Source organism: Gossypium hirsutum, chromosome A03 (assembly GCF_007990345.1).
Source record: "Gossypium hirsutum isolate 1008001.06 chromosome A03, Gossypium_hirsutum_v2.1, whole genome shotgun sequence".
NCBI classification, from domain to species: domain Eukaryota; kingdom Viridiplantae; phylum Streptophyta; class Magnoliopsida; order Malvales; family Malvaceae; genus Gossypium; species Gossypium hirsutum.
This window is the reverse complement of record NC_053426.1, coordinates 43,758,024-43,830,112: the sequence shown is the minus strand read 5'-3', so window position 1 is coordinate 43,830,112 and position 72,089 is coordinate 43,758,024. Positions and strand designations below refer to the sequence as shown.

Genomic DNA, 72,089 nt, shown 5'->3' with positions numbered 1-72,089 from the left:
TTTTGGCTATTTTGGGCTTTTAATTCATTTATTTACTAGATTACCTAAATGCCCCTAACTTAAAAATTGTTCATTTCACCTATCTCATGCCCATTTTTATCCAACAAATGTCCAATGGTCCAATTACTATATAAAGACCTCTTATCTAAAGCCCATAACAATTTGACACATTTAACATCTAGAACTCACATTTGAACATTTTATGATTTAGTCATTTTGAACAAATTAAGTGTCCAAACATCAAAATTTTTAGACGAAAATTTCACGAATTCATTCCGTGAAATCGAAGACCATAAAAATAAAAAAAAATTATTATGTTGAATTTGTGGTCTCAAAACCACAATTTCGACTAGGCCCAAAAATCAGGATATTACAACTCTCCCCCCTTTAGGGATTTTCGTCCTCGAAAATCTTACCAGAAAATGTTGCTTTCACTCTTATGAAGCACTTTCACCAATTCCTCAAAATCACAAGTCGATTGAAAGCTTGAATATCCCTTCCAAGTCACATTTAAAATTTAGCACACTGTGTTAAAACATATCATTACGATCTCAATTTCTTTCACAGTAGTACATACACTAAATTTGTTTGTTAATCAATCTTTGTACACACGGAAATGTTTATGCAGATCTTCCTTTGTCAATTGTTCAATCACCATCCAGTTATCATCTTCCTTTTTCTGAACAAGATAATCTTGACAAGGAATCTATAATGATTCTATCTCATAGCACATTAGTATCATCACTGACTGTATCAGTCCTAAATACCCTTGATTCTCGGCTTTCATCTGCTTGCCAATCAATATTTGAATGTGAATTCAAAAATATCATGTAACCAACACTTCTACGAGATCATTTACTTAATATAACTTCACAACTCATTACTCTAGGATGGACAAACGAGCTACCACTAAGTCTCGTACCACAAGATTTTCTACATAAGCTCTGGATTAATTTGTACGTAAATTCTCTCACAAAATAACAGTAACAACAACAATAACAGAAGTCAAATATGACTTGCATTTTCAACATTAGAGGTAATCTCATTCTGAACTCATTTAAATTTCCACTCACTGACACATTTTAGAACTTTTCAACTTTGCTATCATGCACAGATCATTCAAAATTTCACGTGTGTGATAATCTTATTAACCAGAAAAACTTTGCCTCATAGTAATTTCATTCGAGCAAATCAATCCGATAGGTACATCTTCGTATCATACTTTCTAGAATAAAATTTCTTCCTTTAGACTATCCATCTATATATATTCTCATGAATGCTCAGAATTTATTCCCTTAACTGAAAACATATTTATACACACATAATTCAAATAACATTTCAACAAATCACCTCACTCTGATAGAAACAACCAAGTTGATCTCAATTATTGAATAATAACATATCAAAATACCCTTTTCTACATACTGAGAAAAATAGGTTAAATACACAATCTTCTTAAAATTCTCTTATCTTGCTAATCGAAGGTCTTGCAACATATTAATTCAGGGAACCCAAGATATTCTGATTAGCTTACTGAAATTAGTCATACTCACCGGAAAAAAAAGAAAGAAAACCACTATACAATTCAAGCTTGAACTTCTTTCATACATACCTTCATCAATAATATTTCTTGACACAATAATTAGAGAAATCCATGTACTGGAATTCCAACATTCTTGTCATTGAATCCAAAAATACTATCATAGTAAACATAGTCATAACAAACCAAGAAACATACTTTAGAAATGAGTCATGTCAGATAATTCGTACAATAAGAACGAAGAAACCCCAAGTACAATATCTCATAAAAAATACGATAACATAACTCATAAGAAAATAATAATGAAGATCTGGATAATCTCAGAGAGAAAGTCAGAAGAAGACAATACTCAACAATTTCCAGAATCCCATCATAACGAAAATAATACACTTTCCAAATATTTTACATAAGACAGAACAACATTCGATCGAAACAGAAGAATAGTTTTATATAAACTTTTTCCATCAACTTCATTCCGAACATACTAGAATAGAATCCTGAAGAGAGAGATAAAATAATACTGATGATGACCTAATCAGACTAACAGTACTTTCATTTAATATCAGAGTCAGCCAGCATGTCCATACAATAAAAGTTTCTTTAGAAAGAGAAGGATCACACACCTATCTTTGAGAATGAGGAATGCATAGAATATCCCGAGGAGGTCATCAAAATCCATTTAACCATAACTTTCACACACAGACATCTTATCAACTCAATTTTTTTTACTAGTTTCATTATCGTGAACTCCGTATCGTAATACTTACTAAAAAAAACCAATTCGGAATATATTTTTAGTAAACACATATTTAAACTTCATACTCACTTGAGTCAACTAACCGAGACTAAATTTTCTTATTTAACCATGTCATTACGAAATTTGGATAATCTTTAACACCTTTTAGTATCTCATCCAAAATAGTTCTCACTTCCCAAACTATTCTCATTTCTGAATGCATTACTACTTATCACTTCACTACCGAACTCTTTAGTTTCCCATTGATGATCTTAGTAACCATAATTCTTGTAAAATTTTATCACAGAAGCAACACTGGTAAGGGGGTGAGGTCGTAATGCCTTTAACTTGACTCTCACAAACACATACATAGGACTCAACATTTATGGTGCACTCCAAGCAAGTTAACATGATCGTTTATTCTAAAAATGCTTTGTCATCCACAATTTTCATACAACGAATTCATTTACTCGAACTACAATTTAACGTTTAATTAAGTTCCAACACTTGGCTTTAATTTTACTTACCAACATTTGTCAAATTAGAGAACGTCTTACGGGTTTGAGTACATCGTTCACTTGATGCCATAGTCCGACTATGGTCTTACACAAAATCTTATGTACATAATAAGATGCCAATGCCATGTCCCAGACATGGTCTTACACGGGTTCTCATCTATCGATGCCATAGCCCAGCTATAGTCTTACACGTACTCACAAGTAGTGCCTGTCCAACCATAGTCTTATCGTCAATTCGTCATCAAACGATTGTACTCATTTCCTACGTCCTACTCAATTTGATCTTCCAATTCAATTTATATAGCATATATCGAGCTCGCATACCATACGTTTCAAATAAGTACCTGTATCACTTACAACATGGTCATAACTTTTCTCATTTTGATATAAATCATAAATCTTTTGTTGAACCATTTGGAATACTATCGGATACTCAATAGCCCCGAACATGGGATAAGATGCCGACGCCATGTCCTAGACATGGTCTTACACTGGCTAGCACATTAAAGCCGATGCTATGTCCTAGACAGGTCTTACACTGACTTTCATATATCGAGGTTGATGCCATGTCCCAGACAAGTCTTACACTGGCTCTCATCTATCAGTGTCGATGCCATGTCTCAGACAGGTCTTACACTAACACACAACAAGCTGACACCATGTCCCAGACAGGTCTTACACTAGCTTGTATATCTCGAGGCTGATGCATATCCCAGACATGTCTTCCACTAGCCCTCGTCTCAATGCCGATGCATGTCCCAGAATGTCCTACACTAGCGCACGTATCACTCAATGTCATGGTGTGAGTATCCAAGTCTATTCAAAATGTTCAAATCAAAAGTCTTTACTACATTAATTTCTCGACATGCATTTTCATAATCACAATCAAACAATTTATACAATATCAATTCATTAATACATCATAGCAATGTAGTTGCATTATTAATATACAACTTACTCATCACTATCCAAAACAATTCATATCTATATATTATGAATTTCTATTTGTACCTTTCCCACTTTTGACACATCATAAGCATGTTTCAATCATCTCAATATCCTTTTCAAGCATTATCAAATATTTGCTCGGTTGGAAGTCATTCTTGTTTTAACAAAACAATTTTGTAATAGCCAGGAGATATCATGCTGTCACAAGTAGTACTATGGCATGTATAGCTAAACTCACGTATGCTAGGTTAGTCCAAAATCGACTAAACCATAGCTCTGATACCACTAAATGTAACACCCCTTATCCGTGTCTGAGGCTGGGACAGGATATGAGGCATTACCAGACTTAAACATACATAATCACATAAAATCAATAATAAAATTTTGTCCAAATAAAAAAAATTCATAAATATGTATAACGTCCCTTAAAGGGGCTTATGAGGCCCTATACACGCATCAAAGATAACTTCTGGGAAAACTTAGAAAATTTCATCATGAAACAGGGTCACATGCCCGTGCGGGTAGGCCATGTGTCACATGCGCTCGTGTGGCTTGGGACACACCCATGTCCTCAGCCTGTGTAACTCTCTGTTTATGACATCATCACCAAATTAGGGGCACACGGACAAAGCACACGCCTATGTCCCAAAGCCATGTCCCTCACATGGTCGAGACACATGATCGTGTCTCAGCCCGTGTAACCAATTCAAATTTAAAGTACAAGATACAGGGGACACACGGTCAGACTACACACCCGTGGGGGCAGGCCATGTGTCACACACGGCTTAGACACATGCCCGTGTGTCTACCCGTGTGGACAAATACAAGGCTATTTTCCAAGCCATTTTCAACCCATAGTTATACACATACACTTATACATCTCTATAGCAATTAACATACTTAATTGAGCAATTATGCATCCACAATCATGGCTCAAGCATGGCATGCTTATAACAACACATGCATGCAAATAACATTTCTCTTATTCGAGTCCAAACTTGCCAAAACACATATAATATATATAATTGGTTTAAATCTAAATTATCCATTTATATCATGATTATCAACATGCCAACTAATCTAACTTAAATCTTACAGCATTCATTCCTTATAACAAAACCCACGTCTTTGAAGCATTGGCACATACATGTATACAAAATTTGATTTACAACAATTTAAGCCATATAAGAAAATTTGCATGGCTACCCACAATATTAATCTATTAACTATTACAAGCTAATACATTTGGGTAACTTATAAAGACATATTCACAAAGTGGCTTAGTACCTATACATGCCATAAACTGAAGAGGGTTGCATCCGTTTTTAACCAACGTGATAACTTGATAGTGTGATGAGATCTCCAGCTATCTCTAACCCGAGCTAGCAAAAATTAACCTATAAGAAATGGGAAAGGGAGGGGAGTAAACTATAAAGCTTAGTAAGTTCATTTGAAAATAATAAGAAATTTTATTAATATGCTTTTACCAAATTCTTACAACATGCTTTCAAGGTATCACTGTTATAATTGGATATTATTCCACTCTTTGATCAAATTCCAATCAAGCTATCTACTCGAGTCATAGACACTAAATTATTTATATCTAGAGCTATGGAGCTCTAATTTAAGATAAGTTAATTTTCACTAAAACCAGACTCACATATCTTCCTACCATAAAATTTTCAAAATTTTTGGTTTAGCCAATTAGTATAGTTTATTCTTCAAATTTACCCCTTTTTCACTATTTAACAGTTCAGACCCCTCTTCATTAAAAATTAATTATCTTCTCATACAGGATTTGAATAATGTTTTGTTTTTTATTTTGAAAATAGACTCATTAAACAATCTAACCATATAAGTTATAACCCATAATTATATTTGTACAATTTGTGGTGATTTTCCCAAATCAGAACAAGGGATGCCAAAAAAATTCTGACTCTGTCTCATGAAAATTCAAATATCTCATAATCTGATATTCTTTTTCTTGTATCATTTCTTATATGTGAAACTAGGCTCAATAAAATTTAATTCCATATTTTATTCAACCTCTAACTCACTTTCTATTATTTTTGGTGAATTTTCAAAGTCGGACAGCTACTGTTGTACAAAATTGTTTTAGTATAAAATAATGGTAACTAAGGCAATAACATTTTTACCAATTATTCCAACCATCATGGTATAAATACATATCTTACTCATTCGTACCCTTACCAATAATGCATCATAAACTGAATTCACTTCAAATGATTTATCTGTGTAACATCCCGAAATAGGGCCTAGTCAGAATAGTAGTTTTGGGACCACAAATCCGGCATCAAAATATTTATTTTTATGATTATTATGAGGCCTAGAATATGTGTTAAAGTTTCATAAAGAAATTCTTCGAGTAACGTGTTCAATTGGAAATTAGGGACTAAATTGAATAAATTGCAAAACTTGATTTCTAGAAGCAATTTGTATGAAATTGCTTTGGGTTATGAATTAAACGGCCTTGGAGAGCAATTTTCCCAAATTCTAAGTTTTTGGACAAAAATGGGCTTGCATGGTTGAAATTTTAAAAAAATGGGCATGAGGGCATTTTGGTTATTTGGCATTTTAATGAAATAAAATGGGAAAAGAAAGGCAAAAATCAGCCATTTTCTTCTCCATGGTTGCCGAAAATTGAAGGGACACCATAGCTAGGGTTTTCAAGCTTTCCAAGCTCAATAGTTAGTGCTCCTAAGCCCCGTTTTTCATGCTCTTTATATTTTTGAAATCCCGGTAGCTTGTTCTCTCCATTTCTACCCATATTTCATGCTAGGTTTCATGTTTAAAAATTTACCCATGCATGAGTTATTTCTATTTTGATGGATTATGGAGGAATATGAAAGATGAATATGTGTTAAACATCTTTTCGTAGTTGATTTTCATGAAAAACCCTTATAGGGACCATTTTGCAAATGTTGTAAAATGTGTGGTAGAAATGAGAAAACAATGGGAAATTTGGGCTCCCATAATAAGGAAAAGTGTTCGGCTAGGCTTGGGTAAGATAAAAAGTGCATGTGTTTCATTATACGAGCATAGGGACTAAATTGTAAAAATGTGAAAGGTTATGGGCAAAATGGCCATTTGGACCGGGGGTAGATATTAAACTTGAAATACATAATGACATAATTTTGTTGTTATAGACCCCGAGGAACAAATTTCGGAGGTCGATCGAGGTAAACGCAAGGTTACGGAATAATTGAAACACAACTCCGAAAAGAAACCAAGTTCGGATAACTTAAAGTAAACCCCTAATATGCATAATTGTATGTTTTATGAATGCATGATGATTTCATTTATTATTGGCATGAAATATCATAGAGATACACATTTGATGATAACATGTGAAAAATGTCTCGGTTGAGGTTGAAAAAGGGAATTCGATAGACAAACCCTCATTGACATGTGAACTGAGATCTTGCATGTGTTGCAGTAAGGATTTAGCCAGGCGGGTGTTCCTTGAATGATCAAGCCTCCCAAAGAATATATGTGCATTATGGATTTAGCCCGGACGGGTAATTCAATTAGGGTCTGAATTTAGCCTGGACTGGTAATTCAGATCCGAGCTCATTAAGGGTGTTTGTCACTATAAGAGATTTAGCCTGGACTGGTAATCTTGACATCACCTTATGAGTTCATGATATGGGGGATTTAGCCTGGACTGGTAATCCCGCCTTGAGATGTGAGGTTCGTATGAGTGCATATATGTGAAATGATCATTTGTAAGAATTGACAGATAATGGGTATTCCATCGAGATTTCCTAGAAACTCAATGGGATTAATATGATGTATGTCAATAAGATAATGAATGATGAGCTCATCTACATAAATTACATGATGCTTTGTTATGTGACTAACTCATTGATTGAGTGTATGTGATAGGGAATCATTTCATAATTGATGATTTCATGATTTAAATATGGATGTATGCTAATTGCTCGGTAAGTTTACTTTCTGGTTATTCAAGCTTACTAAGCATGAAAATGCTTACGCCTCTCTATTTCCCTGTCTCTCAGAGCTTGAGGACTCGAAAGGATTGGAAGACGATTGAAGAGTCAACACACTATCAACTAGACAAGCTTTGGTATAAAGACTTTGTTTGTTTTGTCCAATGGCATATATAGTATTTTTGAGTATTTTGTTATATGTGTCATTTGATTTGCCAAATGAAGGCATGTAAAAATATGTTTATCTCTTTGTATATGGCCACGAAATTGGCTTAATTGAAGTAGGCTATGACCTACGAATTTACGCATGGTTTTATTTACAAGTGATGGGTCGTTACCAATTGGCAATGAGTCACTTGAATGAGCCAATTTCGGACAAATTAAACTGACATGGAAACCCATAATCACTAAATGGGAAAAAACCTATCATGTATGAAACCAATGATATGAGGTTTCCATACATCTAATTTAATCAAGATTATTTACAAATGTATAATTGTGTTTTACTTTGAATTTGGTAACACTAAGTACAAGTAGTAGAAAGGGGTGACTAATGGCTTGGAAAATAGCCTATTAAAGTCCACATGGTTAGACACACAGGCGTGTGTATAGGCCGTGTGTGACACACGGTTCCCTCCCATGGGCGTGTGCTATGGCCGTGTGTCCCCCGCACTTAAAATTTTTGCTCAAAGTTGTACACGAGTATGCCACACGGGCGTGCGCCACGGCCGTGTTAAAAAGACAGTGTCGTCCACTGGCAGGCAGCATGGGTGTGTGCAATGGCCTTGTTGATAAGTCAATGTCGCCTACGGCTGAAGGGCATGGGCGTGCCCCAAGTCACACGAGCGTGTGAGTCCATACACCCATCTATATGGGTGTGTGACACTTTAAGATAAGGGAAATTTTTTGAAGAGTTCAAGGTTTATCGAATGTACCCGAATTTGTCCCGCATTGCCTCTAGGTATGTTATATGTCTCGAAGGCCTATATAAGGGATGAGATATTCAAGGTTGAAAGGTTTTAAATTTGAACGAAAATTTGCAACCCAAATAGTATGTTTCAAGTGTAAAGCCTTGGTAATACCTCAAACCTTATCCCGGCGTTGGATAAAAGTGAGGGGTGTTACATTTATTGGTATCAGAGCTACGGTTTAGTCGATTCTAGGACTACCGTAGAGGATGTTAAAGTTCGCTATACATGCCATTATTTGAATGTTGATAGTGGGACGTCTCCTAATTGTTTAAATTGTTTTGAATATAGTAAATGTCTTCCAATCAAGCACGAGATGAGTCTGAGGGAGCCGAGAGCCATGCTCCAGCTTCCGTACAACGAGTTGTATCTAGTAATAGTAGAAGGATGATGTCTGAGGGCCAATAAGAGACCCAAGCTACCTTCTTTGATATGATGGATGAATAGTTTGGGGATTATTTGAGAAATCGCACCAATATACCCAGACCTCCCCCGCCCCCTAACCAAACTGATGAGGATGTGCCACGAGGTATGGCACCGGTGAGAATCGATAAAGCCCTGGTAGATAAGCTTAGAAAGTATGGGGCAGAGGAGTTAAGAGCAAACATTGATGATGACGCTGAAAGAACCGAGTTCTGGCTCGAGAATACTACAGATGATCTGTCATGTACACCTGAGGAATGTCTGATGTGTGCGGTGTCCCTTTTGAAGGACACTGCATACCATTGGTGGAAGACCGTATCCTTGGTAGTGCCAAAGGAAAATATTACTTGGGATTTCTTCCAACCAGAGTTTAGGAAGAAATACATTAGCCAACGGTTTTTGGACTCGAAGCGAAAGGAGTTCCTAGAATTCAAACAAGGGAACAAGACTGTAGTGGAATACGAGAGAGAGCTCGTACGACTAAGTCAGTACACAACTGAATGGGTCCAAACTGAATCTCAAATGTGTAAACGCTTCGAGGAAGGTCTAAATGAGGACATCAAGTTGTTGATTGGGATCTTGAAAATACGGGAGTTTGCTGCATTGGCTGATCAAGCCAAGAAAGCTGAGGAACTTAATAATGAAAGAAAACAAGCTAAAAGAGAGGCTCGAGTTGCGAGTAAGAGGTCTAGTGGTGAAACACTCTTGTTCTCCACGAAGAAAGCCAAGAGCCTACATGAACACTCCACTTCGTCAGTGGGATATTCGGGTAGATTGAGAAGCTCTAAACGATGAGGTCAAAAATCTTCCTCCCCGATGGTGACTAGTGTGAAGAGTGTAGATGATCAAAAACTGAAGTGTAAGAGATGCAACAAATTTCATTTCGAAGAGTGCCGAATGAAGAGCGGCGCGTGTTTCAGATGTGTTCTCTTGATCACTTTCTTAGAGACTGCCCAGAACGAGCTGAAAAAGAACTGGAAATAGCCCCAAAGTTGAGTGCTCCCATTCCACGAGGTAGACTTCTGAGATACCCTAGGAGTGCTAATGGCAGTCGGGCCGTGACTAAAGATGCTGTAAAATCAGAGGTTCGAGCCCCGGCAAGAACGTATGTGATACGTGCTCGAGAGGAAGCCACTGCTCCTGATGTTATTACGGGTACTTTCTCTCTTTTTAATACAAGTGTTGTTGCTTTAATTGACCCGGGGTCGACGCATTCATATATCTGTATGAGATTGGCGTCTAGTATGAACATACCTGTTGAACATACGAAAGATATTATTAGAGTGTCGAACCCACTAGGCAGATCCGTCCTAATTGATAAAGTCTGTAAGAATTGTCTTTTGACGATTCAAGGTCATTGTTTTCTGGCTAACCTTATGTTGTTACCATTTGATGAATTTGATGTAATACTTGGTATGGATTGGTTAGCCCTTCATGATGTAACAATGAATTGTGGTAGTAAGTATATTAAGTTAAAATGCCCGGATGGTAAGATTCTACGGGTCGAATCAAGAGAATTAGGTTTGTCGCCGATTGTAATCACAGCAATGGTTGCCCAAAGATATATGAGGAAAGGATATGAAGCCTACCTTGCATTTGTACTAAACATTAAGGAAACAGAGCTGAAGGTCGAGTCCGTGCCGATAGTATGTGAGTACCAAGATGTGTTTCCAGAGGAATTATAAGGATTACCTCCTAAAAGAGAGATAGAGTTTGGTATTGAATTGGTGCCAGGGACGACTCCCATTTCTATACCCTGTACAGAATGGCACCTACTGAGCTGAAGGAGTTAAAAGCACAGTTGCAAGAGCTGACAGATAAAGGATTCGCTAGGCCAAGTTTTTCACTTGGGGTGCTCCTGTGTTTTTCGTAAAGAAGAAATACGGTTCGATGAGATAATGTATCGATTATCGGCAATTGAACAAGGTGACTATCAAGAATAAGTATCCTTTGCCAAGGATTGATGATTTGTTTGACCAGTTGAGAGGAGCCACCGTAATCTCCAAGATAGACTTGCGGTCTGGCTATTATCAGCTACGAGTTAAAGACTCAGATGTACCCAAGATAGCTTTTAGAACGAGGTATGGCCATTATGAATTTCTTGTCATGCCGTTTGGGCTGACGAATGCACCGACTGTATTTATGGATCTAATGAATAGAATCTTTCGGCCATATTTGGATAAGTTTGTCATTATGTTTATTGACGACATTTTGATCTACTCTAAAGATGAGACAGAGCATGCGAAGCACCTAAAAATTGTGTTGCAGACCTTGCAGGAAAGGAAACTGTATGCTAAGTTTAGCAAGAGTGAGTTTTGGCTCCAGGAAGTTGGATTTTTGGGTCATATAGTTTCAGGTGAAGGCATCCAAGTTGATCCAAGTAAGATTTCTGCAATTGTCGAATGGAAATCGCCTAAGAATGTAACCAAGGTTTGAAGTTTTATAGGCTTAGCCGGTTACTATCGAAGGTTTGTAAAAGGATTTTCCATGATAGCGACTCCAATGACAAAGCTACTACAGAAAGAAGTTAGGTTTGAATGGATGGAGAAGTGTCAGCAAAGTTTTGAAAAGTTAAAGACATTGGTGACTGAAGCTCCTGTTTTAGTGCTACCAGAACCGAGAAAAGAATTTGTGGTCTACAGTGATACATCTTTAAACGGATTGTGTTGTGTGCTTATGCAAGATGGCAAGGTGATAGCCTATGCTTCACGGCAATTGAAGGCTCACGAGAAGAATTATCCAACCTACAACCTAGAGCTTGCCGCTGTTGTTTTTGCCTTGAAAATTTGGAGGCATTATTTGTATGGTGAGACTTGCCGTATATTCACGGACCACAAGAGTTTGAAATATTTGATGACTCAAAAAGAATTAAATTTGAGACAGCGGAGATGGTTAGAATTAATTAAGGATTATGATCTGATTATCGACTATCACTTGGGAAAGGCAAATGTGGTCACTGATGCATTGAGTAGAAAATCCCTGTATGCTTTGAGAGCCATGGATACTTGTTTGACATTGCTTGATGATGGTTAAGTTCTAGCCGAGCTAGAGGCTAGGCCAACATTTCTGCAGGAAATTCATGATGCTCAGCTTAATGATGATGACTTGCAAGCAAAAAGGGCTCAATGTGAGTCTGGTGTTGAGTCAGATTTCTGAGTTAGTCTTGACGGATGTTTAATGTTCAGACATAAGGTTTGTGTACCCAAAGACAATAAACTTATTCAGAAGATTTTACAAGAAGCACATAATAGTCGTTTGTCTGTTCACCCGAAAAGTACCAAGATGTACAACGATTTAAAGAAGATGTACTGGTGGAACGACATGAAAAGAGATGTTTCTAAATTTGTATTGAAATGCCTAGTATGTCAGCAAGTTAAACCTGAACATCAAGTGCCTTCAGGTTTGTTATAGCTTGTAATGGTTCCCGAATGGAAGTGGGACAAAGTTACCATGGACTTTGTGACAGGATTATCTTTAGCTCCGAAAAAGAAAGATACCATATGGGTTATAGTGGACAAATTGACAAAGTCGGCTCATTTCATCCGGATAAGGACGGATTATTCCCTTGATAGATTGGCCGATTTGTACATTTCTGAGATAGTAAGATTACACGGAGTACCACTGTCGATTATTTCAGACAGAGACCCGAGGTTCACTTCGAGATTCTGGAATAAGTTACAAGAAGCCTTGGGTGCAAATTTGAGCTTTAGCACAGCTTTTCACCCTCAGACCGATGACCAGTCTGAGCAGATGATTCAAATTCTCGAAGACATGTTGAGTTGTTGCATCCTCGAATTTCAGGGTAGTTGGGAAAAATACCTATCATTGGTAGAATTTGCCTACAACAATAGTTTCCAAACAAGTTTGAAGATGGCGCCTTATGAGGCCTTGTATGGTAGGAAGTGCCGAACTCCATTGTACTGGATAGAACTCAAGGAAAGTCGGATTCGTGGAGTCGATTTGATTAAAGAAACTGAAGAAAAAGATAAAGTGATATGGGATTGTTTAAAAGCGGCATCAGATAGGCAAAAGTCTTATGCTAATCTGAAAAGAAAGGAAATTGAGTTTCAAGTTGGAGATAAAGTATTCTTGAAAGTATCTCCATGGAAAAATGTATTGAGATTTGGTCGGAAAGGTAAACTGAGTCCACGATTTATCGGATCATATGAGATCACCGAAAGAGTTGGACCGTTAGCCTATCGTTTGGCGTTGCCACCCGAACTGGAAAAGATTCATGACGTTTTCCATGTATCCATGTTAAGGAGATACCGATCAGACCCCTCTCATATGATTTCACTGACTGAGATTGAAATTCGACCAGACATGACCTATGTAGAGGAACCGGTTAAGATATTGGCTCGGGAAGTTAAATAGTTGAGAAATAAAGATGTGGCTCTTTTAAAAGTTTTATGGCATCGACATGGTGTAGAAGAGGCTACATGGGAGCCGAAAGAAACCATGAGAAGTCAATATCCGAATCTATTTTCTGGTAAGACTTTCGAGGACGAAAGTCCCTAAAGGGGGAGAAATTTAACATCACGAAATAGGGCCTAGTCAGAATAGTGGTTTTGGGACCACAAATCTGACATCAAAATATTTATTTTATGATTATTATGAAGCCTAGAATATGAGTATATGCATGTATTAAAGTTTCATGAAGAAATTCTTTGAGTAAGGTGTTCAATTGGAAATTAGGGACTAAATTGAATAAATTGCAAAACTTGATTTCTAGAAGCAATTTGTATGAAATTGCTTTGGGTTATGAATTAGAAGCCTTGGAGAGAAATTTTCCAAAATTCTAAGTTTTTGGACAAAAATAGGCTTGCGTGGTTGAAATTTTAAAGAAAGGGGCATGAGGGCATTTTGGTCATTTGGTATTTTAATGAAATAAAATGGGAAAAGAAAGGCAAAAATCAGCCATTTTCTTCTCCATGGTTGCCGAAAATTGAAGGGACACTATAGCTAGGGTTTTCAAGCTTTCCAAACTCAATAGTAAGTGCTCCCAAGTCCCGATTTTCATGCTCTTTATATTTTTGAAATCCCGGTAGCTTGTTCTCTCCATTTCTACCCATATTTCATGCTAGGGTTCATGTTTAAAAATTTACCCATGCATGATTTATTTCTATTTTAATGGATTATGGAGGAATATGAAAGATGAATATGTGTTAAACATCTTTTCCTAGTTGATTTTCATGAAAAACCCTTATAGGGACCATTTTGCAAATGTTGTAAAATGTGTGGTAGAAATGAGAAAATAATGGGAAATTTGGGCTACCATAAGAACGAAAAGTGTTCGGCTAGGCTTGGGTAAGATAAAAAGTGCATGTGTTTCATTATACGAGCCTAAGGACTAAATCGTAAAAATGTGAAAGGTTAGGGGCAAAACGATTATTTGGACCGGGGGTAGATATTAAACTTGAAATGCATAATGTAGTGAATTAATGACATAATTTTGTTGTTATAAACCCCGAGGAATAAATTTCGGAGGTCGATCGAGGTAAACGCAAGGTTCCAGAATAACCGAAACATAACTCCGAAAAGAATACCAGGTAAGTTCGGATAACTTAAAGTAAACCCATAATATGCATAATTGTATGATTTATGAATTCATGATGATTTCATTTATTATTGGCATGAAATATCATAGAGATACACATTTGATGATAACATGTGAAAAATGTCTCGGTTGAGGTTGAAAAAGGGAATTCGATGGACAAACCCTCAGTGACATGTGAACTGAGATCCTGCATGTGTTACAGTAAGGATTTAGCCCGGACGGGTAATCCGTGATCTCAAGTATGAAAAGGATCTAGCCCGGACGGGTGTTCCTTGAATGATCAAGCCTCTCGAAGATTATGTGTGCATTATGGATTTAGCCCGTACGGGTAATCCGATTAGGGTCTGAATTTAGCCTAGACCGGTAATTCAGATCCGAGCTCATTAAGGGTATTTGTCGCTATAAGGGATTTAGCCTAGACTGATAATCTCAACATCACCTTATGAGTTCATGATATGAGGAATTTAGCCTGGACTGGTAATCCCGCCTTGAGATGTGAGGTTCGCGTGAGTGTATATATATGAAATGATCATTTGTAAGAATTGACGGATAATGGGTATTCCATCGAGATTTCCTAGAAACTCAACGGGATTAATATGATGTATGTCAATAAGATGATGAATGATGAGCTCATCTACATAAATTACATGATGCTTTGTTATGTGACTAACTCATTGATTGAGTGTATGTGATAGGGAATCATTTCGTAATTGATGATTTCATGATTTAAATATGGATGTATGCTAATTGCTTAGTAAGTTTACTTTCTGGTTATTCGAGCTTACTAAGCATGAAAATGCTTACCCCTCTCTTTTTCCCTGTCTCTTAGAGCTTGAGGACTAGAAAGAATTGGAAGACGATTGAAGAATCAACACACTATCAACTAGACAAGCTTTGGTATAAAGACTTTGTTTGTTTTGTCCAATGGCATGTATAGTATTTTTGAGTATTTTGTTATATGTGTCATTTGATTTGCCAAATGAAGGCATGTAAAAATATATTTATCTCTTTGTATATGGCCAAGAAAAATGACTTAATTGAAGTAGGCTATGACCTATGAATTTATGCATGGTTTTATTTACAAGTGATGGGTCGTTACCAATTGGCAATGAGTCACATGAACGAGCCAATTTCGGATGAATTAAATTGACATGGAAACCCATAATCACTAAATGGGAAATAACCTATCATGTATGAAACCAATGATATGAGGTTTCCATACATATAGTTTAATCAAGATTATTTACAAATGTATAATTGTGTTTTACTTTGAATTTGGTAACCACTAAGTGCAAGTAGTAGAAAGGGGTGACTAAAGGCTTGGAAAATAGCCTATTAAAGTCCACGTGGTTAGATACAAAGGCGTGTGTATAGGCCGTGTGTGACTCATGGTTCCCTCCCATGGGCGTGTGCTATGGCCGTGTGTCCCCTGCACTTAAAATTTTAGCTCAAAGTTGTACACAGGTATGCCACACAGGTGTGCGCCATGGTCGTGTTAAAAAGACAGTGTCCTCCACGAGCAGGCAGCACGGGTGTGTGCCATGGCCGTGTTGATAAGTCAGTGTCGCCTACGGCGGAAGGGCATGGGCGTGTCCCAAGTCACACGGGCGTGTGAGTCCACACGGCCCATCTACACGGGCGTGTGACACTTTAAGATAAGGGAAATTTTCTGAAGAGCTCAAGTTTTATCGAATGTACCCGAATTTGTCTCGCATTGCCTCTAGGTATGTTATATGTCTCGAAGGCCTATATAAGGGACGAGATATTCAAGGTTGAAAGGTTTTAAATTTGAACGAAAATTTGCAACCCAAACAAAATGTTTCAAGTGTAAAGCCCCGATAATGCCTCGAACCCTATCCTGGCGTTGGGTACGGGTGTGGGGTGTTACAATATGCACATACCTGTACCACTCGTAATACAGTCATATACCTTCTCGTTTTGCACGTACCCATTGGATCATTTAGAATATCAAGGGTTACTGGGAAATCTCATACATATAGTATTGTTTCAACGCCATATCCCCGATATGGTCTTACATGAAATATCATATCGACGCCATGTCCCCGACATGGTCTTATACGCAATCACATACCGAGGCCATATGTCAGATATAGTCTTATACAGAATCTTAATAACCTTATTGTTTTGACATTTGTACCCTATTCATCTCTAAGATTCATTCGGGATTTCTCATTCATCGGAACTTCGTCATAATCATCATTCATAAATTTCATGGAAACAAATGTACAATTCATGCAATATCGAAATATAAAATACATAACATAAGGTAGTATTATTTACACATGAAGTTACCTCGACACCAAGGTTATAAAAAAGGGAACTAACCATCGATTCCTCATTTTTTCCCCCATTCTAGGTTCGAACCTCAATTTCCTTGATCTATAATGTCACATTTAGTCTAATTATTAGTCACATTATTCAATGTGGTCCAAATATCATATTTTGGTAAAATTACGTTTTTGCCCCTAAACTTTATCATAGTTACACTTTTTCCCTAGGCTCGTAGAATAAAATGCACTCAATTTCTTTGTTACCCAACCTAGCCAAACCATTTTCATAACTATAGCATCTCAAATTTTTTATTAAAACACACTCTTACTACACATTTTATAACTTTCTCAAAAACGGTCCTTATGGACGTTTTTATCGAAAATTACTTAACAAAAGATGTTTATCTAACACCCAACAATAATTTTCTACCATTAGGCATCAAAGCACATGCATGTCATTCATGGGTAAATTTTTAGACATGAGCCCTAGCTTAAAATAATGGTAGAAATAGGTAAATCGAGTTATGGGAACTTCAAAAATGTAAAGAACTTTGAAAACGGGGCTAGGGATCACTTACTATTGAGCTTGGAAGTTTGAACAAAACCCTAGCCATGGCTTCCATGGGGGTTTTGGCTGGAGCAAGAAGATGGAGGCCAATTTTTACTATTTTGGGCTTTTAATTCATTTATTTACTAGATTACCTAAATGCCCCTAACATAAAAATTGTTCATTTCACCTATCTTATGCCCATTTTTGTCCAACAAATGTCCAATGGTCCAATTACTATATAAAGACCTCTAATCTAAAGTCTATAGCAATATGACGCCTTTAACATCTAGAACTCACATTTTGAACTTTTTACGATTTAGTCCTTTTGACCAAATTAAGTGCCCAAACGTCAAAATTTTCAAACGAAAATTTCACGAATTCATTTCGTGAAATCGTGGACCACAAAAATACAATAAAAATAAATTTTCTTATATCGAATTTATGGTCTCAAAACTGCTGTTCTAACTAGGCCCAAAAATATGGATGTTACAACTCTCCCCCTTTAGGGATTTTTGTCCTCGAAAATCTTACCAGAAAATGTTGCTTTCACTCTTATGAAGCACTTTCACCAATTCCTCAAAATCACAAGTCGATTGAAAGCTTGAATATCCCTTCCAAGTCACCTTTAAACTTTAGCACACTGTGTCAAAATGTATCATTACGATCTCAATTTCTTTCACAGTAGTACAAACACTCAATTTGTTTGTCAATCAAATATGCAGATCTTCCTTTGTCAATTGTTCAATCACCACCCAGTTATCATCTTGCTTTTTCTGAATAAGATAATCTTGATAAGGAATCGATAATGATTCTATCTCATAGCACATTAGTATCATCACTGACTGTATCAGTCCTAAATACCCTTGATTCTCGGCTTTCATCTGTTGACCAATCAATATCTGAATGCGAACTCAAAAATATCATGTAACCAACACTTCTACGAGATCATTTACTTAATATAACTTCACAACTCATTACTCTAGGATGGACAAACGAGCTACCATTGAGTCTCGTACCACAAGATTTCCTACATAGGCTCTGGATTCATTTGTATGTAAATTCTCTCACGAAATAACAGTAACAAAAACAATAATAGAAGTCAAATATGACTTGCAATTTCAACATCAGAGGTAATCTCATTCTGAACTCATTTAAATTTCCACTCACTGAAACATTTCAGAACTTTTCAACTTTGCTATCATGCACAGATCATTCAAACTTTCACGTGTACAATAACCTTATTAACCAGAACAACTTTGACTCATAGTAATTTCATTCGAGCAAATCAATCCGATAGGTATATCTCCGTATCATACTTTCTAGAATAAAATTTCTTCCTTTAGACTATCCGTCTATATATATTCTCATGAATGCATAAAATTTATTCCCTTAACTGAAAACATATTTATACATACATAATTCAAATCACATTTCAACAAATCACCTTACTCCGATAGAAACAACCAAGTTGATCTCAATTATTGAATAATAACATATCAAAATACCATTTTCTACATACTGAGAAAAATAGTTAAATACACAATCTTTTTAAAATTCTCTTCTCTTGCTAATCAAAGGTCTTGCAGCATATTAATTCAGGGAAACCAAGATATACCGATTAGCTTACTGACCTTAGTCATACGCACCGAGAAAAAAAAAGAAAGAAAACCACTGTACAATTCAAGCTTGAACTTCTTTCATACATACCTTCATCAATAATATTTCTTGACACAAAAATTAGAGAAATCCATATACTGGAATTCCCACATTCTTGTCATCAAATCCACAAATACTATCATAGTAAACATAGTCATAACAAACCAAGAAACATACTTTAGAAATGAGTCATGTCAGATAATTCACACAATAAGAACGAAAAAACCTCAAGTACAATATCTCATCAAAAATATGAGAAAATAACTCATAAGAAAATAATAATAAAGATCTGGATAATCTCAGAAAGAAAGTCAGAAGAAGACAATACTTAACAATTTCCAAAATCCCATCATAACGGAAATAATACACTTTCCAAATATTTTACATAAGACAGAATAACATTCGATAGAAATAGAAGAATAGTTTCATATAAACTTTTACCATCAACTTCATTCCGAACATACTAGAATAGAGTCCCGAAGAGAGAGATAAAATAATACTGATGATGACCTAATTAGACTAACAGTACTTTCATTTAATATCAAAGTCAGCCAACATTTTCATACAATAAAAGTTTCTTCAGAAAGAGAACGATCCCACACCTATCTTTGAGAACGAGGAATGCATAGAATATCCCGAGGAGGTCATCAAAATCCAATTAACCATAAATATCACACACAGACATCTTATCAACTCAAATTTTTTTGACTAGTTTCATTATTGTGAACTCCGTATCGCAATACTTACTAACAAAAACCAATTCAGAATATATTTTTAGTAAACACATCTTTAAACTTCATACTCACTTGAGTTAAATAACCGAGACCAAATTTTCTTATTTAACCATGTCATTACGAAATCTGGATAATCTTTAACACCTTCTAGTATCTCACCCAAAATAGTTCTCACTTCCTAAACTATTCTCATTTCTGAATGCATTACTACTTATCACTTCACTACCGAACTCTTTAGTTTCCCACTTATGATCTTAGTAACCATAATTCTTGTAAAAATTTCATCACAGAAGCAACACTAGTAAGGGGGTGAGGTCTTAATGCCTCTAACTTGACTCTCACAAACACATACATAGGACTCAACATTTATCATCAATAATATTGTTACAATCACATGTTTCACTCCAAGCAAGTTAACATGCTCATTTATTCTACAAATGCTTTGTCATCCACAATTTTCATACAACGAATTCATTTACTTGAACTACAATTTAACGTTTAATTAAGTTCCAACACTTGGCTTTAATTTTACTTACCAACATTTGTCAAATTAGAGAACGTCTTACGGGTTTGAGTACATCGTTCACTTGATGCCATAGTCCGACTATGGTCTTACATAAAATCTCATGTACATAATAAGATGCCAATGCCATGTCCCAGACATGGTCTTACACGGGTTCTCATCTATCAATGCGATTGCCCAGCTATAGTCTTACACGTACTTACAAGTAGTGCCATGCTCCAACCATGGTCTTATCTGTTAATTCGTCATCGAACGATTGTACTCATTTCCTGCGTCCTACTCAATTTGATCTTCCAATTCAATTTATATAGCATATATCGAGCTCGCATACCATACGTTTCAAATAGGTACCTGTATCACTTACAACATGGTCATAACTTTTCTCATTTCAATATAAATCATAAATCTTTCGTTGAACCAATTGGAATACTACCGGATACTCAATAGCCCCAAACATGGGATAAGATGTTGACGCCATGTCCTAGACATGGTCTTACACTGGCTAGCACATTAAAGTCGATGCCATGTCCTAGACAGGTTTTACACTAACTTTCATATATCGAGACTGATGCCATGTCCCAAACAAGTCTTACACTGGCTCTCATCTATCAATGTCGATGCCATGTCCCAGACAGGTCTTACACTGACACACAACAAACTGACACCATGTCCTAGACAAGTCTTACACTAGCTTGTATATCCTGAGGCTGATGCATGTCCCATACATGTCTTACATTAGCTCTCGTCTCAATGTCGATGCATGTCTCATAATGTCTTACACTAGCGCACATATCACCCAATGTCATGGTGTGAGTATCCAAGTCTATTCAAAATGTTCAAATCGGAAGTCTTTACTACATTAATTTCTCGACATGCATTCTCATAATCACAATCAAACAATTTATGCAATATCAATTCATTCATACATCATAGCAATGTAGTTGCATTATTAACATACAACTTACTCATCACTATCCAAAACAATTCATATCTATATATTATGAATTTCTATTCGTACCTTTCCTACTTTTGACACATCATAAGTATGTTTCAATCATCTCAATACCCTTTTCAAGCATTATCAAATATTTGCTCGGTTGGAAGTCATTCTTGTCTTAAAAAAATAATTTCGTTATAGCCGAGAGATATCACGCTATCATAAGTAGTAATATGGCATGTATAGCTAGACTCACGTATGCTAGTTTAGTCCGAGAACCGACTAAATCATAGCTTTGATACCACTAAATGTAACACCCCTTACCCGTGTCCGAGGCCGGGACAGGATATGAGGCATTACCAGACTTAAACATACATAATCACATAAAATTAACCATAAAATTTTGTCCAAATCAAAAACATTCATACATATGTATAACGTCTCTTAAAGGGGCTTATGGGGCCCTATACACGCATCAAAGATGATTCTGTACTAAATCAAAAACTTTAAAAACTTCTGGGAAAACTTAGAAAATTTCATCATGAAACAGGGTCACACGCCCGTGCGGGTAGGCCATGTGGTCACACACGCTAGTGTGGCTTGGGACATACCCGTGTCCTCAACCTGTGTAACTCTCTGTTTATGACATCATCACCAAATTAGGGGCACACGAACAAAGCACATGCCCATGTCCCAAGGCCATGTCCCTTACACGACCGAGACACACGACCGTGTCTCAGCCCGTGTGACCAATTCGAAGTTAAAGTACAAGATACAGGGGACACACGGTCGGACTACATGCCCATGGGGGCAGGCCGTGTGTCACACACGGCTTAGAGACACGCCCGTGTGTCTACCCGTATGGACAAATACAAGGCTATTTTCCAAGCCATTTGCCACCCATAGTTGTACACATACACTTATACATCTCTATAGCAATTAACATACTTGATTGAGGAATTATACATCCACAATCATGGCTCAAGCATGGCATGCTTACAACAACACATGCATGCACATGACATTTCTCTTATTCGAGTCCAAACTTACTAAAACACATATAATATATATAATTGGTTTACCTCAAATTTATCCATTTATATCATGGTTATCAACATGCCAACAAATCTAATTTAAATCTTCAAGCATTCATGCCTTATAACAAAACCCACGTCTTCAAAGCATTGGCACATGCATGTATACAAAATTTGATTTACGACCATTTAAGCCATATAAGCAAATTTGCATGGCTACCCACAACATCAATCTATTAACTATTACAAGCCAATACATTTGGCTAACTTATAAACACATATTCACAAAGTGACTTAGTACCTATATATGCCATAAACTGAAGACGGTTGCATCCGTTTTTACCCAACGTGATAACTTGATAGTGTGATGACATCTCCGGAGATCCGAGCTAGCAAAAATTAACCTATAAGAGATGGGAAAGGGAGGGGAGTAAGATATAAAGCTTAGTAAGTTCATGTGAAAATAATAATAAATTTTATTAATATGCTTTTACCAAATTCTTACAACATGCTTTCAATGCATCACTGTTATAATTGGATATTATTCCATTATTTGATCAAATTCCAATCAAGTTGTCTACTCGAGTCATAGACACTAAATTATTTATATCTAAAGCTGTGGAGCTCCAATTTAAGATCCGTTAATTTTCCCTAAAACCAGACTCACATATCTTCCTACCATAAAATTTTCAGAATTTTTGGTTTAGCCAATTATACAATTTATTCTTCAAATTTACCCCTTTTTCACTGTTTGACAGTTCTGACCCCTCTTTGCTAAAACTTAATTATCTTCTCATACGGGATTTGAATAATGTTTCCATTTGTTTCTTTTTAAAATAGGCTCATTAAATAATCTAATAATATAAATTATAACCCATAATTATATTTGTACAATTTTTTATGATTTTTCCAAATCAGAATAGGGGATGCCAAAAAATTCTGACTCAGTCTCAATAAAATTCAAATATCTCATAATCTGATATTCTTTTTCTTATACCATTTCTTATATGTGAAACTAGGTTCAATAAGATTTAATTCTATATTTTATTCAACCTCTAACTCATTTCCTATTATTTTTGGTGCATTTTCAAAGTCGGACTGCTGCTGCTGTCCAAAATTGTTTTAGTATAAAATAATGATAACCAAGTCAATAACACTTTTACCAATTATTCCAACCATCGTGGTATAAATAAATACATATCTTACTCATTCATACTGTTACCAATAATGCATCATAAACCGAATTCACTTCACATGAGTTATATGCACATACCTGTACCACTAGTAATACGGTCACATACCTTCTTGTTTTGAACGTACCCGTTGGATCATTCAGAATACCAAAGGTTACTTGGAAATCTCATACATATAGTATCGTTTCAATGTCATATCGCCGATATGGTCTTACATGAAATATCATATCAGCGTCTTGTCCCCGACATGGTCTTATACGAAATCACATACCGAGGCATATCCCGAATATGGTCTTATATGGAATCTTAATAACCTTATTGTTTTGACATTTGTACCCTATTCATCTCTAAGATTCATTCGGGATTCTCATTCATGGGAACTTCGTCATAATCATCATTGATAAATTTCATGGAAACAAATGTACAATTCATGAAATATCGAAATATAAAATACATAACATAAGGTAGTATTATTTACACATAAACTTATCTCGACACCAAGGTTATCAAATAGGGACCTAACCATCGATTCCTCATTTTTCCCCCGTTCTAGGTCTGAACCTCAATTTCCTTGATCTATAATGTCACATTTAGTTTAATTATTAGTCACATTATTCAATGTGGTCAAAATATCATATTTTGGTAAAATTACGTTTTTGCCCCTAAACTTTATCATAATTACACTTTTGCCCCTAGGCTCGTAGAATAAAATGCACTCAATTTCTTTGTTACCCAAGCCTAGCCAAACCATTTTCATAACTATAGCATCTCCAAATTTTCATTAAAACACAATCTTACTACACATTTTATAACTTTCTCAAAACGGTCCTTGTGGACGTTTTCATCGAAAATTACTTAACAAAAGATGTTTATCTAACACCCAACATTCATTTTCTACCATTAGACATTAAAACACATGCATGTCATTCGTAGGTAAATTTTTAGTCATGAGCCCTAGCTTTAAATAATGGTAGAAATAGGTAAATCGAGTTACGGGGACTTCAAAAATGTAAAGAACTTTGAAAACGGGCCTAGGGATCACTTATTATTGAGCTTGGAAGTTTGAAACCCTAGCCATGGCTTCCATGGGGGTTTCGGCTGGAGTAAGAAGATGGAGGCCAATTTTGGCTATTTTGGGCTTTTAATTCATTTATTTACTAGATTACCTAAATGCTCCTAACTTAAAAATTGTTCATTTCACCTATCTCATGCCCATTTTTGTCCAACAAATGTCCAATGGTCCAATTACTATATAAAGACCTCTAATCTAAAGTCCGTAGCAATTTCAAACCTTTAACATCTAGAACTCACATTTTGAACTTTTTACGATTTAGTCATTTTGACCAAATTAAGTGCCCAAACGTCAAAATTTTTAAACGAAAATTTCACAAATTCATTCCGTGAAATCGTGGACCACAAAAATACAGTAAAAATAAATTTTGCTATGTCGGATTTGTGGTCCTGAAACCACTGTTTTGACTAGTAACACCCCAAACCCGGCCCAGACATTATGGCCGAATCTAACGTGCCACATTGGAGTTGAAAACCCACGTTCCGTTTTAGTGTTTTAACACCATATATTTTGTTGAGTTAACAAAGTGTATAGAAGCTGGGCACCAGGTAGGTATCCGAGACAGAGGAGGTGAGCCATGAAGGCTGCTTAAGTACCAAGCTCTTTGATTGGATCCAATCCTAGACATGCCCACAACCATAGCCACACTTTGTTATATCGAGTTTAAATTTGTTTAAGTGAACGACTCTGATAAATCGATTAATCGTGGTGTTGAACTCTTTTGAAAACAAGTATCGTTTTGAAAACACGTCCTAAGTCTAGCCCATTTGAATAATTATCAACCAGGTTTGAAGTTATTAAAATTAAAATAATCCCGAAAAGAAATAAAAGGAAAGTTAAAATGGCCTCATTACAACCTAAAAATAAATAATAATTAATGGGAATCTAATGAAAACCAACGCTTATTTAAAAGTCCAAAGACAATCACCGTGGCTACTCTGAATCCCCTCCGGGCCAAGTCCCCACATCAAGGCTCACCTACAAGGTTAAGGAAAGGGGGTGAGTTTGGAAACTCAGTGTGCAACAAGCCCCTTTCAGAGCCCAAAACAATAACAGCCTGTTGGGTCTAAGCCCAAAACCAATCTCAAACATGTACTGGGCCATAGCCCTTTTCATATTTCATAATTCATAACACTGGGCCGAAGCCTTTTCATATTTCATATTACTGGGTCGAAGCCTTTACTGTAATCGGTGTAGCCCATAGGCCCATTTCAATATCACATATAATGTCAATGAAAGAATGCAAACCCATTTGGGGAGGCTACTCAACCCACCATCCGCTACTCTCCACCCGTACCAACCAGCACACCATGTGGGGATTAACTCGACCCACCCCGCCATAACTCTCCCCTGGCAGCATAGCTGGTTTATCATATATCTGGAGGCCTAGCCTCTTTTAATAACTGGGGCAAAAGCCCTTTTAATAACTGGGGCATAAGCCCTTTAATAACTGGGGCATAAGCCCTTTTGATAACTGGGGCATAAGCCCTTCCGCACTTCCTCCATCCATATAAAAACCCAACCCAATGCATCTATGAACATCTCGTGTGCATATCATACATATCATGTGCATATCATACATGTCATGTGCATATCATACATTTCATGTCTATCAAAATCCCATGCATTAAGTTCATATATAAACCCTAGGGGTATAATGGTCATTTTTACCTAGGGGCAAAACGGTTATTTTCATGTTATAAGGGTAATCTTGTAATTTTACCGAAAATTAGGGTTTCCATGTTCATCAACGGTTACTAACAATTCATGGGTGCAAACAGTGATTCTGGCCCATTTTTAGCGAAATCGAGTTATTGGGCCAAAAACCCCCAATGGGCCCTACTTAGCCGATTCTGTCATCTAGGCCCATTTAGCCTATATCCATAATAGTATTAACAGTTTTAACATGCAATTTAACAGATTTCCATTTCCTACCAAATTTACCCAAATGGGCCCGAAAGCCTATTGGGCCCTAATTCAGCCCCTCGAGGCCCAACTTACCGTGAACGCCAAAAACACGTCCTTACCGTTTCCATTATTCCCGATCATCATCTCATCGATTCTAACTAACTAGCGAACATTCGCTTGCTCATAAGTCCTCGAAATGCCAGAATTTCGGCATTTCGGCTTTTCGGCATTTATCGCTTTAAGCTATGAAAAGGGTTCGTTACAAACCTGTTTGGCGATATTCCTTGACGAGATCTCCTACACGATTTCTCCTATAATCCATCGTTAATAATCAGCTTCCCATAATTGAACCAAACCTCAAATCATCTAATACTAATACTTACACATTCGGCCACCATCCATGATGGCCTTAGGAATCTTACCTTTGTCGCGATTGATGACTAGGTCTAGCCACTCCGGTGATCCAAGCTACTCCAAGTCGACACTACACCTTGCTGCTCCTTCAATAAATAAACCAAAAATATTAAAAGAAGACCCCATAAGGCCTACTCCCACATTCGGCCACCTCCCTAAACTAGAGGGGTTTCGGCTTTTGGCCATAGTTACACTAGGAATTGTTTAGAGTTTGAACACTTACCACAGTCTTCCTCCTCTTGAATCCGGATGCCTAAAAGGTACAGGAATTGAACGCCAACTATTGAAAAGGAAAGAAAAGGTTGCTGGTCACGAAGAATCGGCACCCACCTATCTTCACTGATTTCGGCTTTTTGCGGTATTTCGGCAGAAGTAGAGATTAAAGAAAGAAATAATAAATGAGTAGAGGAAAGTAATAGGCTGGATTTTGAAAAAGAAAAGGGAGAAAAGATGAGAGGAAGGATGGTAGATTCGGCTAGGGAAGAAAAAGAAGAGAAAAACTAAAACAAAGGAGAAAACGGCACAGCTAAGACCCTAATGCCGAAATTACTAACCTAATACCCTTCTGCCGAATTCCCCTCTCTAACCCCTTCCAAACGGCTAAGCTCTATCCTTCTCTCAGATCCCTAAAATCTCTCCCCTTATCCCTCCTTAATCCATGCGTTTGACTTGATCCAACTCTCCTCTTACAGAATCCACTTAGGTTACAACACTTACCCTTCCTGCACATAAAAATAAATACTCTTATTTGCCAACACAGGGAATCGATCCCAGGTCTTCCCTTATGCTCCACACGCCACCTTTTTAGGAGCTTAGTGGCGTCACCCTTGCCACTCTACCAAAGCTCTTTTTGTGATACACTTTACCCACAACATAATATAAGGGCACCTAGCCAGAACCCCTAACTCCTAAGTCCAAAATTTAAAAATTTAACCGGGTTTTGGTTAACTCATAAGCCTTCCATAAACCCATTTACACACCCAAATTATGAATTCCATAATCACATACCAAATTTTAGAAAATTACTTAAAATATCAGGAATCGCGAAAAACCCGAAAATCAGGATGTTACAACTCGACCCTCCTTAAAGAAATTTCGGCCTCGAAATTTGCCTAATCCAAACAGTTGAGGGTACTGCTGACGCATTGCCTCTTCAGTCTCCTAAGTAGCTTCTTCCTTGCCATGGTTCCTCCAAAGTACCTTCACCAACGGGACTGACCTCCTTCTCAACACCTTGACATCACGATCAAGTATTTGCACAGGTTCCTCTTCAAAGGTCAAATCCGACCGTACCTCAACTTCTGCAACTGGCACGATATGAGTTGGGTCAGAACGATATCGCCTTAGTATGGACACATGGAAGACATCGTGAATGCGATCCAGTTCTGGAGGTAACTCCAGCTGATAAGCCACTGGCCCTATCCGCTTAGTGATTCGGTAAGGCCCAATAAACCGTGGGCTCAACTTACCCTTCTTACCAAATCTCAAAATCTTCTTCCAAGGCGAAACTTTCAAAAAGACCATGTCCCCTACCGCATATTCAATATCCTTACGCTTCAGATCGGCATAAGACTTTTGTCGATCCGCCGCCTCTTTTAACCTCTTCCTGATCACCCTAATCTTGTCTTCAGTATCAGCTACCAACTCTGGTCCAAGTATTCTCTTTTCCCCCAATTCTGCCCAACAAGTAGGCGAACGACACCTTCGCCCATATAGTGCCTCATATGGAGCCATCTGAATACTTGCTTGGTAACTGTTGTTATACGCGAACTCCGCCAATGGCAAATGGTCCTCCCAGCTGCCTCTAAACTCAATAGCACAACCCCTCAACATATCCTCTAAAATATGAATAACCCTCTCCGACTGCCCATCCGACTGAGGGTGAAAAGCGTACTGAAATCCAATCGCGTTCCCAATGCCTCATGCAACTTCTGCCAAAACCGAGATGTAAACCTTGGGTCTCGGTCTGAAATTATCGATACTGGCACACCATGCAACCGTACTATTTCCGCCACATACAATCTGGCCAACTTCTAAAGTGAGTAATCGGTTCGGACAGGTATGAAATGAGCAGATTTCGTGAGTCTATCCACAATCACCCAAACCGAATCCTTCTTAGTAGGTGTCAACGGCAACCCACTCACAAAGTCCATAGTTACCCTTTCCCACTTCCAAAGTGGTATCTTTACCGGTTGTAACAATCCCGAAGGTAGTTGATGCTCGGCCTTCACTTATTGACATGTCAAACATCTCCCTACAAATTCGGTCACTTCTCGCTTAAGCCCAGACCACCAATATTGCTCTCGTAAGTCTCGATACAACTTACTCCCTCCTGGATGCATAGCACAAGGTCCATTATATGCCTCTTTCAAAATCATCAATCTCAAGTCGGAGTCTTTCGGCATACAAATTCTTCCTCGAAAACAAAGAACTCCCTCACTATTTAACCCAAAGTCAGGATTCTCCCCCTTCTCAACTTGCTCAAACCGAGAAACCAATGACTCGTCCTCCAACTGTTGCTTCTTAATCTGTTCTACCCAAGTCGGTCTTACTTGCAACTCCGCCAATAAACTTCCGTCATCATACAAACTTAGACGAGCAAACATCGCCTTTAATTCCGCCACAGCCCTTCGACTTAGCGCATCAGCCACGACATTCGCCTTACCTGGATGATACTCGATCGAACAGTCATAGTCCTTTAACAACTCTATCCACCTTCGCTGCCTAAGATTCAGCTCCTTTTGAGTCAGCAAGTACTTAAGACTCTTGTGATCCGTATAGATGATACATTTCTCTCCATACAGGTAATGCCTCCATATCTTAAGTGCAAAGATTACTGCTTCCAACTCCAAGTCATGCGTAGGGTAGTTCATCTCGTACGGCTTAAGCTGTCGTGAAGCATAAGCGACCACTTTACCCTCTTGCATCAACACGCAGCCCAAACCTACATGTGACGCATCGCTGTACACAGTGAAATCCTTACCAGACTCTGGCTGAATCAAAACTGGCGCTTCCGTCAAAACCTTCTTCAACTTCTCAAAAGCCTCTTGCTGCTTATTTGTCCAAACAAAAGGTGCTCCCTTTCTTATAAGTTTCGTTAACGGTGCTACCAACACAGAAAATCCTTCCACGAATCTCCGATAATAACCTGCCAACCCTAGAAAACTTCGAATCTCTGTTACCGACTTCGGTGGCTTCCATTCCAAAATTGCTTCAATCTTTCGAGGGTCCACCTTGATCCCCTCGGCAGACACAACATGCCCCAAGAAGGTAACTTCCTTCAGCTAAAACTCGCACTTACTAAACTTTGCATAAAGTTGCTTCTCCCTTAACACTTGCAGCACTACACGAAGATACTCATCATGCTTTTCTTCCGTTTCCGAATACACCAAGATATCGTCAATAAAAATGACTACGAACCGGTCCAAGTATGGCTGGAATACCCGATTCATCAAATCCATGAATGCTGCCGGTGCATTAGTCAACCCAAAAGGCATTACCAGAAACTCATAATGACCATATTGAGTCCTGAACGCCGTCTTATAAATATCCCCCTCTTTAACTCTTAATTGATGATATCCCGACCGAAGGTCAATCTTAGAAAACACCGAGGCTCCTTTTAATTGATCGAACAGATCATCGATTCTTGGTAACGGATACTTGTTCTTGATAGTCAGTTTATTCAACTACCGATAGTCAATACACATTCGCATAGTCTCATCTTTCTTGTTTACGAACAGTACCGGTGCTCCCCACAGGGAAACACTTGGTCTTATAAACCCTCTATCCAACAGCTCTTGAATCTGAGCTTTTAATTCTACCAACTCCTTTGGTGCCATCCTATAAGGTGCAATGGACACAGGAGCTGTTCCAGGTAGTAAGTCGATTCCAAACTCGACTTCTCTGCTCGGGGGTAATCCAGGAAGTTCATCTGGGAATACATCCTGAAATTCCTTAATAGTCCTAACCGACTCTACCGTTATCTCCTCAAGTCCCGTTTGACTTATAAGGGCCAAGTACGCCTCACAACCTTTCCGAATCAACTTCTCGGCTCTTAAAGCCGAAACAACATTGGATAAATAATCCCTTCGTTCCCCTATGACCATTATCTCCTCATCTTCGGCAGTTCTTAGTACCATCCTTTTTGCAGCACAATCCAACGTCACCTTGTGCTTAGTTAACCAGTCCATTCCCAAGATAAGATCAAAATCCCAAAATGGCAGCTCCATCAAATCTCCTTAAAAGATTTTATCTTGTGTCACTAACGGTATTGCCCTAAAAATTTTATCTACCTTAACTGAATGTCCCAATGGGCTTATCACTGATACCCCACTTACAGTCTTCTCAGGAAGCACATCCAAAGCCCCAGATACATCACAAGCAACATACGAGTGGGTGGAACCCACATCAATCAAAGCAGTGTAAGGCATGCTATGGATGAAGAACGTACCTGTTATAACATCAGAAGCGTCACCCTCCTCACGACGTCGTGCAGCATAAACCAACGCCGGTTGTCGAGCTTCAGCGTGTCCAGCACCTCTGCCAGGTGCCTCACGTCCTCATCCATTACCATTGCCACCTCTACCTTGCCCACGACCCCTCTGTGGTGGTGGTCCTCCTCGCCGTGGTTGGACATCCCTTTGCTCTGCCGCTAGCTCCTGAGCTGTCCTCCGAGGACACTCTCTGAACTTATGCTCCTTAGACCCACATCGAAAACATGCTCCAGTTCGTTTCCAGCACTCCCCCACATGCACCTTACCACAGTCCCTACAAGCCTGCGGTCTATAAGTATTTACTGGAACTGCTCGAACTGGTTCCTCCATCCTTGCTCTTTTAACATTTCGATTCGCGGCACTTGAGGGTCTAAAATCCCTCTTGAATCTGGGTCGATCCTTCTCACAATTCTGTCGCTCAGTCAGCTTCACCTCCTCTGCTATTTTTTCCTTTTCTACCAATACAACAAAACCACGCTCCCTCTGTGGAGCTATTAATATCCTAAGTTCGTCGCGGAGACCATCCTCAAATCGGACACTACGCTCATATTCAGTTGCCACTATGCCACTAGCATATCGACTCAGCCTAAAAAATTCTGCCTCATACTCTGCTACAGTCTTATCACCTTGAGTCAGATTCAAGAATTCCTTCCGACGAGCATCCACATAGCTTGCTCCAACATACCTCCCTTTAAAAGCCGTATTGAACAATTCCCAGGTTACTTGCTCAATTGGGGTACTCTCCCTTACGGTGATCCACCAACGGTATGCCTCGTCCCGTAGCAGCGACACAGCTCCTTTCAGCTTTTGCTCCACTGAGCAGTCTAGATCGTCCATGATCCGTTCTGTTGCCTCTAGCCAATATTCTGCCACATTTGGGGCTACTCCAGATACACCCCTAAATACTTCTGCTCCGTTGGCCCGGAGTCGCTCCGATATAGACCCCCTATTCACCGTCACAGTACTAGCTCCAGCCACTCTTTCTAAAACCCTTAACATGGCTTGGGATAAAGCGTCATCCCCCGCAGCCCGATCATAAGACCCAGTCTCCGTTGCTTGTGGCACAGATGGCTCCTCAGCTGGCCTATGCCCTGAGGATGAAGATTCAGCTTGCACCCTTCCGTGACCACGTCCGCGGCCTCGTCCACGAGCTCCTCTTGTACTCATATCGAATTTTCTACTTACGAGTTTTATGAAATTAGTATAACGTTCCACTGTTTATTAAGAAAATGTCTTATGGAGATATAGCAGTTCAAGGATTGTTTTCGTATCATCGTAGCCTAGCTACAGTCTCATTCCTACCGTTTACAGCTCTACCCTAGCTAAAGTATCATAGTAGGGTCTCAATACTATTCATAATATCATATCATATATCATAAAGAAAATATACTTACAGACTTGGTGCCGGGGATTCAGTGCGCCACTTCTTTCTTCAATCCAGAACTTGAAAAACCATGTTTTTAATCACCAAAAATAGAAATTTAAAAACTTTGATTTGAAAACTCCCTTTATTTTGAACTCTTGGTTTAAAACGGAAAAACTTGTACCTTTTTAACATATATTCCCCGCAAAACATCTAAAAAACCATTTTCCAAAAATACCCTTTTTAGGCCTAAGTCTCCGAAAACATTTTTTGGACCCGATCCACAGCCGAGTTGTTGCAACTTGGCTCTGATACCACTGAATGTAACACCCCAAACCCGGCCCAGATGTTATGGCCGAATCTGACGTGCCACATTGGAGTTGAAAACCCACGTTCCGTTTTAGTGTTTTAACACCATATATTTTGTTGAGTTAACAAAGTGTATAGAAGCTGGGCACCAGGTAGGTATCCGAGACAGAGGAGGTGAGCCATGAAGGCTGCTTAAGTACCAAGCTCTTTGATTGGATCCAATCCTAGACATGCCCATAACCATAGCCACACTTTGTTATATCGAGTTTAAATTTGTTTAAGTGAACGACTCTGATAAATCGATTAATCGTGGTGTTGAACTCTTTTGAAAACAAGTATCGTTTTGAAAACACGTCCTAAGTCTAGCCCATTTGAATAATTATCAACCAGGTTTGAAGTTATTAAAATTAAAATAATCCCGAAAAGAAATAAAAGGAAAGTTAAAATGGCCTTATTACAACCCAAAAATAAATAATAATTAAAGGGAATCTAATGAAAACCAACGCTTATTTAAAAGTCCAAAGACAATCACCGTGGCTACTCTGAATCCCCTCCGGGCCAAGTCCCCACATCAAGGCTCACCTGCAAGGTTAACGAAAGGGGGTGAGTTTCAGTGTGCAACAAGCCCCTTTCAGAGCCCAAAACAATAACAGCCTGTTGGGTCTAATCCCAAAACCAATCTCAAACATGTACTGGGCCATAGCCCTTTTCATATTTCATAATTCATAACACTGGGCCGAAGCCTTTTCATATTTCATATTACTGGGCCGAAGCCTTTACTGTAATCGGTATGGCCCATAGGCCCATTTCAATATCACATATAATGTCAATGAAAGAATGCAAACCCATTTGGGGAGGCTACTCAACCCACCATCCGCTACTCTCTACCCGTACCAACCAGCACACCATGTGGGGATTAACTCGACCCACCCCGCCATAACTCTCCACTGGCAGCATAGCTGGTTTATCATTTATCTGGAGGCCTAGCCTCTTTTAATAACTGGGCAAAAGCCCTTTTAATAACTGGGGCATAAGCCCTTTAATAACTGGGGCATAAGCCCTTTTGATAACTGGGGCATAAGCCCTTTTGCACTTCCTCCATCCATATAAAAACCCAACCCAATGCATTTATGAACATCTCGTGTGCATATCATACATATCATGTGCATATCATACATGTCATGTGCATATCATACATATCATGTCTATCAAAATCCCATGCATTAAGTTCATATATAAACCCTAGGGGTATAATGGTCATTTTTACCTAGGGGCAAAACGGTCATTTTCATGTTATAAGGGTAATCTTGTAATTTTACTGAAAATTAGGGTTTCCATGTTCATCAACGGTTACTAACAATTCATGGGTGCAAACAGTGATTCTGGCCCATTTTTAGTGAAATCGAGTTATTGGGCTAAAAACCCCCAATGGGCCCTACTTAGCCGATTCTGTCATCTAGGCCCATTTAGCCTATATCCATAACAGTATTAACAGTTTTAACATGCAATTTAACAGATTTCCATTTCCTACCAAATTTACCCAAATGGGCCCGAAAGCCTATTGGGCCCTAATTCAGCCCCTCGAGGCCCAACTTACCGTGAACGCTAAAAACACGTCCTTACCGTTTCCATTATTCCCGATCATCATCTCATCGATTCTAACTAACTAGTGAGCGTTCGCTTGCTCATAAGTCCTCGAAATGCCAGAATTTCGGCATTTCGGCTTTTCGGCATTTATCGCTTTAAGCTATGAAAAGGGTTCGTTACACACCTGTTTGGCGATATTCCTCGACGAGATCTCCTACACGATTTCTCCTATAATCCATCATTAATAATCAGCTTCCCATAATTGAACCAAACCTCAAATCATCTAATACTAATACTTACACATTCGGCCACCATCCATGATGGCCTTAGGAATCTTACCTTTGTCGCGATTGATGACTAGGTCTAGCCACTCCGGTGATCCAAGCTACTCCAAGTCGACACTACACCTTGCTGCTCCTTCAATAAATAAACCAAAAATATTAAAAGAAGACCCCATAAGGCCTACTCCCACATTCGGCCACCTCCCTAAACTAGAGGGGTTTCGGCTTTTGGCCATAGTTACACTAGGAATTGTTTAGAGTTTGAACACTTACCATAGTCTTCCTCCTCTTGAATCCGGATGCCTAAAATGTACAGGAATTGAACGCCAACTATTGAAAAGGAAAGAAAAGGTTGCTGGTCATGAAGAATCGGCACCCACCTATCTTCACTGATTTCGGCTTTTTGCGGTATTTCGGCAGAAGTAGAGATTAAAGAAAGAAATAATAAATGAGTAGAGGAAAGTAATAGGCTGGATTTTGAAAAAGAAAAGGGAGAAAAGATGAGAGGAAGGATGGTAGATTCGGCTAGGGAAGAAAAAGAAGAGAAAAACTAAAACAAAGGAGAAAACGGCACAGCTAAGACCCTAATGCCGAAATTACTAACCTAATACCCTTCTGCCGAATTCCCCTCTCTAACCCCTTCCAAACGGCTAAGCTCTATCCTTCTCTCAAATCCCTAAAATCTCTCCCCTTATCCCTCCTTAATCCATGCGTTTGACTTGATCCAACTCTCCTCTTACAGAATCCACTTAGGTTCCAACACTTACCCTTCCTGCACATAAAAATAAATACTCTTATTTGCCAACACAGGGAATCGATCCCAGGTCTTCCCTTATGCTCCACACGCCACCTTTTTAGGAGCTTAGTGGCGTCACCCTTGCCACTCTACCAAAGCTCTTTTTGTGATACACTTTACCCACAACTTAATATAAGGGCACCTAGCCAGAACCCCTAACTCCTAAGTCCAAAATTTAAAATTTTAACCGGGTTTTGGGTAACTCATAAGCCTTCCATAAACCCATTTACACACCCAAATTATGAATTCCATAATCACATACCAAATTTTAGAAAATTACTTAAAATATCAGGAATCGCGAAAAACCCGAAAATCAGGATGTTACACGACTAGGCCCAAAAATCAGGATGTTACACCCATAGGGCAAGTCATGTGTCACACACGGCCTAGACACACGCCCGTGTGTCCACTTGTGTGGATAAAAATGAGGCTATTTACCAAGCCATTTTGCCACCTTTACTTGCACCAACCTACACAACAACAACCAACGCTAATTTAAGCATATATATACAACCAATTCAGCCACAACCAAGTCATTCACATATCGTTACATGCTATGTTCGATCACATACAACATCTCATACTTATCATCTCAAACCACACAAAATCCATATCCATGAAAACATCATCATATGCATATATATTTAACCAATATTAGCCAATTTCAATGGCCATTTACAAAATGAATTATCAATCATTATAAGCCAATACATTTGGCCAAATCAAATATGACACATAACAAAATGTCCAAGTCCCTATACATGTCATACTCAAAATAATGAAATCATAAGTGCCCAAAATGATAATTTGATGTGAATGGATCTCTGACCGTCTTCGATCCCTGAGCTGGCTTGGTGACACTATAAGATAAGAGAAAAAGAAGGGGTTAAGTTTTAAAACTTAGTAAGTTCCTATGCAAATAATAAGCATCATAAACACATTTTAACATGAAGTAAATTAACATAGGTATCAATGTAAATCTCATAATCAAACTTGGCATAGGTGATATTAAAACCTTAACATCGTAACTTACTCAATCAAACCTTACGTGGGTTCATCAAGTATCGAGCTCATTAAGCATGAGTTTTGTGTACATACTTGTACCAACTTGCAACATACCATTGTCTTCCACAACATACCATAATCTTTCATAACTTTAACACGACCGTTAACTTACCCATTGAACCACTTGGAATACTAAAGGATACTCAGGAAATCTCACACACATAGTACCATACCAATGCCATATCCCAGATATAGTCTTACATGGATCTTAAATCAATTCCAATAGCCCAGCTATGGTCTTACACGAAATCTCATATCGATGTCATATCCCAGATATGGTCTTACACGTAAACTCAAATAACCATAATGTCATGACATTCGTATCCTATCTATTCCTAAGGTTCAATCGGGATATTTCTCATTTTTCGAAACTTTTTTGAATTTATTCAAAGCGCAATTCAAAATTCGTACAATAGAAACACAATTAAAGAATAAATAATAATGCATTATTTACATACGAACTTACCTCAGTACAGAAATATGAGAAATGGATTTAATCGTCAAACACCTTATTATCAAAGTCTGAACTTCGTTTTTCTTAGTCTATAATAACAAATTTAGCTTACTTATTATTCACATTACTCAATTCAGTCTAAAAATCATACTATGGCAAAATTATATTTTTCCCTTAAACTTTAACATATTTATAAATTCGTCCCTAGGCTCGTAAAATGAAATGTATTCAATTTCTTGGTAACCTAAGCTTAGTCGAACCATAAACATGCTCATATCAGCCCAAATTATTCATCAAATCAGATTTTTACTACCCATTTTACAACTTTTTACAAATAGGTCCTTTTAGGTATTTTCATGAAAAAATCACTTAGTAAAAGTTGTTTATCACACCTTAAACATTCAATATCTTCCATCAAACATCAAAATACATGCATGTCACACATGGGTAAATTTTTAAATATGAACCCTACTTCAAAATAATGATAGAAATAGGTAAATCGGGTTACGAGGACTTCAAAAATGTAAAGAATATTAAAAATGGGCTAGGATGCACTTACTATCAAGCTTGAAAGTTGAAGAAACCCTAGCTATAGAGTCCTTATGAAATTCAGCCAAGGTTGAAGAAAGATGGACACAATTTTGGCTTTATTTTCCCTTTTTATTCATTTATTTACTAAATGACCAAAATGCCATTAATTCCTTTCTTTCAAAATTCACCTATCCATACCCATTTTTGTCCACAGAAATATAAAATGGTCTAATTATCATATAAGGACCTCTAATTTAAAATCTCATAGCAATTGGACACCTCTAGCATGTAGAACTCAACTTTTGCACTTTTTATAATTTAATCCTTTTTACTAAATTGAGTGCCCAAACGTTAAAATTTTTGAATGAAATTTTTACGAAATCATTCTGTGAAGTTGTAGACCATAAAAATATAATAAAAATAACTTTTTCTATGTCAGATTTGTGGTCCCGAAATCATTGTTCTGACTAGCCCCAAAATTAGGCTGTTACATAGGGTTTGTTATGTAGGGTGTTTTAATTTTGTTATTATTTTATTTGACTTTGGGCTGAAGCCATTGTTCTTTTTGGGTTTCCAGTTGGAGTCTTTTGGTTTGTTTATTTAATTGAAATCCAATCCAAATTTTATTCAAAAAAAGAAAGAAAAAGAAATTAAGGGTAATGTTAAAAGGTTATATATTAGAGTTATGGTCTCAACTTACTAATATATAAGCTTTCTTTACATCAAATATTAAGAAAAAAGGAAAAGTTCACCTTTTCTAAAACACTTGTGTGTTAATTTAGATGATCAAAAACCACAAAATTTAAAGATTTTAATATGTTAATGGATTCAGGTACATTTTATTTGACCATAAGGAGATTTTTTTTTATGTTATCTTGAATTACGTTTTTATTATAATTAAACTATAATATGGATCTAACTTCATTTTATATAGTTGTGATATATATATTAGATTTAGGCACACTCACTGTATGATTGAATTTATATAATAAATAAGCATATTAAAAATTTGAAAGGAATTGAACAAAAAATATTTTAAAAAAATTAATTTGAGAAAAAAAAATATTCATTTAAAAAATAGGTCAAATTTTAACTTAAAGATTCAAAGTTGAATCTCAATTGTTTATTTTAATTTATAATATTTTATATTAAATTATTTTTATAAGTTCAATTTATAAAACAAAAAAATTAATATAATTATTAACCCCGGCTGGAATCCGGCCCAAGCGGGGATAACACCTCTGCTGAATACTGATAATTACGATAATAATCAGATGAATCTGTTAGTTGTCTTCGCTGACCTCTGGATCTGTGAATCCATATCCTTATACAGACAACTACTATAAGAAATGGAGTAATGGATCGGGTTCTTTCGAAACTCAGTTTATAATTAAGGTACGTGTATATGCTTTTTTAGATTTTATTTTCCTTATATATGTATTCTCTCAATCTGTACTTTGATTCTTTAGATAAGATCCTATAGCTCTAATAATCTTCAAATTCGTTGTCTGACAGACAATTTATAATGAAACAAACAAGCATAGAAGTTGTGGTTGGTCTTTTTCAAATGAAGGGAAATCATGTAAAATCGAGGGATTTGATAGTGAACATTGATTATGAACTAGGTAAGCAAGCGGTGGCCGTGTATTTCCAGTTATTTTGCAAATTTTGGAAGCTTATTTGCGTTAATATTATGATCAGTGAGTTGAAATGGTTGTTAGAATAGAATCTAGAATCTGGAAATTGTTGATGGTGATAGTTCAGGATGGAACCCAAATCAACTTCCAAAGTTAAGTTGTCTGCTAAGGAATTCAATCCATGGAAACGAGTCTTCAATGTTTTCTCTTTTGGATTTCTCATTCTGTTATCGTCTATTGGTGTTTATTTAGCATTTAATTTTGTCAAGGCCCGAAATATATTAGAGAGTTCATATTATACTGTTGTAGTGGACTGTGGAAGCACTGGAACACGAGTGAACATTTTCGAGTGGGAAAAAGGGGATTTAATCAGTGACAGTCTGCCGTCTTTGTTGCATTCTTATCCAGATGATTTGACCAAGGGTCCACTTGCGAAACAATCTTGCCACTATCATTGCATGCAGACCGAGCCTGGTTTACACAAATTTGTCGGTAATGCTTCAGGAGTGAGGGCATCTTTAGAACCGTTGATTGCATGGGCAGAACAAAGGGTACCTCATGAAAGACATGGACATACTCCCATTATTATTTAAGCTACTGCTGGATTGAGAAGATTGGTAGCCAGGGATGCTAAGCAGGTTCTGGATGATATAGAGATTGTTGTAAGGGAACATTCTTTTGTGTATACTAAGAACTCAATAAGGGTTCTGACAGGGAAAGAAGAGGCCTACTATGGTTGGGTTGCTCTGAACTATAAAATGGGTAGCCTTGGAAATTCCTCCAAAGCATCTACCTTTGGACTTCTCGATCTAGGAGGTTCATCGTTGCAGGTTGTGGTTGAAGTATCTGACAAGAATGACAATGGAAATGTGATGACATCAAATATTGGTTCAAATCATAAGATTTTAGCATTCTCATTACCAGCATTTGGTTTGAATGAGGCATTTGATCGGACAGTCGTCATGCTCAGTCAAAATCAAACATATGGGCGAAATGCCTCTAACAGATTTGAACTCAGGCACCCTTGCCTCAGTTCTAATTTTGTGCAAAATTACACTTGCCCTGGTTGTGCTATGCTGAACATAAGTGTTGGTATGGAAAATTCTGAAACTCAAATGCATAAAACTCGGTTTTCTTCAACATATTTGATTGGAGACCTAAATTGGGAGCAATGCAAGGAGCTTGTGAGGGCAGCAGCAATGAACTATAGTGGTTCAGATTGGTCAGAACAATTTGTTGATAGAAACTGTGAAGCAAATTCATCTCCTAATGGTGGTAAGTTAGAAACATGCTCTCCTGCTTTTTCTAAACCAAAATGCACATTTGATATCTTTATGCCTTTATCATCACTGATCTTTTGATTCCACCATATTCATATAAAAAACAGCTTTTAATTTAGTGATATCTGGTAACTTAGTTGAAAATCAGGCCAAATTGTCAAAGTGGCCCAAGTTGTAAAGTTTTATTTTTATTTTTATTTATTTATTTATTTATTTACTTAGTTTAAATTTTTATGTCAATATTCAGTCCAAGAGTCACAGATAAAATGACCTTTGACCGAATTTCCATATTAAAATAATTAGGAGTTTTTTTTATTTTATTTTAGTTTTCTAATTAGATTAGGACTAGTTATAAGGCCTATTTAAAGGCATGGCTGTCCACCTTGTTAAACACTTATCATTATTATTAAAATTTCAGATTTGTTGAGAGCAGAATTTTCTTTGAGTTTTTTTCAAGATTTCTCTCTTAAGTTTTCTTTAGAAGTTGTTTTAACAATTTTGTGATTGTGGGAGCCATCTTCAACCTTCTTCTTGCCATTGATATTCTTTGGAGGGGAGATTAGAGCTGTTTGAAGGGAGTTGTGAGATCTTTCGAGATTTCAAGGCTTCTTAGGACTTATCTTTTAATTTCTTACTGTCAATTCTTTCTTTATTTCTACTTGTGCTGAATCATTATCTAATCTATTTTCTGTTCTTATTGTGTTTTCAGCATTTTTCTATCTTAAGGAATCAGCCCAAAAATCCCTAATTTTTAGGGTTTTTCCATACTCTTTTTGGGTGAAATTAGATTGTTGAAATTTGGGGAAACTATCTTGGTGTTCAATTGGGCAGAATCACAATCTCCTTGAGGGTTTCAAGAACCCTAACACTTATTTCCATTCTCAATTTGATTCTTTGCTGATTTGGGGATTTTATTTCAGATCTGAAAATTTAAAAATCTAATCTTTTAATTTTCTGTTTCGTTTCAGATCTAATTGTTTAGGGTTTTCGTAGGAGTTTCTCTTGACTTGGCAACTCGATCTTGGTCCGCGCGGAACCCCGTATCATTTGATATCAGATTTTGGGCGTTTTGGGTGTTCTTGGTTGATTTCTAAACTGATCTCTATTTTTTAAAGCATAAACAGCAGTTTTACCCAGAAAAATTGTTCAAAAAAATTCATTTGAGTGGGTAAACGTTGTCCGATTGATCTGAAATTTTACATACATGTTTTTGGCACTGTGATTGAATATAAAAAAATTATTCCCGCAAAAAAATCAGTCAAAAAGTCAAAAAAATCAAAAAAGACGAAATTCAATAAAAATTTAAAAAAAAGATTCAGCGGGTTGAATTTGGTGCCCAAAATTTCCAGATCAAAAATTCAATATATAAGGACACTCCAGATTTAATTTCGTGATTTTTGGAGATCGGGAACACCTCGAACGAAGTTGTCAAGTTACTCCGCAGTTTTTCGGGTTTTTTGTTTTCAGCAATTTTTATTGATTCTTAGCTGTAGGTTTTCATTTGTTTACCTTTATTCTTCCTTTACGTTATCTAACACCTTCTTGGTTCTTGTGTTAGTAGGATTTAAACGTGTGCACAACTTCTTCCTCGGTGCAACACGAATCAATTGGTGTCTCGTCAGTTTTTGGCATCCTAGTGCAAATTAAGATTCTTTGGTAGTTTGGTTCACACTCTCTAATTGGTTGATATAAACTCTGATAAAGAACTCACAAGATTGAATTCGACCTCATTGAGAGTTTGATTTTTCTTTTTGAGTGATTAACGGTGAGGTTTGATAACTTTTATTTTTGAGTGTTGAGTGTTTTGCAGGTTTTAAAAAAATGTCTACAGGTGATAATAATAGTGACATATTTAAAAAATTCCAACAACAGTTGGATGAACAGGCTGCTGCTCTTCGAGCCTTGACTGCTACCATCAATGAGGTACGATTGAATCAAGAACCTCAATATCGATATCCAATCAAGGAAGATCGGGATAACCAGCCCCATAGGCGCGACCCTCGACGTGTCCCTAGAATGGATGATGATTTTCATGATCGTGAGCAACCTTCTTTGGCAAAACCAAAGAGTGAGCAGCAACGAGAACATTTCTTTCATACTCGCTGCCATGTACAAGGGAAGCTTTGTAGAGTTATTATTGATGGTGAAAGTTGCACGAACGTAGCCAGCACGACGATGGTGGAAAAGCTTTGCTTAACCACTACCAAGCATCCACAACCTTATCAACTACAAGAGCTTAGCAACGAAGGCCGATTTAAGGTCACTCAACAAGTGCGCATCGCCTTTTCTATCGGTAAGTATCAAGACGAAGTTGTGTGCGACGTAATGCCTATTCAAGCCTGCCATTTGTTGCTAGGAGAACCATGGCAACTGGATCGAAAAGTCACTCACGATGGTCGTACCAATAGGTATTCTTTCAAGCATCAAGGAAAGAAACTCACCTTAGTGCCGCTCACTCCGGAACAAGTCCATGAGGACCAAATCAAACTGAAAAATTCTGTTAAAACAAGTGAGGAAAAAGAAAAAGAGAATGAAAAAGAGCAAAAAGAGATTGAGAGTGAAAAAGAAATTGAAGAAAGAAGAGAAAATGAATTAGAAAAAGAAACAAAAGAAAAAGACGTGGAAAGGGTAGTGAGGAATGTTTCCACTAACCAAGATATGAATTTTTCTTGTGTTGCTACTTTTCAGGTTCCCGAAAGATCGAAAGATAACTTTCAACTTCAATACCTCTCAAATGAAAGACGCTTTCATACGATCAACTTAGGCAAAGATGAAATCACACTACATGATCCCGAAGGTAAGCGAGGTAAGGAAATTTTAGAAACCGAGTCCAGTGCAGATTTGAAAATTATTGATAAATCTTTTGGTGACTTAGTTCTTAAAAGATCCCCTCATTTTGATCCGATTAATTGTTACTCTTCGATTGTGGTTGATAAAGTCATTACGAAAAGAAGCGTGATTTGTTATTCTCTTGATTTACCTTGTGTAAAATCCTCGAATTTGTCCAAATCTGTTTTGGAGAATAAGGTAACGAAATTTTCCAAATTTGTTTTCAATTTATATTCGTGCCTTAAACAGTTTATGTGGTTGTACATGAAGTTTGAGTTCCATTTGACAAATGTTAACTCAACAACGGAAATTCGACTACACTATGCCCCCGATGAGCGAAGGTTTGTTTTAAATGAAAAAGGTAAAATCGACCCTTATTCTTCTGCTTATCGAGGTAAGATGCTTGAAACCTTTGAAACACTTTTGTACTCCTCGGATAGTGATAAAGATCGTGTTGATGAACACTTAGATCGAAACGTGCTTGACTGTCCTATTTGATTTATTGATGATCTATCTGTTTTGATGGTTGATAAAAAGATTCTTGTTTTTGATAATGCATGTGTGAGTGAATCTATAGACCGTCGATTAATGCATGGTATGATTATGCAACTCTGTGAACCATGTGAATCTTTTCAAATACCTACTTGTGACGATTATGTTTACCATTTGATTTATTACTCGCAATTTATTCATGGTTTGTGGGAACAATGTGAGACGACTGAATGCCTTAAAACATGTCCATCTTTGTTTCAAATATTTGACGAGGCAGTGGTGAGTAAATTAGATTGTTTGCATGGTAATCTGAATCTGTCCATTCACATGCGTTATACCTGTTCTATTATGCTTATGATTGGACTACAAGCTTATTTCCGTTGCTATTTACTATCTCATGGCTATTCTTCTCAGTGGACTCAATTGCCATTAGTCCCGTTCGATAGAGGAAAGTCGAGTTCATTTGATTTTTCAGATTCGAGGACGAATCTTTTTGAGGAAGGGGGAATGATACGAGTCACAAAAGCCCAAATTCTTGAAGGCGAGGCCCAATAAGCAAATTCCCAGCCCAATCAAGAAATCCATCCATACTTAGTTGAAAATCAGGCCAAATTGTCAAAGTGGCCCAAGTTGTAAAGTTTTATTTTTATTTTTATTTATTTATTTATTTATTTACTTAGTTTAAATTTTTATGTCAATATTCAGTCCAAGAGTCCCAGATAAAATGACCTTTGACCGAATTTCCATATTAAAATAATTAGGAGTTTTTTTTATTTTATTTTAGTTTTCTAATTAGATTAGGACTAGTTATAAGGCCTATTTAAAGGCATGGCTGTCCACCTTGTTAAACACTTATCATTATTATTAAAATTTCAGATTTGTTGAGAGCAGAATTTTCTTTGAGTTTTCTCCAAGATTTCTCTCTTGAGTTTTCTTTAGAAGTTGTTTTAACAATCTTGTGATTGTGGGAGCCATCTTCAACCTTCTTCTTGCCATTGATATTCTTTGGACGGGAGATTAGAGCCGTTTGAAGGGAGTTGTGAGATCTTTCGAGATTTCAAGGCTTCTTAGGACTTATCTTTTAATTTCTTACTGTCAATTCTTTCTTTATTTCTACTTGTGCTGAATCATTATCTAATCTATTTTCTGTTCTTATTGTGTTTTCAGCATTTTTCTATCTTAAGGAATCAGCCCAAAAATCCCCAATTTTTAGGGTTTTTCCATACTCTTTTTGGGTGAAATTAGATTGTCGAAATTTGGGGAAAACTATCTTGGTGTTCAATTGGGCAGAATCACAATCTCCTTGAGGGTTTCAAGAACCCTAACACTTATTTCTATTCTCAATTTGATTCTTTGCTGATTTGGGGATTTTATTTCAGATCTGAAAATTCAAAAATCTAATCTTTTAATTTTCTGTTTCGTTTCAGATCTAATTGTTTAGGGTTTTCGTAGGAGTTTCTCGTGACTTGGCAACTCGATCTTGGTCCGCGCGCAACCCCGTATCACCAAGGGCCAGTGTGACAGAGATTTGGAAGAAGGGTGAGCAGTTATGTTCATCATCATTGACCTAGTGGAACAGTGATTTCCAAAGACAAAAGTATGCTGGATATTATTGTTTTTGGGTGTCTTATGTGGCATCAGTTATTGAAGATGCTCTATGCCTTGGCAATGCAGAGATTGCATTTGGCCCAGGCGACCTTTCATGGACATTAGGTGCTGCACTAGTCTATCAGCTAGATACTAGGGAAGCTTCTCCAAGCATTTCAACTATAAGAAACTTAAAGATGTCATCTACAGTTTTTCTTTTAGTTCTGCTACTCTCCCTCTTCCTTGTTGTGCATTGCAGCCAAATAAAGCTTCCCATGCTGGGCAGGAAGGTTTCCAATGTCGGGGTACCTTTGCCATCTTATTATCTTCATGCAAAACGGTGATCACATTGATACTGAACACAGCAATTGAGTAATTGGTATAGTTAGCCTGATCGTACAGGCAAAACTCTTTTATTCATTCATTTGTTAGGTAGGAAGATTCATTGGAAAAAAAAAACGCTGTATAAGTTGGAAAAGAATCTGACATTTTGTTTACATAGGTTTGGATTCTATAAATGCTTATATTGTTTAAAATTACATTAAGATATCTCAAGTTTTAGCATATATAATTACATAAGCTAGAATACACATGATTAAGATTAAAGATGTAGTTCCAGTATGACACACGCACAAGAAGACAAAGGCAAGCGATGTTTCAAAAGGATGCTTTTCCAGCAAAACGAGAGGCATCAACATCCACCCAGACTTCATTGGTGCGGCCAAAAAATCTGAAGGGAGGATCATACTGAGCAATAGAGTAAGTGTAGTGAGTAGCAGATGTAGCGTTAGCCCATGGAGACAAACTCAGACTAGTAGCCAGCTTCGCAGCCTCTTTGACCACAATATCATCCGTAGCAAATCCTGAGAACTTTCTCACAGCAACATGGTGAGAATCCCATGCGTAAGGTTTCAGGTTTAGCTCCGGAAGTGGGGTTGGTGGACTGTCCTGGAACTTGGCAGGCAAGTAAAATCGGACAACATAGGCTGATGAGTGAAGTGGCCCAGCTCCCGGGACTAGGCTCGTCACCACCGGCGATGTCATGGCTACCCGAGAATAATTCATATTCGCACCTTGTATAAACTGGAATAATCTGTCTCACCCACAAATTTATTTTAAAAGATAATCCTGAATTAATTGGCAAAGAATCAAGATCAATAATAAATTTGTTAAATTTAGAGGGGGTACCTGTGAAACCCAAATAAGGTGGCTTTTTGGAAGGAAAGGTCGTTAACGGTTGCAGACATCCACGTGGCGTCCCGGTAGTGTCTGATTTCGAAATCGGATTCGGCGTGTACCACCTCGTACTGTGGCGATTCAGTTGCCCCGCAGAGCACCGCCAAACATAGCAAGTTTATCACCGTTATCTTCAACCTTGGAGCTTTCGCCATTTTCTTCTTCAATATTTAGGTTTTCGGTGTTTGCTTAAGGAAGACGTTCTGTATTTAAAGAAATGAGAGTGTGCCGTGGATTAACCGATCTGTCCCTTATTGGTCAGTTGACTTCTTTACGAACACTATGTGGGTTAACTAACTATTCTCCCACGTCTAATATTATTTTAGTATAATTCTCATTTTTATTTGAATTTAAATTCTTTTTATTAATTTAATTTAATAATAAAAATTCTATGAACTTTTCCGTTTTAAACTTAAATTAACCCAAACCCAAAACAATTCAAATTAAAAAGATACGAGAAGTTAGTGTTTTGATTGAAGAATGATTATTGAATCAAGATTACAAATGTGGAAGGAGGTCATCATTTTATCTCCCCCACTATTCAATGGTAAACACCACTTCTATCCGAACATTAGAACGAAGCTTTTTGTTAATCATTTGACCATGGTATTTGTAGAATTATTGTAAGTGATCTTTTTGAAGAATCTTAAGAATAAGAAAAATAGGATGAAAATGATAAGGTTAAAACTTGATCAAAGGTTAAGATTACACACACTCTCCATTCAAGAGGTTTTTAAGAGAGTTTCTTCATGTAAAAGTGCAAGGACATGTAGAATAGATAGGAGAAACTTTTTAAAAAACTCTTGAAAAGAGAGAGTGTAATCTTAGCCTTTAGTCAAGTCTTAACTTTATATAAAAATCTAATCGCTATAAAATTTTAATTAGTAAATTACTTGGGGACTTAAATTGGAATTAGCCAAAGTTTCAAAACAACAATTATACCATTTTAAATCATATGTTAGGGGACAACATGATTAATTATTCATTAACTTAGATTAATTAAGATTTATTTGGTTAAAACATGATTAATTAAACTAAATGATAATTTAATCCTAGTATATAAGTTAATTTTTGGTGGAAAAAAAGAGAATATCATCTCCTCCAACCAATTTTAGGCAAGAAAGAAAACACTTGATGTCGTAGCTAGGGTTTCAAGCTTTTCTTTTTCTTTTTTACTTTAATTCAAGTAAGTCCCTAGCCATTTTTCTTTGATTTCTATGGAAATCGAATCATGAGAGCTTGATCTAGCTAACTCATTTACTAATTTGTGAAAATGTTAAAATTTTAGAAAGTTTTCGGTTGAGAATTGAATGGTTTTGGTTTTAAATTGTTATAAATTAAGCTTAGTATATGAAAAAGACTAAATTGTAAAACTTAATTGTTAGTTTCGTACATTATGGACCAAATTGAATAAAATGGAAAACTGTCATGAAGTATAGGTAGGAATACGAAATAGAGGGTCCCTAATTAGTTTTGGTGAAATCAAATTTTAATTAGAAGTTCTAAATTGAAAGTTATGATAGTCCTAGTTTTAGGGACTAAATTGAATAAGTTGAAAATTTTGTGTAAATTGGTATTTGACTTTGATTTGGTTGGAAATGGTTGTATGATATGTTTTATGGTTATTCGTAGCTAACCACAACACCAAACAACCGAAAGGGAAAGGGAAAGGAAAAGCGAAAATCATCGACGAGTAACGTGCGAAACCTCGGTTTGTACTTTTATGATTTAGGATAGAAATGTTTGATTTTATATGCATGTTTATTGATTGTTTGACCCTTGAGGTGAGTCTATTATGATAATATAAAATGTTTTGATTGAATTTGATATGGAACATTGAAGTAGAGGACTAAAATGAATAAAATGGGAAATGATATGAAATACTTAAATTATGATATGTGATATGAAAATTATATTGCAATATATCTTATAATATGAAATATGTGTGTTTGATGATGAAATGGAGTTGTGATTGTGAATTTGAGCAAGAAACAATGGTTTTACTAAATTGAAAAATAATTGTTATGCGATAGAACAATATACATGTGTACGAAATGCACATGTGATCAAATATAATGTATGAATATGCGAGTGAGATGATTACAACTATGGAAATGTTATATATATAATTGATACCATGTGATCTTAGTAAAATTTTATGATACCCAAAAGATGATATAGCAATACCTCGGGCAATGTTGAGCCTTGGGGTCTTCTTGGAAAGGTGGATATCGTAATATCCAAAGAGGATATCGTGATACAACTGAAATGTGTCTCCAATCTTCCATATTGTTGGAGGTACCTTGATTCCAAGGTGTGGATATCGCGACACCCTTGGATTTGGTGTCGTTTTACTCGTTTTCAACATCCAACACGTCCCTACACCACTCAATCACACGTTAGGCCTCTTAGTGACTCTATTGGTCAAATTGAGTCACAAAATAGGCAAAAATTCACTTATTAACTAAAAATCTAAAAAAAACGAAAAAACTATACAAAAGACGCTATTTTACTAAAGAATAAGCTTCTTCGGAAAAGCCTAATTTGTCCCATCAATTTGTGATAGATCAACTCTACCACACTTAACTCTTTGCTTGTCCTCTTGTCCTCAAGCAAACACACCAAACACGCAAAAAAAAAAGATGACCCTTGGACTAAATTAGACAATTAAGTTACATAGCAGTAAAACATCAAACTAGTACAAGAATTACCTCACATGCAACTAAAGAATGATAACTAGCTAACTTTTTTATTCCTAATGCAAACATAATTAGTTCACGAAGTTGAAATGTTAATAGATGTAGAGGCAACGTAAATGAACATATGTATAGGTGTTGTCTATCAAAATAAATCATACGGATCACTCATAGATATTTAAAAAGAATTAGTCATGTTCGTTCAAAAAAATGCAAGCTATTTATAAATTATTGTGTTGGTGACTTATTTGAGTCCCAAAGATCTTCTAGGCTTGCAGCGTTTTGAGACTTAGGACAGTCTAGATTCAAACAACATATACTCAAAATAAGTTCAAGCACTAGAAACAGTTAAGCACACGACATTGTTCCCTACTCATCCCTAATTTATTTACAAGCTCACTTTCTTATTTCTTCTTCTCTCACATACCTTATTTCTTCAAAATGATAGAAGGTATAACGCGAGATTAGTACCTGCAAAATCTATAATTGTAAATCAAAAGATTTTTATTTTTGAGCTTAATTTGATTCAAATATATTCTTATTTATTTTCATTTTTTCGTTCACTTTATTTTAAACGTATTAATTCCTGTAATCCCTTCATTTTCTGTTTTTTTCACACACAAAGCCACCATAATGTTTCTACTATCCCTTAATGTCTATGGATCGACATCCCTTATGTAGTGTAATTAATGAACGAGACAAAGAAGGATTGAGTACTATACTCATATTGGCTTGAGGCTTTGATATTAAGGCTTACCAGAAAAGGATACTTGAGGCTCAAAGATATAGGAACCAGGGGTATATAGCAATAGGTAAGCTTTTCGGCTTTAGGCTATATCAAACAATGCCTAAGATCTTTCCTGAATTAATCATCTAACAACAAATTTTTTAAGCATACATCTACTTAAACGAACAATTAGGAATTCAAATTATTTATCTACAATGATCCATATACTTTATTCATCATGTGGTACATTTTATACATTTTCATTTTGGTTATTGCCTCTCGTCTATTATACACATTAACTAATTGAACTAATTAATCTACAATTAAGAATAAGAAATTATCTAGAATCATTCAAAGTCTACAAGTTTGGCAATTCTATTTACTTATTAGATATATACAACTAATAACTTATTGCCTAATTATAGTCCAATCATCATGCAATTACACAAAAGAAAAACAAAAATGAAAAAAAATTTTGGGATTTTTGAAAAATTTAAAACAAAACAGAAAATATTTTATGAATTTTTTTTGAAAAAGGAAAAAAAGTTAAAATAAACACACAAACATACATAAAAACAAGAAAAATAAAACACATAATATTATGTGCACCCCCCCACACTTAGACTACACATTGTCCCCAATGTGTCCTAAGTAAAAGATAGGAGGTTACTGGACTTTCCTAAAATGGCGTACCAGACTAGCTCGGGGTCCACCTCCTTGTTGAAGCTCGAAATGTTGAGTAGTCTTTTAGGGTAACTTGCTAGACATAAGAAGAAAAAACAAAGAAAAACAAAAACAACCAACACAGTACACAAAATAAAAATAATAAGAAAAAAATCCAAAAGTGTTTAATAGTTTACATGTTGCATTAAAAATTTGAAAGAAAGTGCAAACACATGTAACTAAGCATTGGACGTGTTGTCCTCCAAATTAGTTTCATCAATTCTTGGTATATTTATTCCTTTGGGAGTGGTTTTCTTGGTGCGCAATTGACGGATGAGCGTGTTCTGCTCTCCGAGGTCAACATCCTATGTAGGTGTGAATACATTTTCCATAACCTTCGCATGTGATGTCCCCTCGTCACCCTTTGATGGCTCGTCATCTGCTGCCTCACCTTTGTCATTCTTTTTCACATTGGCTTCTCCTCTCCGTCATTCTCGCCCTCAGACGAGTCACTTGACCGGGCAGGACATTTTATAGCCTCTGATCCTTGACTAACCATAAATGTGTTCACGAATAGCTTCATTGCCTCATGCATTCAAGTATTGTATCATACGTCATGGCCTAACTGACATTGCCACTGTGTAGGTTCACCTTCAATCTTTTTCTTGTTTCTCAGCTTTTTCGCTGCTCGAGGTATATTTATTTTTTTCATTACTTTGTTGATTCTGCTCTTGAATTTGCTTCCTATGAAGCTCTTAGAATTGGTGAAGCAAGGAATCATTGATGATGCTGTAAGTGGGATGATAAATCTGCTCGGTGGATGTGGTGTCTACACCAGCCCTGCGATACAGGTTAGTGATCAAGTGCGGGAAATAGATACGCACCTTACCACTCATAATGCATTGCTTCATCTGTTGATTGATCCATGTACCTACACAAATTCTTTTGCACTACAAGATAGAATATAATACGGCTGATCTAAAAACATTAACGTTATTAGTATCCAATGCAGGGTACAAACGAGTACATATAAATTGCATCCAAATTTTTGTAATAAGGAACATGATTGTTTGCTTAAAAGAGAGAGGTTATCCCAATGAAGCTTCTCACTTCCATTCGTATTTACCTTCCATAAGGTAGTTTAAAATGGCATCTGTGTCGACGTTAGTAAAGTGGTTTAAATCAAGGGACAACATATCGTCCTCCTCGTAACACGAGAGGCCATAATATTCGCAAATGGTAGCGGGGAAAATGTCTCTGTTGGCATGCCTGACGTACACCCGATCACATTTAGAAAATTTTAAATTGGAGTAAAACTCAAATACTATGGGTACATTGACATGTTGCTTAGGAAACAAGCAAAAATCGTCCCACTGGTGAAAGCAGACTTCATCCTAATTTTATCATTAAAAGAGGAGGTCGGGTCAAAACAACATTCAGGGATGAACATCCGTCCCTAGGTAGTTTGATAGAAATCCATGGCCTCTTTTTGGGCAAATTTAATGCCATCAAATTCGAACAATGGAACTGAGGCAATTTGGGATCAAGACTATTTTCGTTGTCTCGGGGGAAAATTTATAATTTTCTTGATTTTAAACAAACAAAAACCAACTAACCAACTAGCCACAAGCAATCAATCAATGAATTAAAAACTAAAATTTAAAATGACAAAAATAATAAGAATAATTATTAGAAAATAAAGGAAAGGAAAACTTAGACCGCTTTGATTGTCGTAGCCGAGTGGATTGATTTGAGAAGTTTTAATAGAGGTCTTTATATGGTAATTAGACCATTAAAGAAAAGTATGTAGATTCTTGGTGACTCATCCATGGAAAAATTAGAAAAGGTCAAGGACTAAATTTGAATTTGAAATAATTAAATTAATTAAAAGATGATAAAAGAAAATATCATATTATTATTGTCATCTTCGACCTAAAATTTTATGCAAACCCTAGGAGAGAGAGGGGAAACTTTCAAGGCTTAATTGGGTAAGTTCTCTTATCCTATTTTTAGTAATTTTGGTATTTTTGAAATCGAGATAGCTTAATCTCTCTATTTAAGGGATTAATTTGAAAAGTTATCAAGTTATGAAAATGGGTCATGGATGTATTATTCTGGAAATTAGAAATTTATGGTAGAAAATGAAAGATTATTGATAGATAAACAACTTTTACAAAGTGATTTTTGATGAAACATGATTTAGGGACTAAAATGAAAAGTTGTAAAATTTAATGAAAAATTTTGAAATTTTATGAATACATGTGCTGGAAAATTTGTAATGGGGCTTTGGTTAGGCTTGGAATGGGGAGTAATTTGCACAAGTTTCATTTTCCGGGCCTAAGGACAAAATCAGAATTTATGGAAAATTTAGGGGCAAATGGTAATTTTACCTAGGACGTAAATTGAGTCCATTTAAATATGGAATGTATGAAATTGATGGTTAAATTTATTTATATAGATCCGGACAACACTAATTCGAGGTTAGATAAAGGAAAAGAAAATATTTCGGATTAGTAGACTTTTATGCGAACAAGTGTTGAGGTAAGTTCGTGTAACTTAATCGGGCATGAAATTATGTTAATTGAATGTCGTTTTTGTATGTAATGTGATTTATGTTGAAGTTCTTTACTTGCATGCTATGATGGAAAATTGATACATGCTTGAACTAGTGAAAAAGGGGTTAAGTCCCGATTGAATATAGAGTTCTGATGAGTAGGTATGCTTTCCAAAATGAATGAGGTCTTGCATTTGTTGCGGACGGGATTTAGCTTGAATGTGTAATCCCATTGACCTTGTTACAAAAAGGATTTAGCCCGAACAGTTAATCCCGATATAATACCTCTCGAGCATACGTTATGATTAGGGTTTAGCCTGGACTTAATTCTAATCGAGCTCTTCTGAGCATACGTTATATAAAGGATTTAGCCTAGACTGGTAATCCTGTTATATGATAAGTGGCTCAAGAGAGTGTTTCTTGGTTACGTGCCCTAAGGGGTACCCTTGAATAAGGAATTGACAGATTATTGAATCGTACACTTCGAGTGTACTACTTAAGCATCCATCAGAATTCAATGATTCAACGAATGTAAAACTCTTGAAATGGCATGAAAATCTTGATATGATATGATAATGACTTGAAAGAATATTGCTTATGGAAACATAACATTGTATGCCTAGATATTAATAAACAAAATTGGCAAGTTTAGTTTCTATTATATGAACTTACTAAGCATATAATGCTTACTTCGTTTTATTTCTCCCCTATTTTATAGTGCTCAAAAGCTCGTGAAGGTTGGAAGATCATTGGAGCATCGTCACACTATCAACTAGCTATTTTGGGTATACTTAGTAGAAATCATTTTGGTATAATGACATGTATAGGACAACTTGGCCAATAGTGGCTAGAAATGTTATTTTGTAACCTAGCCATTCGAATGGCTAGTAATGGTTTATTTTGGCATGATTAAATAGGTTATGATGTTATATTCATATGTGATATGTTATGTATTTGTGATCAAATGATGCTAATGCTTAAGTTATTCCAAGGTAAGTTTGTAAACACATATTCATGTAGTGATATGCCTTGTTGCATGATGAGGATTTCCCAATTTGAATGCTTGAATTGGTTGGTTTTGGATGTGTGTTTGAAACAGGTCTTGGGTGAAAATTTGGGTGAGAAATACATAGGCAGACACACGGGCTTATGTCTAGACCGTGTGTGACACACGGCCTGGTAACGTGGGCATGTGGTTAGGCCGTGTGTCCCCTACACCTTAATTTTGAGAAACAAAATGCTCAAATTGGGCACACGGGCAGAGACATGGGCGTGTGTCTCAGCTGTGTGTGCCACACGGCCTAGTACACGGGGTGTGTCTTGGCCGTGTGAAACCTGTACGTAATTTCGAATTGAATTAATTAACCACATGGTCTAGCACACAAGCGTGTGGCATGGCCATGTGTGTAAGTCAGAGAGTTACATCGGGTCGAACACAACATCCAACATGGGCATGTCCCAGGGTCACACGGGTGTGTCCCTTGGACCACACGGGCGTGTGAGCCCTGCACCTTGAATTTTTTTTGAAAAGTAGCAAAAAATTCTTAGATGTCTTAATTTAGTTTCGACTCGATTCTAAAGCTCGTATTGGGCTTCGAGGGCTCGATCAAGGGACATTATGAATGATCTTGGTAAATGAATAGTAATTTAAGTAGTTTAATGGAAAAATGTTCTGAATGTTTTGGTAATGCTTTGAAACCCTGTTCCCGTGACAGGTACGGGTTAGGGGTGTTACATCTCTATTGTGATAGTAAAGCTACCAAGATCTTTTAGCCTAGGAGGAACTCTCCTAGACACTACCGCGTTACATTCCTCATTAAAAGTGATTTGCTCTCCTCTCTCTATTTTCTTCTAATGAGACTTAACATTCATAAGGAATTTCGTGTATATGGGAATTTTCTTAAGGAACTCTAACAAGGGGAGGTTCACATTTAAGGGTTTAAACATATTGAGGAATTGCAAGAACTCCTCACTCTCTTTCTTCTTCTCGCCTTTTAAACATGAAAGAAATGGTATGGCTTTGGGCTTGGTGGTGGTAGTGGTGGTTGAATGGCTTTATCATCAGTTTCAATTTGTATGGGTTCACTTTTAGGTCCTTCATTCTTTCCCACCCCACCTCCAACACTAGGAGTGCAGGTGCTCTCATCCTTCTCACTAATTTCTTTCTCCCCATAACTTGATTCGGTAGGGTCCTTAACCACAACCCCTGATCTAAGGGTGATCACCTTGGTGTGTTCCTTCTCTTCCTTCTTCAGATTAGGTTTGATATTACTGGGTATTGTAGAGGCTAAGTTGTTTTGCAATAATTGCAAGACTTGGTCTAATTGACCAAGAATTTGGTGCACGTCTACCTTACTTACCCTAATCGACAATGGAGGGAAACTATTATAGGATAGTTTTCTCTCTTAATCTTGGGGTGCCCTAAAAGGTTATAGAGGCTAATATGGCGCATTGGATTTTAAAGTATTAAAGTTTTGGTTCCCTTGATTAGGAGGTCCCCCTTGGTTCCCTCTCCACCTAATGTTAGAGTGGTCACGCCATCCCAGGTTATAGGTGTTGGAGTAAGGGTTATATCCTATATTCCTCACATAGTTAACCTCTATATGATTTCCTGTAACACCTTTGATCCGGCCCGATCTGTGACCGCCTTCGGGCATACTAGCACCAGAGTGTGAATACTATAATAAAATATAGAATGACAATGCGGTATCTGCAAGTATACAAGTCAAGATGTAATTGTAACAGCCTGATTTAAGGCCTAGTCAGAATAGTGGTCTCAGGACCACAAATCCAGAGTTGAATAAATTATTTTATTATTACTATTTTGGAGTCATTGGATGTTTATATAAGTGTATGAAAAATTTGGTGAGTTAATTTTGACGTTTGCGAGTCTAATTGCGAGAAATGACTAAATCGCATAAAATGCAAAAGTTTTAAATTGATAGCTAAAAGTGTCAAATAGCTAGAGAATAAAAATTGGAGGTCTTTAAAGGACAATTAGACCCTATTGTGATAGCTTGGCCGGCCATGGGAGGTAAAAATGTTGAAAAGTCAACATTAGGTAAGTTGATGACATAATGTATGATATAATAATGCCCTAAGCCTAGCTACCATCTTTTTCTTTCATTCTTTCTTCTTTACCACTGATTTTTCAGCCATTGTTAGGGGTTTGAGCTTCAAAAATTTCAGCAACTCGTTCCTCTTGCAAGTAAGTAATTTTTATGGCTTTTCTTGAATATTTTTGTACTTTTGAGACCATTGGAGCATAAGCTTTCAAATGAGGGTACTATTTTGCAAAATGAATAAGAGTTTAGGGTTTATCCATGAAAGGATTTGTAATGTTTGCTAAGTTTTTGTGGAAGAAAATGAGTCTTGGGTGTCTCATAACCAACTTTTGTGAAAGGTGTTAGCATGAAAACACCTAAAAGGACCATTTTGCACAAGTTGTAAAATAGCTGTTAAATATGTGAAATAGTGAGAATGTGGAGTTTCTATAAGAGTAAAAAGGGTTCGGATAGGCTTAAGAGGTGAAGAAATTCGATAAAAATTGATTTTCGAACTTAGGGGTAAAATGGTCATTTTGCAAAAGTCTAGGGGCAAATTGGTCATCTTGCCCAATTATGAACTGTAGAGTGCCTAGATTGATAAAGTGAATAAATAAGTGCGTTTTTCTATTATAGATCAAGAAATACCGAATCCAAACCTAGACTGGGGGAAAACCAAGCAAAGCGACTAAATCGACTAGTCACCACATTTTGTAATCCGAGGTAAGTTGTATGTAAATAATACAACTACATTGCTTATGTATGTGTTGAATTGTATTTGAATTATTATAGCATGAATTGTTTGATTTTGGAAATGAGATAATATGATGAGAATAGAGATAATAGAATTCCTGAATGAACCTCAGGAAATAAATCGGATATTCATGCCATGACATTTGGGTCACTTGTGTGAGCTAGTGTAAGACATGTCTGGGACATGCATCGGCCACATTATGAGAGCCAGTGTAAGACCATGTTTGGAACATGGCATTGGCATTGAGACGAGTGCTAGTGTAAGACATGTCTGGGACATGTATCGGCCTCGAGACGTAAGCTAGTGTAAGACATGTCTAGGACATTCATCAGTTACGAGATCTGTCAGTGTAAGACCATGTCTAGGACATGGCATCATCACAGATATACTAGAACTTGTGTAAGACCATGTTTGGGACATGGCGTCGATTTCTGACCCCATATTTGAGGCTAAATGAGTATCCGATAATGTTCCATATGGTTTAACGGTGAAAGTATGATTTAAAGTTAACTAGGAAAGTATAACCGTGTCGTGAGTGGTACAGGTACCTATATGGTATGTATGAAATGTGAGCTCAATATATGCTATATGAGGTGTAATGAATATTGATGAGTAAGTCTTGCTTATGCCACTTGTGTATTATGATACTTGTTGATGAATGATAAAGATATGTTGTATATTTATTTATGTGCAACTTACTAAGCTTTATGCTTACTCCCTCTCCTTTTCCATTTTCTTATAATGCCGCCTATCTAGCTCAAGGATCAACGGAAGTCAGTATAGTTTGATTTATATTTTTGAATATGGCATGTATAGGGCTTAGACTTTGCTATTTTTGTGTCATTGAAAACTGGCCAAATGTGTTGGCTTGGGTTGGGAACCCTTCATTTTGTATTAAGCCTTGAATGATGGCTAATATTCATTTTGATTTATATGCAAAGATGTTATTTTCATAGATGAGTAAAATGCACAAATGAAATGTTGTTTATTGTGGTTGATTTGGTTGCATGGGATAGTCTTATCTTGATTGTGGTTGCTATTATATTGTCCACACGGGTAGACACATGGGCGTGTCTAGATCGTGTGTGACGTACGGTCAGCCCCATGGGCATAGGGGTGTTCAATCGGTTAACCGGCCCGAAATAACATTAACCGAATTAATTAACCTTTCAAAATTTTTAACCGTTAACCGAACCAAAATTTTTTCAAAAAAATTAACCGAATTGAAATTTTTTCGATTAATTCAGTCGGTTAACCGAATTAACTGAAAATTATATATATTTTTTATTTTTGATTAAAATAAGTATAAAATTAACCGAATTAATCAAATTAACCGAATTACCCGAATTAACCGAATTACCCAAATTAACCAAATTAACCGAATTAACTGAATTATTTGTATAAAATTATATGTTTTTTTATTTTTATTTTTATTTATTAAATTATTTGTAATTTTTATGATTGGGTTGGGTTGGGTACTTGGGTTAATATATATTAGATTGGGTATTTGGGTTTATGTTGAATTGGGTTTGAATAAATAGTGGGCTATTTATATATTATAAATTTATTTATTAATATTTTTGGTTAAATCGAAATTATTCGGTTAACCAACTGGTTTCGGACTAAATTAACCGTTAATCGAAAACTCAAAAAATTATTAATCGAACCCCGACCGAATTAATTCGGTTAACCGACCGATTAACCGAATTCGGTCGGTTAACCAAATTTTTTCGGTTTTACCCAAATTTTGCACACCCCTACATGGGCGTGTGGTCTAGCCGTGTGTCCCCTGCAGGTAAAAATTTCAAGTTAGTATGCATGATAGTAAACACATTGGCAGAGACACGGTCGTGTGTCTCAGCCGTGTGGTGGACATGGCCTAGCACACGGGCGTGTGCATTGGCCATGTGATATTTTGGGGATGCTGACGTTAGAAACAGAATGTCCATGTTTTTGCACATGGGCTAGGACGCGGGCGTGTCATGGCTGTGTGAAGGACATCAAACCAAGCACATTTGCACTATAATTTGGTTTGATGTTTATGAATTTGTCGATACTTTCTCGGATATCTCATTTTTCTCAACTTGTATATTCATTCATCATAGACCAATAACATATAATTGATAGTAATTCAATTCAAAACACATTTATTTGTATATAGACTTACCTCGTACGGATTCGGATTGACGGAATCGGTTACTCGACGACTTTTGACTTTCCCTGATCTAATTCTATTTTCTTTAATTCTTGATCTATATAAATTCAAATTTAACTACCAAATCACTCAAATCAATCTAAAAACATATATTTAGGGCATTTTACAATTTAACCCTTATATTTTTACATTTTTACAATTTAGTCCCTAATCACAAAATTAACAAAATATACAAAATTTCCAAATACTCATGTTAGGCCAAATTCTCATAGTATTCATATAAGTCTATATATTTTATTTATTTCACATTTTAGTCCTTCAATTTACAAATTTCACAATTTAGCCCATTTTACTCAAATTCATAAAACATTCAAAGACAAAATATATCAACCCAACACATATCTTTTTTTTTCCAACAACTAACATCACAAAGCTCACAATTTCATCAATAGCATATTTCAAAATTATCAACAAAATAAAAAATTAGGGCATGGGCTTGATAGAATACAGTGCAATGATTACAAAAATGTAGAAATTATCAAAAGCGGATCAAAAATCATACCTTAATCATCAATTTGTTTGGCTGAACCCTAGAAAGTTTATTTTCTTTCTTTTTCTTTGAATTTTTGGCAAGATGAACATAAAATGACCAATTTTTTATGTTTTGTTTTAATTATATTAACATAATGTGCTAATTACCATAATAACCTTAATGATAAAACATAAAACTCATTTAATTCATGCCCATAATAGTCCATTCAAGTTAATAATGGTCTATTCACAACATAAGGACCTCACATTTAATAAGACACATCAATTAAGCACTTTAACAAATAGTAGGCAACTTTTGCATTTTACACGATTAGGTGCTTTTATCAAATTAATCACACAAATGATCAAATTTTCATACGAAACTTTAACACATGTCAATTCACATATTTTAAGCACAGAAAATAATATTTAAATATTTTTCTTACTCGTATTTGTGGTCCTGAAACTACTATTCTGACTAGGGTCTAAACCGGACTGTTACATACTAAGTCTGGGCACAACAATTCATATTCGTTGGCCTTGCCATTGTGTTACCACTCTTACCATTAATTCATGATTTTCTACTTATCAATTAATCCTAACTTAATCATCAAGCACTCATGTTCAATCATCTTCATCTTTTTACCATATCACACAATTACTTATTGGCTATGACCATTTCAATTGATCCTAAAGCATTCATCATGCGCATATGTCATAACACTAACCATTCATAGCAAATAAGCATGACTACTTCATCACATCTCAAAGCATTAGAACATAGCATGGATAGATAGACTTACAAACCATAATCAATATGAGCCACATCTCATGGCCATATACAATAAATTGATATAAGCCGATACATTTGGCTAAATCATAAGAACTCATATCATAATAACTAAGTCCCTATACATGCCACTCACTGAAAGACACTAAAGGTTTATCAATACCCCAAAGGTGATAGCTTGATAGTGTGATGCTGCCTCTGACGATTTCCAACCCCGAGCCAACCTAACAACTCCAAAAGAAATGGAAAGGAGGGAGTAAGCTTTAAAGCTTAGTAAACCTGTATGAAAATAATAAGCATTCCATGCCATTCTTTTACTTGAATTAATATAGTAGTCACGACATAGCATATATCACAAGCATCTTATGGTCATATCTACATACTTTCCATTCAAAACTCTTATCACACATTTACCTTCCCATGTCATAACTTATGAACACATAATTTGCACCATACTTCATGTTCATCATTCATTCAAACATAATTCACCACAAGGTCGTCATGTATCTTAAACATAATGCAATCATATCATTAGCATAGTGTACAATAAAGTCCTATAATCATAATTCATTCATTCGTATCTCATCAATGTCTCATAACCATAACCTTCTCATGTGCAACATTACCACATGTTCATCACATATTAAGCTCATTGCTTAGGAGTTTCGAGTACGTACTTGTACCCTTTCAACATGATCATACATTCTCCTTTCTTTGACATAATCTTTGGATTACTTGTTGAACTTCTCTTTGGACTACCCGTTGAACACTTAGAATACTTCAAGATACTCAGGAATTCTCATACACATAATAAGATGCCAAGGTCATATCCCAGATATGGTCTTACATAGGATCACATACCAATGCCAATGCCATGTCCCAGACATGCTCTTACATGGGATCTCACATATTGATGCCAATGCCATGTCCTAGACATGGTCTTATATGGGATCTCATTACTCAGGGGCCTACTCAAACAAGCTGACAGTCAGAACGTAACTACACGGGCTGCTCACAAAAGCTGGTAGGTATCTGTAACACATGTCAGACTACCCAGCCACAGGTATGACGTACAATACTAGGACCCAAAACGCCATAACATGTGTCGCATATATCATGAACTTAGACCACAACTCAGGAGCTCAGATCACATATTTCCTAGTGACATGTCACTTGTATCTTAAACTATTCCTAAGGTTCAAACGAGATTTTCTTACTTATCACATTACTATTGAACTTGCTTGAAGGGTAACTTTTATAGCTCATAAAACTCATCACAGCATAAATTTTCATTTTATTTTACCTTTTCATAATTTACGCAATTCAACAAAACACCATGTTCCATCAACTTTCCATTATATACATGATCAATCATTACATAACACATAAAAGATATTTGGATTATCAAATATTTCATGATATATGCCACCATCATGTACATAACATCATAGACATATAACTCAACACAATCGAATTAACACACCAATTTAGGTTTCAACCACAAACAACGATAACATTTTCGTAGGAACTTACTTGTCAAATCCTCATTGAGCACATCCGTATAAACAATCTTACGGTTTATATAATAATAAATGAGCATTACAATTCAAACATAACATTTCATTATTATTATCACATGAACTTACCTTGAATCCAAGAACGACTATTTATTCTGTTTCAGTCTATAACTTCGATCTTTCCCGATCTAAGCCTGAATTTCATTTTTCTTGATCTAAAAAATCAAATATAACTTATTTAACACTCACATTATTCAAATAGATCCAAAAATTATACTTTGGAAAATTTACAATTTTACCCCTAAACTTTCCCATAATTACACTTTCGCCCCTAGGCTTGTAAAATGAAATGTGTACATTTTCTTTGTTACTCAAGCCTAGCCAAACCATTTTTACACATATAGCAGTCCATATTTCTCTTTTATTTCACAAGTCTACTACCCCTTTTACAACTTTTACAATTTGGTCCTTTACAAGCATTTTCATGCAAAACCACATAGTAAATGTAACACCCCAAAGCCGGCCCAAACATTATGACCAGATCCGACATGCGTTCAAAACATTTTATATTATTGGTCCAGAAAAACTTACTTAGTGTTTTAAAAGATAATTTCATTATAGGTTAAAGTGAATGGAAGCTGTGCACCAGGTAGGAAACCGGAAAAGAGGTGGTGAGTCCATCGGACTGCTTAAGCACCAAGCTCCCTTCGGATCCAATCCTAGACATGCATACCGCCATTGCCACACCTTAACGTCATGGATATTTCTAGGAAACCGATTTGATTAAGTCATTTTTAGGAAAAGTGATTAATTTTGGAAAATACTTTCATTGCGGAAGCTTTATTTGTTGTCGTGTTATTTTGAAATCAATTGTTGTTTTTGAAAACGTGCCCTAAAGCTATCCAATTTCAACAGTTAAAATAAGTAATACCTATCTTAGTAATACATATTAAAACCATCAAAAATAATTAAGCGGCCTTATTACATTTAAAAACCCAAAACTTCAAATGTAAATAAAAGGATGTCCAGTTCACCAGAAGAAAATCAAACTTTCAGAACGGGTGGCCACACCAAATTCCCTCACAGCTCCAAGCCTACTATGGTTGGGGATTACCTGCGTGGATGAAAATAAAAGGGGTGAGTTTGGGGAAACTCAGTGTGTAAGGAAAACCCATTCAAAGTCCAAGTCAGCTCAAGCCTATTGGGCCTAAGCCCATTCAAGTAACAGTGGTACTGGGCCAGAGCCCTTTTCAGATTACAATAAACTGGGCCTTAGCCCCTTATTCAGATAACAGTATGGCCCATAGGCCCATTTCAAAATACATGCAACATCAATAAACATATGCAAGCCCATTTGGGGAGACTACTCAACCCACCAACCACTACACTCCACCTGTACCAGCCATACACTCCATGTGGGGAATAGCTCAACCCACCCAGCCCAACACTCCACAGTTGCAGCCTTGCTGCTCAGTTAACAGTAAATTGAGGCAAAGCCTCCAGTATGTGGACAAGCCACTTTTAGTACTTCCTCCGTCAATATCCCAATCCCATGCATCAGATAATAACAACATGGCATGTAGTAAATAACAACAGTCAAACATGCATTTAGGTCAATTTAACCCTAGGGGTATTTCGGTAATTTATCTACTAGGGGTAAAATTGTAAATTTTCTACTTTTAAAGGTATTTCAGTAATTTATCTATTTTAGGGTTTTTCATGCATATTCCTACTTTTCACGTACTAACAGAATCACGTACCGAGGGTTCTTACCAAATTGGGCCCGTTGGCCCATCATTCCAATTTTGGCCCATTAAGCCCAAAAATATCAAGGGCACAGAAATCATGCACTTTGCAGTCCAAACATTGCAGCTTACCAAAAACATTAATCGATTTACCTCACGAGCATTCGCACACTCGCAAATCTACAAAATACCGATTTTCGGCATTTCAGCTTTTCGGCTTTTGCCGATCCAGACTAAGAAAGAGGGTGTTAGTTACACACCTGTTTGCGACGATATGCTGACGAGATCCACACACGAACTGCCTACAATTGGATTACTAACACGTTAATCTAACTATTCAAATACAAACTACGTATTAACCCCTTACAATATTCGGCCAACCACACCTACAGATCATAGTAAGCTTATAAGAAATCAATAAGCAACTCATTAACAAATTTTTGTCAATGTTTACCACATAATCATAATTTCACTGCAAGCTGTCTTCCTGAGCAACAGTCACTAAATTATTTATAACTGGAGCTACAAAACTCCAAATCAAGTGCCGTTAATTTTCCATGAAAATAGACTCATATATCTTCTATCCATAAAATTTTCAAAATTTTTGGTATGGCCAATCAATACCAGATTTTTCTTAAAGTTTCCCATGTTTCACTATTTGACTAATCTGACCACTCTTCATTTCAAATCAAATTTCTCATTGTACAGAATTCAAAATATATTCTCGTTTATTTCATTTGAAACTAGACTCATGAAGCTTTAATTACATAATTTATTCAGCTTCTAATTCTTCTCCCACAATTTATGGTGATTTTCCAAAGTCACGTTACTGCTGCTGTCCCAAGCAGATTTATTACCAAATCACTCTTTCACACATACCTTGCATGCATGTTATTTAAACATGTATATCACCAATCAATCATCACATATCTATGATTTTACTTAAGTATAATCTCCATTTCATCATTTTAAAGCACAACATGTTAGCTGATTTTTCCCTTTAACATCTAAGGCACAAGCATGCTCATTTGTTTGGCTCAACTTCACCTATCTTCCATTTTTCATCAAAAGAACATGAAACAACAACTATTTCCTTCATTTTAATTCATGACTAAATGCTCACAACACAACTAAAAACCAAAATATGCTTCAAGAGTTAAGGTAGAATCAAGATGAACTCATGAACCTCAAAATAATAAGCAAGGTACCAAGAACTTACCTTCAATTTTCCTCCTCCTAATGACCGAATACTCAAGAGCTTTCTCCTCTCCTTTATCTTCTCTAACTTCCAGCTATGATGAACAAAGATGGACAAAACTTTTCTTTTCACCCCTTTTTCTTTTAATAAAACTTCATATTTCATCTATTTAATTCTTTAATACAAAAGACATGAAATCCTTATCATGAAACATTTACCTAACCCATTATCATGGAACATTTACCTAACCTATTATCAATTTGTACCATAAATTATGGATATCAAGTGTACATTTTGTCTACAACAACATGATGGCTGGCCACTTCATGTAAAATGGGAGGTTTGTCATGCAAATCCTCCTATTTTGCACTCCTATTTATTTGGTCACTTCAATTTAGCCTATAGCATTTTCAAACATTTTCACATAGGTCCTATTTCATAATTTCACTCACAAATGACAAAATTAAAGCATGAAATTTTGCCAACATTCACAAAATTCCCGAAAATTGGGGCGTTACAGTAAAAGATGTTAAACACACATCAATCTTTCATATTCCTCCATTAAACATCAAAGCACATGCATGTCACACATGTTTCAAATTTTAAGCATGAACCCTACTTCAAAAGATGGCTAGAAATGGGTAGATCATGTTACAAGGACTTCAAAAATACAAAGAACATAAAAAACTAGGCTTGAATGCACTTACTATTGAGCTTGAAAGCTTGAAAACCCTAGCCATGGTTTCTTCTTGGTTTACACGGCCATGGGGAAGAAAATATGGACAAGTTTTGGCTTTTATTTTGTCTTTTAGTCCATTTAATTATCAAATTACCAAAATACCCTTAATGCCTTTCTTTGAAATTTCACCTATCCAAGCCCATTTTAGTCCAAAATTTTATAACTTGGTCAAATTACCATTTAAGGATCTCTAATTAATGATCAAATTCAATTTCATGCTAAAATTTTCTAGAACTCACATTTTGCATCTTTTACAATTTAGTCCCTAATGTCAAATTGGACACTTTATCCATAAGATTTCTTCACGAAATTTTTACACAAGCATACAAACATGTCATAGATCATTAAACAATCATAACATAATTATTTCTATTTTGAATTTGTGGTCTCAAAAACACTGTTCCTACTAGGCCTTAATTCGGGATGTTACACAGTCCGAACGTGTGATACAGATTTTAGAAGATATGCTTTAGTTTTGTGTACTTGAATTTGGAGGTAACTGGGAAAAATACTTGTCTTTGCTTGAATTTGCTTACAATAATAGTTATCATTCCAGTATCAAAATGGCACCGTATGAGGCCCTATACGGTCGGAAATGTAGAACTCCCTTATATTGGACTGAGTTAAGTGAGAAAAAGATACATGGAGTTGACTTGATTCGTGAAACAGAAGAAAAGGTGAAGATAATTTGAGATAGTTTGAAAGCAGCCTCAGACCATCAAAAGTCCTACACCGATTTGAAATGAAAATAGATAGGATTTCAAGTTGGTGATAAAGTGTTTTTGAAGGTATCACATTGGAGGAAAGTTCTTCAATTTGATTGTAAAGGAAAATTGAGCCCACGGTTCATAGGGCCGTATGAGATTATTGAGAGAGTCGGGCCAGATGCATATCGGTTAGCATTACCATTTAAGCTTGATAAAATTCACAACGTTTTCCATGTATCCATGTTACGACGTTATCGATTGAATCCTTCCCACATTATTCCTTCGACAGAGGTTGAAATTTGACCTGATATGACCTATCGTGAAGAACCGATCAAGATACTAGCACATGAGATGAAATAGCTAATAAATAAAAGGGTAGCATTGGTAAAGGTTCGCTGACAATGACATGGAATAGAGGAAGCTACTTGGGAGTCTGAAGATACCATGAGGAAGCAATACCCTAATCTCTTTTTTGGTAAGAATTTTCGAGGACAAAAATTTCTAAGGGGGGAGAGTTGTAATAGTGGTTTCAGGACCATGAATCCGAGAAAAAAATAAAAATTATTTATATTTTATTTTATGGTTTACATTATCATAGGAAAGTCTTATGAAAATTTTGGTATGAAAATTCTACCGATTAAGTGTTTAATTACGAGAAGGACTAAATTGCATGAAATGCAAAAGTTGCCTTCTAGTAGCTGGAGGTATCAATAACTATAGAATTTAAAACTAGAGGTCCTTATATGGTAATTAGACTATTCAAGGAGAGTTAGTATAGTTTTTAATTACTCATCCATGGAAAAATTAGAAATGATTAAGGATTAAATTGGAAATCAACTAATTAAAAAGATGATAGAAAAATAAAAATAAATTATCATCTTTTTATTCATATTCTTCCCCAAAATTTCTATGGAAACCTGAGGAGAGAGGATTTAAACTTTTCAAGCTCAATAATGTATGAAATCAAGTCCCATTTTTAATAATTTTTATATTTTTGAAGCCGGGATAGTCTAATCTCTCTATTTAGGGGATTAATTTGAAAAGTTATCAAGGTTTAGAATTTGGGTCATGGATGAATATACTAAAAATTAGAAATTTATGGTAGAAAATGAAAGGTTGTTCATAGATAAATAACTTTTACAAAGCAATTTTTAATGAAAACTTTCTTTAGAGACTGAAATGAAAAATGGGTAAAACCAATAGAAAATGCTGCAATTTGAGAAATGTATGTGCTGTAAAAATTGTTATTAAATTTCAGCTAGGTTTGGAAAGAGGACTAGATTGCATGAATATTATTTTCCAAGCCTAAGGACAAAATCAAAATTTTAAAAAAGTGTAGGGGCAAAATGGTAATTTTGCCTAGGATGTAGTAAAATGCAAATGTATGTGAAATGTGATAAATTAATAATTAAACTTATTCATAGAGACCTAAAAAGACCAACCACGGAAGTAGATCGAGGGAAACAAAATGTTTCGGATTAGTTGAATTTCAAACTTGAACCATCGTCAAGATAAGTTCGTGCAACTTAAACATGTATGTAAATGTGTTTCAATTAATTTTTGCATGTTTATGGTCATATGTATGAGATGATGTTTACAATGAATTAATTACAAGTTTCTAAAGGTCGATAAATTGTTAAGTTCTGGTTAAATATTGAGATTTGATGGGTTATGGTGTTTTCTTGAAATGTATACGATGGTACATGTGTTATAAACAAGATTTAGCCTGGACGGGTAATCCTAAGATAACCCCTCTCGAGCGTATACTATGAATTGGATTTAACCCGAACGGGTAATCCAGAGTAAGCTCTATGGAACATATGTTACAAAAAAGGTATTTAGCCTAGATTGGCAATCCTGTAACTTAGAATGTAGCTTGAGAGTGTGCTTCCTAATTTTTGTGCCCTTATAGGTACCTACAGATAATTGATATGTGTACTTTGAGTATACTTCCTGAATACCCATCGTAATGTCAATATTTCAACGGAAAGTATCTTTGAACTATAGAAAGGATAAATGAAATAATAGTTGATGTGATGATGAGCTCATCTATGCCTACTTGATATTTACATGAGATTTTGACTAACTTGTTTGATTTAGTATATGTGATAGGTAACTTACCATAATTGATGGAATGTATGACTATGAATGCTTGTGTTATTAAAAATGACCGGTGAGTTCATTTTCTTGTTATACGAACTTACTAAGCATATAATGCTTACCCTATTTAATTTTCTTGTTTTTTAGTGCTCATGATCTCACGAAGGTTGGAAGACCGTCGGAGCATCAATCACACTATCATCTATCTCATTTTGGGTATAAATAGAAATCTCCTTTTGATATAATGGCATGTATAGGCTCATTTGGCCATTGTGGCTTGATAATGATAATTGTAACTTAGCCATTGGAATGGCTAGAAATGGTCATTTTGATACACTTGTAATGTCATGCTATGCTATCTTCACATATATTAAGAAGTTGTTTAAGTATGTCCGACAAATGATTTAGTCTATGGTAAATCTATAAACATGTATGCATGTAGTGGTATGCCTTGTAAATGATGAAATTTGCTTGAGATGAATGTTGAAATGGTTGGATTGTATTTGGTATGTCTTATTGCAGGAACATGGTAATTTTGGGTGACAAATGAGGCTAGGAAATGGCTTAATTTTGTCCACACAGGCAGGCACACGAGAATCTTAAAAATGAGAAAAAGAATGCTCAGAATTAAGCACACGGATAGAGACATGAGCGTGTGTCTCAACTGTGTGGTTGACATGGCCTTGAGCACGAGCGTGTTACATGGCTGTGTAAAAACTGCACCTAATTTCGAAAATAAAAATTCGCTACACGACCTAGCACATAGGCATGTGACTTGGCTGTGTGGCTCCAATTTGTTCATGACTAGCAAGTCAGAGAGTTATACAGGTTAGGGATACGGGCGTGTGTGACCACACGACCTACCACACAGGTGTGTCCCAAACCACAGGGGCGTGTGACCTCTGCACATAGCAAAAATTTTCTATATTTTGTAAAAATTTCTAAAATTCTCAGTTTAGTCTAGAACCATTTTCAAAACATGTTTCGGGCCTCGTAAGCTCATGTTAGGACTCTATGAATAAATGTAAGTGGTTTTAATTTGGACGCAAATTTAAGACTCGAAATTATATGATTGTTGTGTTGTACTCCCGGTAATGCCTTGTACCCTGTTCCTTGCATCATCCTTTGGGACAACAACAACCTCTACCCACTTTGAGACATAGTCAACATCAATTAATATATAAAGATTTCAAAATGAATTTGGAAATGGTCCCATAAAATCCATTCCCTAAACATCGAACAATTCAACTTCCATAATTGGTTCCTGCAACATTTCATTGCGTTGGGAAATAAAATCGGTGCGCTGACATTTATCGTATTGATTCATAAAGTTATGAGCATCCGTGAACAGTGATGGCCAATAAAATCTTGATTGGAAAACCTTAGCAACAGTTCTCATACCACCGAAATGATCTCCATAAGGAGCATCATGACAGTGCTTCAGGATTGAGAGCATCTCCTCTTCTGGAACACAACGCCGAATAATGTTGTCATTGCATACCTTGAATAAATATAGCTTATTCCAATGGTATTTCACTAAATCACGAAGAACTATTTCTTTTTTATGGCCCTTGATACTCAATGGGAGCTTTCCACACACCAACTAATTAACCAAATATGTTTACCAAGGAGTTGTATCGACAACGAATAACATGTCATCTAGGAATGTGTTGACAATTTGAAGTATTTTCCTGTCTTCATTGCCAATTTCCAATCTAGACAAATGATCAGTAACTTGATTCTCTGACCCCTTTCAGTCTTTTATCTCAATGTCAAATTCTTGTAACAATAATATCTATTGTATCAGTCTTGGTTTGGCATCTTTTTTCAAAAAAAGAGATCGTAACGTAGAGTGATCAGTGAATACTGTAACTTTTATGCCGATAAGATAAGAGCGAAACTTGTCAAAAGCAAAGATTACGACCAAAAATTCTTTCTCTATGGTGATGTAATTGATTTGAGTCTCTGTAAGAGTTCTGCTAGCATAATAAATGGCATGAAATATTTTTCCCTTGCGTTGTCCTAGCACTGCACCCATAGCGAAGTCACTTGCATCGCACATAACTTTGAAAGGTTGAGACCAATCCGGTGCAATAACAATGGGTACATTGACCAGCTACTTCTTTAACTGAATAAAGGCATCCAGAAATGACTCATCAAAGAGAAATTTTTTATTCTGTTCTAGCAGTGAGCACAATAGTTTTGCAATTTTTGGAAAACCCTTCATAAATCATCGGTAAAATCTCGCATGTCCAAGAAAGCTATGAATATCTTTCACATTTTTCGGTGGGGGTAATTTCTCAATGATTTCCACCTTATCTTTATCTATTTGAATACCCTGATTAGAGATGCGATGGCCCAACACAATGCCTCCAGTTGCCATAAAATGACATTTTTCCCAATTCAAAACAAGATGAGTGTCCTCACAACGCTTCAGTACTTTATCCAAATTGTCAACGCAATGATCAAAATCATTCCCATAAATTAAAAAGTCATCTAGAAAAAAACTCTAAAGAGTTTTTGATCATATCTAAGAATATTTCTATCATACACCTTTAAAATGTGGTTGGTGCATTACAAAGATCGAAAGGCAAACGACAAAAAGCAAAAGTACCAAAGGGGCAGGTGAAAGTTGTTTTCTCCTGATCCTCTGGTGCAATAGAAATTTGGATGTACACGGAATAGTTGTCTAGGAAGTAATAAGAAGCATTTCCAACAAGCTGATCTAACATTTGGTCAATGAAGGGAAGTGGAAAATGATCCTTCTTTGTGGCCGCATTCAATTTGTGATAATCCATACAAACTCGCCATCCCGTGGGGATGTGTATAGGTATTAATCCATTCTTATCATTGCGAACCATTGTGATGCCATTCTTTTTCAAGACGCATTGCACTGGACTCACCCACTTGCTATCAGAAATCGGGAAAATAATTCCTGTATTAAGCCACTTTATGATTTCCTTCTTATTAACTTATTTCATCTTCTCGTTTAAATTTCATTGCAGTTCAATTGATTGCTTGCCTTTATCTTCTAACTTGATTTTTTGCATGCAGAAAGAAGGACTAATACATTGGATATCTACAATATTCTAGGTAGTAACGCGTTTGTGTTGCTTGAGAATGTGAGTTAATTTCTTTTCTTGTGTTTCATCCAGTCTTGCGGAGACAATATCTGGAAGAGTATTGTGATCACCCAAAAAAATGTATTTGAGATGAGGAGGTAGTGGTTTTAATTCTAGAGTAGAAGCTTCTTCAA

General features: G+C 36.4%; 3 protein-coding genes across 3 annotated transcripts; 2 read left to right on the top strand and 1 right to left on the bottom strand.

Moving 5' to 3' along the window:
* The first annotated feature begins 39,054 nt into the window (after nucleotides 1-39,054).
* Nucleotides 39,055-44,983, top strand: LOC121225155 (uncharacterized). Its single transcript, XM_041109230.1, has 3 exons — nucleotides 39,055-39,247; nucleotides 39,368-39,477; nucleotides 39,799-44,983. The coding sequence occupies exon 3, from the start codon at nucleotides 42,591-42,593 to the stop codon at nucleotides 44,094-44,096; it is 1,506 nt and encodes a 501-aa protein (XP_040965164.1). The 5' UTR covers nucleotides 39,055-39,247; nucleotides 39,368-39,477; nucleotides 39,799-42,590; the 3' UTR covers nucleotides 44,097-44,983.
* LOC121217965 (probable apyrase 7) lies at nucleotides 39,618-40,850 on the top strand. The gene is made up of 2 exons (XM_041094739.1): nucleotides 39,618-40,015; nucleotides 40,103-40,850. Exons 1-2 carry the CDS (start codon nucleotides 39,618-39,620, stop codon nucleotides 40,848-40,850), a joined length of 1,146 nt encoding a protein of 381 aa, XP_040950673.1.
* Nucleotides 44,984-46,143: 1,160 nt separating the features above from the next.
* Nucleotides 46,144-47,242, bottom strand: LOC121225157 (heme-binding protein 2). The gene is made up of 2 exons (XM_041109233.1): nucleotides 46,866-47,242; nucleotides 46,144-46,770 (listed from the first exon to the last, which is right to left on the bottom strand). Exons 1-2 carry the CDS (start codon nucleotides 47,066-47,068, stop codon nucleotides 46,335-46,337), a joined length of 639 nt encoding a protein of 212 aa, XP_040965167.1. The 5' UTR covers nucleotides 47,069-47,242; the 3' UTR covers nucleotides 46,144-46,334.
* Nucleotides 47,243-72,089: the final 24,847 nt, after the last annotated feature.

What these genes read in the sequence shown, in the direction of transcription:
- LOC121217965 (XM_041094739.1), top strand. Translation starts at nt 39,618, where the DNA reads ATGGAACCCAAATCAACTTCCAAAGTTAAGTTGTCTGCTAAGGAATTC. An exon ending in GTGAGGGCATCTTTAGAACC is followed by an intron (nt 40,016 to 40,102) that starts GTTGATTGCATG and finishes TGGATTGAGAAG; the next exon opens with ATTGGTAGCCAGGGATGCTA.
- LOC121225155 (XM_041109230.1), top strand. Translation starts at nt 42,591, where the DNA reads ATGTCTACAGGTGATAATAATAGTGACATATTTAAAAAATTCCAACAA.
- LOC121225157 (XM_041109233.1), bottom strand. Translation starts at nt 47,068, where the DNA reads ATGGCGAAAGCTCCAAGGTTGAAGATAACGGTGATAAACTTGCTATGT. An exon ending in ACCTTATTTGGGTTTCACAG is followed by an intron (nt 46,771 to 46,865) that starts GTACCCCCTCTA and finishes TGGGTGAGACAG; the next exon opens with ATTATTCCAGTTTATACAAG.